We start from the raw sequence: 72089 nt of genomic DNA on the forward strand, positions 1-72089 counted from the left end.
TATTACATAGTCACTCTGACTGTGTTGGGGGAAGGAGCACTCTCCAACCCCTCCTTAATCAGGGCCAATGGACCTCTGACTGGATGGCCATAGAGTAGTTCGAAGGGACTAAATCCTACTCCCTCCTGAGGGACTTCTCTATAAGCAAAGAGAAGGCATGGCAGTAGAAGGTCCCACTTTCTTCTAAGGGGTTCTTCTAAAGCACCTATCGTGCTCTTCATAGTTCTGTTAAACTTCTCTACCTTTCCATTGGTTTGGGGTGGTAGGCAGTTGAGAACCTGTAGGTAACTCCACAGGTTTTCCGCATGGTTTGCATGTAGTGGGACATAAAATTTGATCCCCTGTCAGATATCACCTCCTTAGGAAAACCTACTCTGGTAAAAATACCAAGTAGGGCCTTAGCTACAGCTGGAGCCGTAACAGTCCTCATAGGTATGGCTTTAGGAAATCTTGTGGCATGGTCAACTCCAACCAGGATAAACCTGTTTCTTGAAGATGTGGGAGGGTCAATAGGACCAACCGTTTCAATCCCCACCCTCTCAAAAGGGATTCCCACCACTGGGAGAGGCACTAAGGGTTCCACATTCTTGGACCCACTCTTTCCAGAGGTTTGGCAAGTGTGGCAGCTTCTGCAGAATTTGTCTACTTCTGTAACCATCTTAGGCCAGTAGAAGTGCAGAGATAGCCTTTTTTTGGTCTGCTTAAAACTTAAGTGACCAGCCAAAGGTACCTCATGGGCTAACTGCAGAAACTGGAGTCGGTTCACCAGAGGTACTACAAGTCTTTTGTAGTCTCCAGGGGTTGACTCAGTTGGTTCACTGTAGAGGAGGCCATCTTCTCAGTGCAACCTATACTTCCGAGGCTCAGTCCCATTGAGCTGCGAAGTGGCCTGTTGGTGAAGACCTTCCAAGGTAGGACACTCTTTGTCCCTTGCTGAAATCTTCCCTGTTGGGTCCACCTTCTGCCAGTAACGACTGTAGCTCAGGATGGTCAACAGGGTCAAGATCTCCTACCAAGGTAAGATCCTCTTCTAGATCTGATTCCTCAGTATCTAGTTTGACCAAACAGGGTTGAACCTCACACTGAGCCTCAGCTGGTGTGGGAGTCACAGGTGTGACTTTGGACAGTCTCAGAGATGTCCTTCTGGGCACAGGAGTGCTTGCTGGTTTCTTGCTGGCAGACTTAGGTTTCCCTTTTGTCTTTTCTTGCCCTGCAATGGCAGTAAGTAAGTCCTGTGGACTTGGGGTGATAGCGTCCTCTATCATGTCCCCAGGAGAGCCTCTTAAGGTTCTCTCCCTTGCAGACCTTGTGAGCTCCTGTTTCCTTCCACTGGGAGGCCTGGGGGTACTAGACACAACTCCAAGAGTTTTAAGGTCATTACCCAACAGGACCCTCCCAGGTACATTATTTTGCACACTTACATGTATCCTGACAGTCATGTCATTACACTGGATGAGAGCTGGTATCTGGGAACCATTTGCACAGGGCCTCCAGCTAACTTGGTTAGGTGTTTGGGTGCCTTAGCAACATCCTCCACCTTGAAAAAACATTCATAAACCACAGTTATGCTGGCCCCAGTGTCTTTGATGGCAGGGGTCTCCTGGCCATTCACACGAACACTATCTTTGTAATACTCTTTAGTATTATCTGGGATTGAGTTATAGACATCTAAGTTCTGTTGTTCCCAAAGACCCAAGGACACTAAAGAAACACTAGCTGAGACTCTCATGGTCTCATCAGCTAGTAGCTGAAAGTTTCCACTTGCCATACGTACTTCATCCACCTGGGAGAAGGCTAAGGAGACAGTGTTGATCCCTGAAGGTTTTCCCTTACACTTGGGATCTCCTTTCACATGGCCAGGCAATCCACAAAGAAAGCATTTCCCAAATGCTCTCTGGAATGGGGGCTTGCTCTGACCTCCATCTGGTGTGCAACCAGGTGGTACACTAGCCTGATTCGGTTTACCTTGTGGCTTAACCTGGTTATGTTTGTGGCCCTCTTTTGGATTGGAATTATTGGAATTCTCCTGGCCTTGTTGTCTTTCTTGGACTGCTTTCCCTGTTGGCAACCCACAAGTCAGCAGGCTTAGCTAATTTCTTAGGATGTATCTCCTTTGAATCAGCCAAGTGCTGTCTAATCTTAGGAGAGCAGGCATCACAAATAGACTCCAACATTACAAGATTCCTCAAACCTTCATAAGTGTTCACTTTGTAACCCTTAACCCAACCATCTAAGTTTTTCAAACAGTCACACACCCAGGTAGCCCAAGGAGTACCACTCCATTACAGCATCACTTGCAACAGGGGGAAGCTTAGAGAATGTTGAATATTGTCAATGTTTGGAAGCAAAAGTTATAAGAAGGAGGGGAGACAAGGACGAGCCTTGGAAATGAAGAAAAGGGGTTCACCCAGTTTCCTCGAGTAGAACACAGTACCTTATTTCCATGATGCACCAGGAGCCCTGGCAGTTGTTCCTGTTGGTTTCCCGCAGACCCACGATTCCTGGAGCTTCGTTGAGAAGGAGGAAGTCTGAAGGGGGTCTGCACCACACAGGGATGAAGCCGGCAGCAGTGACAACGAAAAGGTGTGCGCCTTAAAAACAGCAGAGGCTTAGCAGGTGGCTATCCGGAACACTACAACAGTTTGCAGCTATTTCGACCACGGCGGAGATTTCTGGCTGAAGAAGATGAGCTGGTTATCCCTATCCCCACCAGGCTCAAGGGAAGAAGATTCAGGACTGGATTTCCTCTTAGTCGTCGAAGGGTAGATAGCTCAGGACTGCAGCAGGGCTTCATCGGGACGGGGTAGTTGCAGCAGCCGTCGTTCTCTCCGCTTCTCTTTGGTTCCTTGTAGTTCCAGAGGTGACTCTGACTTCTAGCCCAAGAGACCTGCCTTTTATGCGCAAAACCCCCATCCACACAGCCTGGCTGTCAATCACGAAGCAGGGGGGTTGTCCAGCCGCGACAACCACCTCAACCAATCATGGAAAAATGCGACTTGGGTTTCCTAGGATATCCTGTGCAGAGGGTGACTACACCCCTCCCTCACATTCAGCCCACCTAGACACCCAGGCGCCTTGAGGAGGGCTTCTCTGCAAAAGCCCACCAAAAAGACGGTGAACAAAGAAGGCAAAACTAGTTTGCCACACAAAGTAAAACACAAGAAGGACTATAACAAAAAGAAATGGCGAATAAACCCAACTGGAGCCAAAAGAAAGATGATTTGGTCAAGCGGGTTTATATTCGAGGGTAATATAATAGCCAAGAACAGTACCACGTTTATCTAATATAATCGCGGTAGAAAAGTTACTGCCACCAGCCAAGTCCAAATGTTAAAAGAGCAAAACAAAGCTCAGCGAGGTACAGATAGAAAAGGGGTACCGAGTAAAACACAGAAGCCAAAAAAGTGGAAAAGGATGCACACTCTTACCAGGTGGAAAAAAATAAACTCCAGAAATCCAGCAAAGCTGCTGGGGGACTCACTAGGTGAGGGAAATTAGCCCTAGAAGGAGAATCTTCCCTAACAAAGTGATCCAGGATGCTGCTTGTTTAGAGAAATGGACTGCATGGTTGAGGTGGGTGGTGAGTGTTTGGTGATCTACCAGGTCAGAAGTAGCTGATAGATCGAGAAGGAGGAGCAAGGCAGGTTTGCCTTTGTCCATGATCTGTGAGATTTGATTTTTTTTAGGTCTAATAAGGCGGATTTTGTTCAATGCCCGACACGGAAGCCAGATTGTCTTTTGCCTAATATGGAGTTAGCTTCTATGTATGATTGGATCTGGATGTGAGCTGCTTTGTCCAGGATTTTTAGGAGGAATGGGACTGTCGTTATCGGTCTGTAGTTGTTGGGTTGCACTGGGTCAAGTGTGGCCTTTTTTAGAAGTGGCAGTACCCAGGCTTCCTTGAGATTATTTGGGACAGTTCCTGTTTGGAAAGATGCATTAATGAAGGCAGTAATCAGGGGTGATAGGTCATTGGCGCATTCCTTGATGATTTTGGGAGTGCAAATGTCTGCTTTGCAGACGGATGGTTTGAGGTTTTTGATGAGATTAAGGACCTGAGGTTTAGTGACGTCTCTGAAGGAGAATTGAGCATGATTGAGATTACTACGCTTGTCTTGTTTAGGGCGGTTGGTTTTTTGGTTTGGGAGGGCTTTGCAGTGGTTTTGGATTTTATTCTGGAGGAGTTTTATTTTGTTGAGCATGGCGGACTAAATGCTGGCACACCAGGCTTTGTCTTTAGTTATCTCGTCAGCGGTAGCCAGAGAAGTGACTAATTCATTAAAGATTGCAAATAGTTCTTTAGCTTGGGAGTTGGCCTTTGAGATTCTATCATTGAAGGAGTTGGATTTTGCTGCCAAAATTGCTTTTTTATATTGGAGTGCTATTTGTTTGAAGAGGCTCTTATTTAGATCACTCGGATCCGCTTGCCAGTTTTTAAGCGACTGACGCTTTTGAGCTCGGAGGGTTTGGAGTTCTTCCGAGAACCAAGAGTTGCAGTGAAATTATATTTTTCCCTTATTGCTTTCAAGTGGGGCTATAGAGTTTATGGCATTGGTGAGAATATCATTGAATATAACTGATGGTATATTTGGGTCCTGAGAGAAAAGAGGTTCTAGGCATGGGCTTTTAAGGTGGGGACGCAAGTTGTCTGCATTGAGTTTTTTAGAACTTCTTATTTTGGCAGGTGGTGCGTGGGTGAGAGTCTTAGGTTTAGGGTTGGAGGGGATGAGGAATTCGATGCATGTGTGGTCCGTCCATGGAAGGGCGGTGTTTGAGGTAATGTTGGATGCACAGTTGTGATCCAGGACCCAGTCAAGGTTGCGGCCTTTGGAGTGAGTGGTGGTGAGGACTCCTTGGGAGAAACCTAAGTCTGCGAGTTCTTTAGCTAGGGTTGCGGCAGATTTATCCTTAGGATCATTGTATCCTAAATTTAAGTCTCATAATAGAAGGATGTTGGAGGACTTGTTGCAGAGTCGATGGGAGAGGTGCTCTTGGAAGTCACCTGGGAGTCCATATGTTTGTTCAAAGCCATCCTGCCCACTTCGCCAGTTATCACTGCTAGAGGGAGCTGTTGCCTTACGCATACAACCAGGGGTCACGTCCAAAAAAAAAGAAAGTGGGGGAACTCATTAACATACTCATTCGGATGTGACGTCACCAGAAATTAGCATACCAAGGTGAAATACACAAATTTCATTCAATTGGCTTTGCATAACCATACAAATTGCACAGGACGAACCGACATTTGCCTTTCATGAAATCAACACACAAAAAACGAGAAGATATTTTCTTCTAATAGTGTTTTGAAAATGTAGTTGTGCATGTTTTAAACTCAATAACCATTTTTTCATGAACCATGCAGTCCTGAAATGTGACATTTCATCTTTATTTGTTTGCTGATCAGCTTATTTGATGCAGTAATGAAGTGCTCGGCCTGCAAACCTGGTGACTTGAGTCCAGAGGAGAGAGTGAATTCACAAGTTTAAAAAAGACAATTTACACATGGGCCCTCATTCCAACCCAGGCGTTAAGGGTTTAACAGCGCTGTTGGCGCCGTTAACCCTTAACGCCTGATTTCCACCTTAACGCCTGCTTTTAGCAGGCGTTCAGTACCAAGGCGCCAAGCGTCCTTGGCGCTAATTACGGCACCGTAATTTACGGTGCCGTAATTAGCGCCTTCCCCACTCCCATTATGCCCTATGGGGCAAAAATGGGAATGGGGAAGGGTAAATGGGGATTGGGGATTTACCGCCCCACTCACCTTGGAATGGGGCGGTAAATCCGCCATCCACCATGGTGTAAACATAGTTTACACCATGGTGGTAAAGTAGGGAACTTACCAACTGGGTTGGAATGAGGGCCATGGCCTCTAAAATACCCAGGGGGACATCACCCTCTGAAAAAAGTGGGTGGAGTCCATCCACCCACTAGCACTTTTTCTCAACAACTTATATATTATGTAATTATTCATTGTAATATTTTTTGGTATGTATTATTATATCGATAATATTCTTCATGTACGTTTTAAACTTTATTTGACTTCAATTAACTTTATTTTATTTTCTCATGTCTACTTCGAAACATGCTACATGTACTATGTTGAACTTTCAACTGATTCTGTGAGATTTTGTTTGAGGTTACTACTCCTCCACGAAAAAGGACCAAGATCCTTTATGAATATTTTTTTCTATTAACATGAATTACGTTAAAATACATTACATAAAATATTTACACACCGAAAATGTCTTCTTTCACACACACATTAGCCTGTGTACACAGGCTTTTCCACTAGTCAACAATAAAAGTCCACATTTATCTATGAACATCTTAGCTGTTTCATCTCAAAACAATAATATCCACACCACCTCATGTCCCCTTACACTGCTTTGTTTTTCATGCACAGGTATGCTCATGTTCTATGGAGTCTCCTCTCTTAACTGCTTGTAGCAACCCAGCGCAGCGGGTTACCAGCAGGGTCAGGTGGGTCTTTGTAGGACTCATTGCTCACTCACCTCCACAATCGTGCACACTGAAAATGGTCTCGACAGGCAAACTCTGCTGCCCAAAGCGTGCAGCAAGGTGTCACGGTGCTTGCCCCCAGACATCGGGAGCATACCAGCCTGCCCCAGGTACTGGGACCTATGGGGATTTTTAAGGCCCCAAAGAATTGCCTAAGGGATTCCTGGACTGAGTCCTGGCGCATTGGCGCCAGGCTCATACTGCCCTCTCAAGCAAGGCAGTTTGCAAGAAAAGAGAAATCACGTGCAGACCAGTCTGAGGCATGCTGGAGGGACTACTTTACCTGGGACTAATTTGATAGGGTGTGGTTGGAGGGACTACTTTACCTGGGGACTACTTCTTGAGACTATATAAACCACACCCTCAAAACAGAACACGCTTCACGTTATTCTGCACTGCTGTAGTGTAACGCTCACCGTGTCTGCTAGCTTCAGCCCTGTCTTCAGTCACGCCCGTCCAGGTCTTCACGAACCTCTGCATGTAAGGAAGGAAAGGAAGAGAGAGGAGAAAACAGAACAAGGCTCTTACCTGACGCTCCATCTCGATCGCTCTGGAGTCTCCGCATCTGCCGAGCTGAAAAGGAAAACACCAGGATAGCCGTGCTGAGCAAAGGACCACGTTAAAGACATTGCAACACTGTGCAGCGCTAATACTCACCAGAAGGCAGCTCACTCTTGCGATCCATTGATGCACCATCACGCGATCGCCGCTCCGGAGCTGCTGCACATGCCGAACAGAAAAGAAAGCATCAGGTCAGCTGCGCAAAGGGAAAAGGCCTCATTAAAGACATTTAAATTGTACGCAGCGCTAATACTTGCCTGAAGGCTGCACTCTCTTGCAGTCCCTCGAGAGACCATCATGCGATTGCCGCTCCAGAGGCACCGCACCTGCAGAATAGGAAAAGAACAGCAGGTTAGTTGCTCAGAAGAACAATACCGTATGTTAAGACATTATCGCATCACGCTAGTGTGGAAATTCACCTTGGAATTCTGCTCACCATTTTCGGAGAGGAGTCACACTTAATTAGGTGCACCAAAGGGGAACCTGCAAAGAAAGAGGCACAGAGTGAACTTTTGGCAACTTGAACTCTAAAGCAATCCATACCAGGGAGCATTGGTATAAAGACTGAGTGATAGTTGTCTGGAACTCTTCAGGATCAGTGAAGTAACTAGATCCTTGAACTGCTACGCACCCCTGCATACAGTCGCAGGATGGAGAGTCTGCCATTCAAAGCACTAAGGTGAGACACAGTAGAGGGGTGCATAAGCAGATCACAGGAGGTGGGAGTCGGTCCTCCTCCTTACGCCTAGTTAACATTTCATTTCAACATTTTAGGCAAATCTTCTTTCGTGACGGAAGGGCAAAACAGAGGCCATGTGGAGCCATTCATCACTGCGCTACGTGTGACGCTGGTGGAGACAGTTACCGTTCAGCTTCGTTCGGCGCCCCTGTGGAGACCATGTGAGCGTAACACAAGGAGCCCTCAGTCCCTCAAGGATGCTGGACATCTCGCTGTGGCCTCCAAATATATTAGTGCTCTCAAAATCAATCCAATGAAAAAAAAAATAATGCTGCACACCATGTGCAAGACAAAACTGCTTTATTTACTTTATTTCAAGTACCATAAACGTCCAGGAGGAAAACAAAATGATCACTCAAAACACCCACAGTAAAGGACTATATAACGGTAAACTGCAGCATTTACGTAATTACAAAAATGTACATTTGATAACATTCTAACATGGTCATCGACTATGTTAATCAAAACCCTATAGAAACCTTTACATTAAAATCTACCATTGGCTATTCCACTATCTCAGACCCACCCAGGTCCGACCCATTAACACAATATCATTATAATGAGCATCATCCATTCACAATTTGATTGACTGGCACATTTCATGCTGACAATGAATAAATATCTTTATGACATTGGTTGGCAACTCTTAGGGTGGCCTTGGATGTTGCATCCTACTCAGACAGTTCATTTATTAATTAATGCAAAATGAGAGATTGAAACCTGGCTGTAAAAACAAGGAGAAAACTCCCATCTCAACTCCCATGCATGAGCCCCATGATCCCAGACAGTTCCCTAACATTAAGCGGCTCATTCAGTGACACATAGTGAGATCTGTACTGGGTCAGAAATGAGAGACGGACACAAAGTTGTAATTCTTTCATCATTAGAAATGTTATTCAAAGAAAAGGGTTTGGATAAAGACATTTCTGTCTCTATCCTAAAGACAGCTTCCCTTCCTATGAAACTAAAACTAAAAATCAGTCTGTGTATTGTCGTCAACTTCGTGTCTGTCTCTCATTTCTGACCCCTTACAGAGTTCACTATGTTTTTTAAAACAGTTACTTATCCCATTACCCAATTAGATTGTGCACCATGTTGGCAACATGTATCAAGACTGAAAGTCACTGAATGAGCAAGGTTAGGGAACTGTCTGGGATCATGGGGCTCATGCATGGGAGTTGAGATGGGAGTTTCTCCTTGTTTTCACAGCCAGGTTTCAATCTCTCGCTGTTTATACTCTATTGGCTAGAGGTTTCACTTGTTCCAGCTTCCCCCATATTGGCATCCATCCCTTATATGGAGATTTGTTCAAGTTTTGATTGGTATCTTCATTTTTAGCACTGACTGGCGTGTGGCAATACTCATTCCAATCTTCCCTATATTGACTATTTATATACAAAGATGTATACAGATCTTGTCTTTCAATTGCTTCATTATAGCCCATTTGCTCATGACAACATTTACTCCAGCATTCTCCATATAAACATCTCATATATGGAGACGTATGTAAATTCAGTCTTTCTACATTACTTGTTTGATATTTAAAGTAAATTCCAATTGTCTGTAAGCCTGTTGGAATGCCTGATGCTCTTGGACTGACTCACCAGTGTTTGCTGGTGTGTCTGACCCATGGTGTATGGTTGCAGCAATGCTTGTGCCTTGGGGAAGTGTTCTCTGATTTGCAGGCCCTCTTGTGGTTCCCCTGTCGGCTTCTGCGCTCTTTGCCAGTGGAACATCTGCCTTTTAGAGTGACAGCGTCATAGACAGCCTCTCCACTGCTGCTGATGTGTCAACGGTTCTTCTGTGACATCCGCTCTGCATCTTGTGGTCTCTTGCCTTCAAGGTGGGAAGCATCTGCTGCACCCTCTCTGCATCTTTCTTCTCCTCCTTCACTGCTCTCATGAAATGGCACACCATTTTAAAATATCCTGCACAGTTTTTGGGCATTACAACAACTAGCCTGCACATTGGTGTTTCTTCTGCTCCACATTAATTCATTTCTCCTCTTCTTCGTCCCAGTACTGAAGGTTTTATGGAAGTTGGAGTCCAGAGGAGTTTTGGACCTTTTAAAGCTATTTTGCTTTAGGTTTTGTTCACATGAAAACCAACATTAACAGGAGATGTTAAGTGAGCATTATGTACATATAATGTGGGAATGGCATCCTGTTCAGGTTTACACTATGCTATGAGTACTTCAGAGATTATAGTTTCAGGTGGGGTGGGGAGAATACTGTGTCTCTTGCATTGGAGTCATCACTTCCTCCCGATAGTTGTCTACTCCCACATGGTCCTCGCTCATAATACCACCCCCGGGGTCAGGATCAGGTAGTGACTGCCCTACCATATCCATGTGGAAGGAGATCATCACCAGGGAATCAGTGATGACTCCGTAGGATTCATCACAGACCCTATGCACAGAAAATCATTTTTCATATGTTTTCATATGAACAATGCACTGCTTCACGGCTGTAATGACACTAGCTGGTTCTAGGGGGCACTATGTATACAGCCTGGTTTTGTTTGGCAATGCTCGTGCATGAACCATTTGCAGCTGGCGATCACAACTCTGTGTATTAATTTAGCTACTGTCTGGGACAAATAATAATTGGTGCTTATCTAGTTTTGTGAAGGGAAAACGTTTTCATAAAATGAACAAATCACAACAATGTGGCATAGCAAGTTCAACTCCCGCGTTGTGCAAACTCAAATGGCAATTGTGTCTCAAAATGGTGATACCTTTGCTCAATACTTCCACAAAATTCAACAACGTACTTGTTCTGTTGTGGCTGCAACAATGTTATTGGCCAGATTCTGTTTCACCATCTATAACATGCCATGCAAAACTCCATTCGTTGGCTTCTTCGTGTATTCAGCAACCTAAGCTCCCTGAAATGCGGCAAACTAGTTCCCTTTAGTGTAGCAATGTCCTACTAGCGTTTACAATTTGCAACCCAACATGTGGGCATATTGTCAATAGAAGCCTAGAAATCAGAACTAAAGGAGATGAGGAGTTTTCTTCTGCATTTCCACTCTCGCCTGGAGAGGTGCAGGGGGGCGTTGTGATGCTGTGTATGCCCACCTGCATACGTGAAGAAATGTACGCCAATGTCAGTGCAATTTTGCACATGATTTTTACTTGGTTAAATTATTTTAGAAACTTTGCACCCGTGCAAGTGCAAGTACAGGTGCAATTATCACTAAGGCAAATGTGGCCCTATGGATTGAAAACATGTACATTTGCAATATACTTGTGTGCATCAGGATTGGGGCAGACATTTCCTTGCTGCCACAATGTATTAAGAGAACATGTCTTTTGCACTAGGGTCATAATTGCACTTCCACCAGTGAAAATCATCTGTAATACTGTCACTGGCGTCATATTATAGAAGCTTTACACTGGTGCAAGTGCCATTAGCACAAGGGCATTTTTATAATACGCAGGCAAGGAGGCAGTATACACATCTAGACAGTTTTTTTTTTTTACTTCCTATGGAGTAACGGCAACATTTCATGGGTTTCAATGTGGAAGTGTGAAAGGACAGGTAAACCAAGAGGAATCAAGTTAACAGTTCGTCGCACTGCCATTGCTGTTGCATCATAATAATAAACCCAATTGTGGTTAATCGGACTATGCTGACACCTAGTGGCCAAAATGTATGAAGACATCAGGGATATAGAAAAAATAAATTCACTCTATATTTCACGCGAGCCAAGTCACACATGTCACAACACCGCCTTGTAACCATCACTGAAATTGCGCCTTCAGTTCAGCGCCACATCAGCGAGGCATTGCCGGTTTTAAAATTAGCTCAGATTAAAGCCCTTTGCTCCAGAAATGTGTCTTTGTCTTACAGGGCAATGCTACTTTATACATAGCTTGGTACACCCTCGGATTTCATAAGACTGAAGACAACCACATACCTGGTTTCACCCTAATCAGTGTAGTTTAGTCTGACAGTCTTGTGGGTGGAACATTTGGCATGCTCAACAAACACTAGCAAAATTATGGTGGGTTTAAAAAGGCTTGCAAAAAAATCCCCTTTCACCTGAAATGTGAAAGAACAAAATGTCATTTGAGACAAGTTACAAATGCCAAAATATAAAAAGAAATCCTTGCTAAATGAACTTAAAATAATCCTCTTTCCCTAAATAGCAATAACAGTGATTGCCACATATACATTATAGTTTTGAAGTATGGCTTCAAAACTGCCCTACTTAGACCTCTTTTTATTATTTTAAGACACTTTCCAAAATTGATTTGAGAACTTGCTTCTTAATTTAGGTAATGGGGGATTTCAGAAATGCAAAAGCTTGGCACCAGCAATGCATTGTGGGAACTATCCCTAGCTTGTGTACAGGGGCACCCCACTCTACGCCAAAATGTGTATATATATATTGGAGACATTTATGCCAAACTAACAAAGATTTCCTTTGAGCGCATTGTGTCTGAATTATTTCTTCTTTGTCGCAAATCTGTCCAGTGGTTTGGGCTGTGCACACGTGCAAAAATGTGGGCCACAGAATGGGAATATCAAATGTCAAGTTGATCCGTCGTACAAATAAAAATGTTTAACCATAGCACTTTTGCATTTCCTATGGATGATAGGTTTCATATATATATATATATATATATATATATATATATATATATATATATATATCAATAAAAAACTTTGTTAAAGGGACGTTATGATTAAGTTGCGCTACTTAAAACCTACGAAATTCAGTAAAAAAAACTTTGTTAAAGGGACGTTTTGGTTCAAAGTAAAACCAAAAAAAACCTGAAATTCGCCAGTTATGGTAAACTAAGCAACCATAACCTGCGCCACCACCGTGCACTGCTAAGACTAACACCCAGGACATCAAAGATGACATCACAAATGTCATTGATGACTGAACCCCAGCTAGTGATTTTGATGTCCGCGAACTGTCCACGGACGGACGCGGATAACATCAACACTACCCAAAAACTCAGGGGGTATCTTAAATTGTTCTGCCATATGAACACTGCACAAGTCCAAACGCAGCACACAAACACATTATGTGTAATAATAAATAAGAAGTGGAACCTATACATCTAACACATCAACCATCCATTTAAATACCATGGGCCTGATTCATGGAACTGTTTCCTATGGGATTGCGCCATTATAAAACACTTCCATGAATCAGAGCCCATATGTACTAAAATTGAATATGCCAAAACAATAAAGATATGCTTCCAACATAATTACCTCACAGAAACTGCACAACTAGGAGCAACAGCAGACCTACAGAACAGTACGAACACAATTTACCAGAAGCTAGTAAGTAAACTTCATTTTTCTTATATATTTCTAAACTTTGTGTATTAGATACAACAAAAGTAATATATTTTCTTTTTTACACAGAAATGTCCACTACTTTAGAATGGCTTGAGGAAAATTTCCCACGTGAGGAAATGTCTGAAGATAGTGATACTAATGGTAGACACTTCTATATAACCAAATTAATAAGCATTACTTTATGTGCACTTAACATAGATATTTCTTTTTAACATACCATACAAACATTGAAAATAATACATCAAAAGAGACATTAGAAAATACTCTGCAGCGCATGGAACAAAAAGTGGATATGCTCATGGAAAATTTCAATCTTTTGAAACATATTGTGGAGGACCACATAAAAGAAAAAAATAAATATCATTGTCCCACATGTACCTGTCCCCCCTCTACATATCCCAGTCAACTATCCCCAAACCCTCACCACCAAGAAAAACATTATGATGAAACTTCCATCCATTCATCTCCTCCTATCCATCCTCTAGAAACCCCCAATTCCCCTGTGTTTGTGTCAGTTTCTGCTTCCCCCTCTCTTTCATAAATTTTACATTTGTATATAATAAAATAAAATATATTATGTGTGTTATAATTCAGTCCTTTGTGTCTTATTTTTTTTTTAAAAGGCAGTTAAGATGTCCGCAGACATGATGGGTGTCCTGGATGCCCGTAAGTATCCAAAATGGGGGTGCCCTAAGGATACTATACGTGTCCGTACTGTCTGCAGGCAAATGAAAGTGTTCTAAGAACACACGAGGTGTCCGGGATGTCCGTAATTGAACAAAATGGAGGAGGACACTATACCTGTTTGTACTGTACACAAGCAAAACAAAACTGTTCTTAGAACACATTCGGTGTCCGGGATGTCCATAATTAACTAAAATGGAGGTGTCCTCAGAACACTATTCCTGTCCTTACTGTCCGCAGGCAAGTTGAAACTGTCCTAAGAACACGCACGGTGTCCAGAATGTCTGTAATTATCCAAAATGGAGGTGTCCTAAGGACACTATTTCTGTCCGAACTGTTTGCAGGCAAGGTGAAACTGTTCTAAGAACACACGCGGTGTCTGGGATGTCTATAATTAAACAAAATGCAGGTGTCCTAAGGACACTATATGTGTCCGTACTGTACGCAAGCGAAATTAAACTGTTCGTAGAACACGCACGGTGTCCAGGATGTCCGCAATTATAAAATCAAGGTGTCCTAAGGACACTATACCTGTCCATACTAACTATGGAACATCTACGAACATGCGCACCACACCCATAAGTCCTACGAACATCGCACCTGTCTGTAACTGTCCGTCTCACTTGTGTCGCAGTTTTAATTACTTTCAGGACCCGAACACTGTCCGTAGAACACCCGCGCGCACGCACACAGCCGTTCCTGTCCATTTGGTGTCCTGCAGACACCTGTTCCCTTCGCGGAAGTGTTTGTGACGTCATCATGTGACCACACCCACGCTGAGCGTGTGTCCTGAATGGCGGGCAGTGTCCGGGTCCCCGAACATACTTTTTCAGACAATCCAATGTATTTTATAGTAAAAATTCACCATAGCACATGTCCCAGACAATGACCCTGACATTCTACATCCTTTTTGGAACTTTTTGAGCTTTTTTGGGTGTTCGATCTGTCCACGGACTGCGCGGCTGTCCACGGAGCGCACACCCGGACCCCTAGAAAAGGCCACACCCCAGAGCTCATCCTCGTTGTGCTTCTGGCTATCTGACAGAGCATTGTCTACTTTAGCTGCTAATCTTCCAGATTTTGCTGCTTTCCAGCAAACCTGATGGCATCAATGCTTGCTGCTCCAGCTGGTGCTATATCTGTATCAGAACACTCCTGCGGGAGAGTGCATCCCTCCAACTGCCTCACAGGCCATACATGATGCTGTTGACCCTTACCTTTTGGGGGTCACAGTTTTGTGTATGTACTGTGATGCAGTACTATGCAGGGGGAAGAGTCTTCGAGTGCTTTCGAGACTACGGTCAAGGAGTATGAGAAGGTCTGCCCACTACCTAAATAAGGCCCACCCTACATCTTCCTCTCTCCATCTGCCCTTTCTTATACCCGTGGTTGGTGTCCCTCGATTATCCTCCTTTCCCCTCCTCTGCTAGTGTGTCGTGTGTAAAAAAACAAAAAAAAAATAAAACAACAAAACTCAAAAAAAGGCTCTTTTCAGTGCCGCCTTTCACAGTCTAAAAATAGATGTGGTAAATAAATTGAGCAGGACCCTGTGCATTTTTTAGAAGTCTGCGGACAGTCCGCGGACATATGGGTGCTGCACTATCAAAACCATTGCACTTTTCTCTCGGAGGAAGTGGTGGCTCTGAAAAGAGCCTTTTGGTGGTGTTTTTTGTGTTAGAAAAACTTGGAATAGTCAACACCTACTGCAAAATGGATGGCTGTTATTCCAAAAAAGGTTGCAATGCATTTTGTACATTTCTCAGAAAAATCTGATTACCAGCATAAGTAAGATGGACTCCATCTCTGCGAAAAATGTATGTGCTACGAAACATAATATTTTCATTGTGAAAGGAGGACATGACAACATCCCTTAGAAAGGCACAAACAGCCTTATTGACATTGCGGCTCGCTTTCTCCATTTTGGACCAAATGAAGAAGAACGCAGCCACATTTGTCTCTGCGCAATACGAGAAAAAATTACTTGGGTATTTGAAAACATGTCCAAGACCTTCCCAAGTCCTTCTTTCATTGCAAATTGCAAGGAAATTCCAGACACTTGCCCTAAACTGTTCCCTCCACAATGAATTAAAATCATGTCTGGATGATGCTCTGTCTCCAAAGTAGCACAGCGAGGTATCAAGTCCAGCCACTTCATTCCATGCACTCCATGCCAGTGCACTTCCACATGTGGGAATCCAAGTTCTACAGCTACTGCATGCACCTCCAACCAATGTATCCACGAGTCTCCCAAAATCCAGATAATCTGTTTTCTGAAACACACAGCCATAGCTATCTGTTCTTCTCTCAGGAAAAAGACTTTCTGACAAATTCTCTCCTTACACAACACACCCAGTAAACTTAACTGACCAATCCCTTGCTCTGCTCATTCTCATTTGCATGCCTCTCCACCCCAAAATCCCATATGTAATACACGCTGTCCGCGGACTACCACCATGTCCGCAGACATATCGAAAATCTGAGCGTGGTGAATGTAAATTTAAATAGTGTGCCCCATTTCCCCTTTGAGGTTGGCTCTGAAAAGAGCCGTTTTTTTTTTTTTTTGCAGATGCTTGACAAACGCCTGTTATTTTGTATTTTCTGGGGGGCGTGGTTTCTTCTTACTTTACTACTAAAATCTTCACATAACCTTCTCCAAAGCAACCCTTACATTCCAAAACAGCATAGCATTCCCCAAAAAAGATAAGGAAATGCCATCTTCTTTAAAATAAACAGCATTACTGGAATCAATATTCTCATTATTACAGAAAAACATACCAGCTCTAAGAATGAAAGTACACATGCCTCAGTTGATTGCACACCTAGCAATGTTTTGATGAGGACAAAAAACAGAACTATTGTCCCATATTGCCCTAGGTAGTAATCCAGAAAAAATTACTTTGGCATTTGGAAGGATGTTCATTATTGCTTGAACCAAATGTTCCAAATCTGCCAACAAAGTAGGGGCCGAAATGGCAAGCACGATAGTGCAAAACTACCACATGGGGACTGTTCGTCCTGCCCATATCTTCACAAACTTGTACAATTCCCTGAACATTGCAATCAGGCACAGTGCTCCACACCACCTCCACTCCTTTAACATCAAAATTGGTTGCCACGTGCCTGCATTGAGCATACTGCTGTAAACCATGCACAAACATATCTCCCAGCACCAACACCCTGACTTTCTCCACCTCTGCCATCTTCACTACACACAGCCTCTTTCAACACAAATCCACAACCTCAACATCTGATTGGCTGATCCCTACCGTCCCCTTTCCATGCTGCATTTGCTGGAAAATCCCCGGATGTGGCACGCCCTGTCCACGGACAGCCGTGGTGTCCGCGAGCCGCATAACTCTTAGACAGCCCTTCTACCCATTCCACATAACTCTCTGTGCCATTCCCTCATTGGATACAGCTAAGCAGTCACACAACCATCCACCAATCACATCCAAGAACTCTACATCTAACTCCATCGTCAGAGTTCAGCGCTTCAATTGTACTGTTGATCACTCTGAGTACAAGTCTCATATCATTGGAAAGCACCTACTACAAAAACTACTGTACAAGACTCCAAGATTTCTACTTACAGCTGCATGCATATCCACATGCATGAATACAAACTACAGGTGCATATTTTATTTAGAGTACATGTACAACTCTTATGAATGCATATAAACAGAGTAATGCCACTAAACCTGTATAACCTATAAAATGAACTTATTGCAATTGTTCCCATCTGCTATAATCAACTGTCACTTGCAAACCTGTCTGCTATCTACAACACAGCTTTAAAAAACCAAGTGAATTTCATACACTTAATATTGTACTCATTTGCAAAGCATGTTGAACTAACATATTGTAAATAAAATATAAAGGCTGCAGAACAGAGATTTCTGAACCATTCTGCCCACAATTCACCATTTATTAAACAGGGATTAGCAGGCAGAATGGCACACAAATCCACGTTTTTGGAACACAAATAACATAACTCAACCCCTGGAATGTTAGTATTATAAAACAAAGAACTTTTTTAATTTCATACCATTAGATTTACTATTAGTGCTTCTCCTCACCACCAGCTCACATTCTACTGTCATCTGAACTGCAGTATAGTAACACACAAATAGAAGAATAGCCTTCCCAACTAATTGTAGCTGCCCAATGCACAATCACACACCACCACATACATCTTTACCATCATACTCAGACACTCATGCAGAACAGCCCAACCCATACCTTCTTTTTTTTCAACAACCCCAAAGAATGCCTACCAAAAAGCAAGTCAGTAGAAAGCAACGCAGAAATAGAGCAAATGAAAATAAGTGTCCAAAATAAGCATCCATCTCTAGCAGAGTTTGTACAAAAAGTTCAAACAAAACAGCTAATACAGTCATTTAGCGAAACAAAACGAGCTTCCAGTACAGAAACTTGCCTCCTCCATCAAAAAGTAAAACGAAACAGAAAATGATTAACAAGAATTCAGCTACCACTACTACTAAAACTGCTCCTATAAATCTTGATATAGTGGCAAGTAACCATACCAAAAAAGTATTTTAGCAAAAATGTTCCACCACAGAATCCTTCAGAATCTTATAAAAACAGGAGACAAATCATGCACATCCCTTATAATCTACTGTAGAAAATTAATCTTAGAAGCTTTGATAGACAGTGCAATCCTTCTCAAAGAAAGTTATTTATTTTAGTGTTAAACAGAATGAAACCACTAACAAAACTAACTACTAAATTACAAAAAAGACTTCTCAATAAATGGAATGTCAACAAAAATAACTTCTTAAATATCTGTGGAGGTGAATGGAGTCACACCACAAGCACAGAACCATATTTTAATGAAGAAGCATACAAACAAAAACAAACAAATACAATTGCCATACATAGCAGTGGACGAGGTTATGAAAAACTTAATAATACCATAATGCAACAAGAAATACTGCTTACAAAAATATCCCAAGAAAACTCTGAACCAGAACATCCAGTATACAAATGGCCATGCACGTCAATGTGTAACATTGCCAAAAAATCTTTCAAATCTTTATGCCAGTTCCAAATCAGTATGTGAAAGGCAAAGAGAAAATCAAAATGAAACTGCTGCAAAATATGGATACCTGTCCAGTGCACAAATACACAGGACCTATTTGAAAAAGCACCTTCCATCATATCAAAATGATATCAACACATCATTCAACTATAAGAAATCTAGTCTATAAAATGTACTATGCTAAAAGTCCTGCTTTAGCACTAGCCAATATAAATGACAATCTTCTACATGGTACAGCCAAAGACCTAATCGAAGAAATAGAGCATATCCAGAAAAAATATTTTGTAAGTGAAAGCCACTTACAAAATACATTAGCTTTACAACAGACTACCAACAATTGTACAGATGGCAACCTTCTACTACACACATAGAAAAAAGAAATACTTAAATTTAAAAGTACATCCGCTGAAGTACCAAACCATGTATGTGTGTGTTGCCGCAGAACTTTTCATAAAAGTAACACAAAAACTATAGACGTAACAGACAAAATAGAAAACAATGAAGATTCCAAATGGTTTGAATTAGCTCTCTACCTTATAGCAGAAAACAAATACGAAATAACTGACCCCTTAATACTTTGCAGTTACTGCACTACAAAACTTGACAACAATCAAACTCCTTCACGTTCTATCACAAATAATTTGGAATTATACCCACTACCAAAACCCCTGCAACAACTGAATTTATATGAGAACATCATAATTCAAACAGTGCACCCATTTCAAGCAATAATACGCCTTCAACCAAAAACAGCAAAATTACCTCCCTCTGAATTGGTGAAAGGCATTCACGGCATAGCAAATGAAAGCACGATGTAAACTTTACACAGCACAAAACAATGTTGCACAATGAACAGCAACACGAAGAAAAACTCCAGGCCCAACTAGATAAGGACACTCCGGACAGTAGTCAACCTTCTGTAACAGGAAGCCAAGAACCACTGGGAGAGCCACTAATAACAAATGAGGCAGAATTAGCTGTGATAGAAGTAGAAAACACCATGTGTCACTATGAAGAAGATACAGGAGACTTAACTGTACTACAATCACAATTGCACAAAGAGCAGTGTACCATTTTTCAAGAAGTAACAAAACAAATTGCACATGGTGTACAACATGAAAATAAAGAATGTACCTGCCAAAATTACAAACCTATACTACTATACGTCAGTGCTGAAGCTGGTCAGGCAAAACATTCTTAATCAAAATCATCAGCAAGTTCCTTCAACAATTGACAAACAACAAACTGTCAGCTTTTGTAACTGCCCCCACAGGTTTAGCTGTCTACAACATAGGCAGTGTCACTTTACACCGATTACTACTCCTTCCAGTAGAACACCAAAACAAATTAGAATATTACAAACTTTCTACAGAAGCTGCAATGGAACTACGCAGAGTGTTAAAACAAATGCAAATGCTACTATTAGATCAAGTGAGCATGGTCTCCAACCTAATGTTGGCTTTGATTCACCTCAGATTACAAGAAGTACTTAAAACAAACTACGAAGAGCTCATGGGAGGAAAACACTTTATTGTTTTCGGAGATCTTCTTCAATTGACACCAGTGAAATGTGAACCTATTTTTAAAACCTTAGGACACAAACTCTGCCGTAAAACTGTTGGCAGCATAGGAAATGTCAACCTTTGGCAACATTTCCAATACAGAGTATTAACAGGAAACATGCGCCAATCTGCAGACCTCACTTACGCCAACATTTTAAAAAGTATTAGAGTTGGTGTACTATCTCAAGAAGCACAAGCAATATTAAAAACCCGGCACATCCATGCACTTTATGGCCATAACTCATGTGCTACTAATGTCATGGAACAATTAGCACACAAAAATGTCAATTGTATGTCCTTAATGCCAACTCTTGCAAGTTGTTCCAGATTCTATGAAACAATGTTGAAAAATGAAATGCAACCAATAATTGAAATTTGCTCCACAGACAAACTGGACGTACATGGTATGACACTACCCATGTGTCAACAAGCCACAACAAGACTAAATACCTTAGAAAATTCTATCTCCAACACAGCTGGTTTGGAGAAAATATTTAAATTATCCTTAAACTGTAGAACGTAACCTTGACGTGGAGCAAGGACTAGTTAATGGAGCACTGGGTACAGTTGTTGGCTTTCAAACATACCCACGTGACAACATTCAGTTTGTCAATATTCTCTTTGACGAACTTTCAGAAGTAAAAAGGATAGGGCGCTCAACAACTCCATTCCTTCTTTTCAAAGACATGTATGTACGCAGAGAACAATTTTCTCTAACTCTAGCATGCAGTCACCATTCACAAATCACAAGGTCTTACCCTAGATAAAGCATTGATAGATATTGGGAACACAGTCTTTAAAGAAGGCATGAGCTACGTGCACTATCATGTTTACGTACACTTGACGGTCTATTTCTAATCAACTTTGATGCAAGCAAAGTAAACGCTGATATTCCTTGCCTTTTAGAATACAATAGACTACGCTCACTATACACCCGCCATCTAAAAACATATCTTGTTCCACAAAAAGGAAAACATTGTAAAAGAAAACTACTTCAAACAGAAATGCAACAGGATCTCACTGCAAATCCTCCAAAGAGAGTAAAAGAAGCTAACACTTCATCAATTACCACAACCAAAGAAGAATCTATTACTCAAAGTAACTCAGGTACTTCTTCAAAGAAGCAATTCACACTCCGAAAAAATGACTTGGACACAGAACTATCTGGTCCATACAAATTTTCAAATATAACTGGTGTAAATTGCTATGCAAATGTAGCAATCAATATCCTATTTCAATTTCCACCAATTGTTGACAACATTTACTTACACAGTACAGACCAATTGTGTTTGCAAATGTTAGTCCTTCATAGAAATGCAAGCAACAATCCTGACAACACATATAGGGCCTCATTATAAGGCTTGCGATCCCGGAATGAAAGGGGCCGGTACAGGACCAGCCCCCTTCATTCTATGAGCGCCGATTACGAGCTTCCCATCGCGGGACCCAGACCGCATGCCTGGTAAAAGCAGGCATGCTTTCCGGATCCCGCGAGGGGAAGAGAGTGACAATAATGGGCCAGATATAATCTGCCCGTTATTACCTCCCTCCCCATTCCCTCAAAAATGGGAATGGGGATGGGTTCCTGCAAGGAGGAATTACCGGGTCCTCCTATGTCAGAGTAACCCGGTAGGTTCCCATTGCAGGAACCCGGTAATGGAGCCCGGAACGGAGGCAGCCATGGAGCTAATGGCTCCATGGCTACCTCCATTCTCGTAATGAGGCCCATATTGTTCATGGAATAAGACAAGAATTGGACTACTGTGCTGGAATGGTGAATTCACTATAACCTCACAAGAAGATCCACAAGAATTTCTAATGTACTTACTACAAGTATTGGAAAACAAAAACACCCCTAATCTTCCAGATTTCATACATGTGGAAACATACATGCACTTTCTGCAACAATGTGGCACAGGAACAAATCCCCAATGAGCGCTTCGTGTAAGTATCCATACCTAACTGTGAATCCGTTCCATTTCAGCAACTTGTACAAAATGCAAACCATGGCAGATTATGTACTACCTGCAATTCAGATAATCGCTCCACCTTACTAATACAAACACATAGTAAATACGTAATACTAATGCTTCTACGTTACAATGCAGATGGTACCAAAAACAACTGCAAGCTGACTGGATTCACACATGGTCAAGTATCACTTGGTAAGAAACCTTCACAACAATAAGTATAATCTACCACGCAGGAGCCACAACCAATGCAGGTCACTACACTGCATATATAAAAAAGAAATGTGGATGGTTCGAATGTAATGATAGTAACATTACTCTGAAGCAGAGATTACCAGCAAATCTTACAAACGCTTATTTAATCTTCTTAAAACCAAAATTTAATAACTAATCTGTACGTAAACATTAACAAAACTTCAATTAGAAAACTATAAACAGTTAGAATACGCCAACAGGTATCTAACTGCCCCAAGATTTTTCAACAACAAACAAATAAATCAATACCACTAATAACTAATATGTGCATAAACAGTAATAAAACTTCAATTAAAAAACTATAAACAGTTAGAATACGCCAACAGGTATCTAACTGTCCCAAGATTCTATAACAACCAAACAGATAAATCAATAAAACTAAATTATAAGAAGAAATAAACAGTTAGAATACGCCAACAGGTATCTAACTGCCTTAAGATTCTGCAACAATCAAACAGATAAATGAATAACACTAAATTATAAGAAGAAATACACAGTTAAAATATGCCAACATGTATCTAACTGCTCCAAAAATCTGCAACAACCCAACAGATAGATCAGCAACTTGAGAATATAAATAAAAAACTATAACCAGTTAAAATTCAACACCAGCTATCTAACAATCTGTAACAAGGCAACAGATAGAACATTAGCCAGAAACAACAAGTGAACACTGAAAACAAACCAACAAATATACTGTAACATAAAAAAAAATGTTTTTTCAATCCAACATGGATTTTTTCCCCACAGACCGAATGATTTCAAAAACAAACACAGAAACTGAGCAAATTGCACAGTACACTGGTTTGTAAACTACTAAATATGAGGGTCGAAAAAAAGCTGAAACGTCTATTATGCAATGTAATAAGTCGTTATAAAACACTGACACTGACATGATCTTTTCTTTTATCACAGAAATTGAAAAAGAATATCTGCTCCAGTTACCCAACTCATAAAAAAAAATATATCCAATCACAAAAAATCAAACAGTAAGTATATTCTAATAGAACTCATAAATACTGCTGCATAACAGAACCATTGAAGCAAACTTCTAACCATACACCACAATTAAAAATGTTTACTTCCATGGATATGTATGCTTGTTACCAAACTCTACAATCTTCATGACATGACGTAGCCAAAACTTCACATACAAACTATACAAATCAAACAGTACAAAAACTGTAGATTTGCAAATATTTGATAGATATTCGATTCTATGGGTGTGATCTATGGGTGTGATATGCTGCGGTGGTTGTGGCCAGGGCCTAGAGTCTTGGGTTCAGGACCTACAGCCTTCGTCCATGCACCCAAGACTCCCCCAGAATCCATACACTTTGCTTCCTCAAAGACATAACCATAGCCATCTTCAGTGCACTCAGCAAACAAAACTCCTTCTACCTTCTCGTTCTGTACACCATACTCAGGAATCCTGATTGGCTGATCCCCAGATGTCCAGGGACATCCACGACTGTCCGTGGTCTCGGCAGTGCCTTTCCATTCCAGGTATCCTTAAAAGACCCAGATGGCACATGCAGTGAACAGAGCAGCCCGTCTACCCTTTCTGATTTCATTTGTGTAACACTCCCTCATTGGCTGCTTTCAAACAGTCACACATCCATCCACCAATCATATCGAAAACCTCTACATGTAACCCTGTTATCTCAGTTCAACACTTCAGATGTACTCCTAACCTCACAGAGTACATGTCTCCTGTTACTCACAGCCACCTGCATCAAAACTACTATAAAACTCTCCAGGATTTCTATTTACAGATTCAACAACATCTGCATCTAACAAGACATAGTACAGTTATGCTTATATTTTTTCAGTATTTTTAAAGTATTTTTTACAACTTTTATATATATATATATATATATATATACACAGGGTTCCTATCACTTACCCTGTACACTCCTCAATAAGCATATTTTTTTTAACCACTCTATCAAATGCCATGTATTGCAGCATTTAGCACCTGCTTAGATCTCATGTGCCAGTTACTTACAATGCATTTAAAAATGTTTCTTTTGGGGAGCATTTTCATGAAATTTAAAACATTTCAAAAAATCACATATGCATTTATAGCAGCACTGTGTGTATTTTTTTTAATAAAAGAAAGGAAAATCAGATGGAAAAGATTTGTAGAATATTTTTAAGTGGCACTTCAGTGCTTAATTTGTGCCGGTGTTTGGCGGTGGCCAACACTGGCAGTCTTATTTGGGCACCGGAACATGATTGGGCTGGCTGGCCACGTGCTTGCTTCGTGTAATTGCTTTGTTGTTGAACTTTCCTGCAAGCTTCCAGCATAAATCATTCATTGCTTGCGGGGCCTGGCTGGGCCTGGGAGTTCACAACAAGGACAACCAATGAAAACCAGCATTCTGTTGTTACTGTGCAGTGTTTGATACATTCTGTATAGTAACACAGAATGTATAGTTTTCATTGGCTGTTCTTGTGAGCCACTGAAATAACATGGCGACGTGGGGTGGGGGTGGGGTCACGTGGGCCTGTTGAGTGGCGCCACCATCACTCCACTTGTTGTTAAGGCGTGGCTGCTGTCGACTCGTGAGAGCAGAGCCTCAGCCCCTGCCTGCACGTGTGTTCCTGTGACGTGCATTATGCTGCCTTTCTGAAGTTCTAATAGTGCGGCCTGTTTGTGCAGCCTAGTTGTGTCGTGTTTAATTTATCAGGGCACTGTTTGCAGCACAGTAAGTACTTTCTTTCTGTCCGGACTCGACCGCGCTCGTGAAAAATTATGCATTTATTATTTTGTTAATCATGTCGGCTGCCGGGCCTACTAACTTACATTATTATTGCGGCTGCCGCCCTGGATATGGTGGCCCGCCGGCGCCACAATAATAATGTAAGCAAGCAAGCAAAGTAAGCTGCAGCAGCCGATCATTTTTTTTTAATTTATTTAAATTTATATAGCGCGCAAGCAGCCCAGGGGCATTGAGGCGCTGTTACTTGCAATAACTTAGTTACATGGTACATATGATAGCGATTGTTGACACATTATGAGTAGTACATTCATGATACACATAAGAGCCTTGCTACAGCAAGGCTTGCTTCTCTCTTCCCCTCCTCCTCTCAGTGGCTGCCCCTGGCCCCTACCGCCTACCTAGGCTATCCCCCACACCCTGCACCTTGACCGCGGTGAGGCCGGTGAGATCCTTGAAAGTTGCTGTTGCTGCCAATGCAATGCCTACATCATTATTATTGCGGCGGCCCCGGCTGCTGTGGATATGGTGGCCAGCGCGGCTGCCGCAATAATAATCAATGTAAGCACAGTCAGTGCAGACAGTCTTGCTCTTCCCCTGGCTCCTGCCCTGCCTTGACCGCAGTCACACGTGACCTGACCTCATGGGACGGTACCTGGACTGCCTGGACAGTCAATTGCAGATGTCCTGTGCCCTGCCCCAGCTAGCTCCGTTTCAACTTGTAAACTCAGCACAGCGCTTCGCCTACATTATTTTTGCGGCGGCCCTGGCTGCCGTTGATATGGTGGCCTGGGCTGGCCCGTGGCCGCCGCAGCAATAATAATAAATGCAAGCAGAGCAGAGTCAGCACTGCAGACGGCCTTACTCTTCAACAATTGTGATCTTCTTTCTTCTACTCCAAGCCTTATTTGAATGATTGGACTTTGTAAAGACTATACCCATTGAGCTTGCCATTTCAGAAAGCTCTTCTGCCACAATCAATGAATTGTTTATTTGATAAGCACGTTTTTACATTTCTTTGCCTAATTACATATGGTGGACATACAAACGACATGTAAGTGCTGTAGAGACTCAGTTTTGTTAGAGCGTAACGGGCATACATCTGTATTATTGGTATTTAACGAGCATTGACCACAGCTATTGGTAAAATGCGTACAGGGCTCTCTGAAATGGACTCTCAATAAGATATAAGTCATCTTCCAAATATAACTTTGTTTGACATACAGAAAATTGTAACCCATAGAAAAGCACAAGCACTTGGGTACTTATTGGCCCCACACTAAGCCCTGGCTCCTGGCTGCCCCCCCCCCTTGACCGCAGTCACACGTGGCCTGCCTCATGGGACGGTATCTGGACCGCCCGGACGGTCCATTGTGGATGTGCCCTGTCCAGCCCAGCTCTGTTTCAAAGGTTAATGTAAGCGCAGCGCTTCGTTTTCTGTATGATTGCTAGAGAGAAAATCTCAGCTAAAAGTTCCCATTATGCGGCAGAGGCCTGGCATGATGAGGCAACCACCTGGCATGGTGAGTGGGAGGCTCCCCAAGTTCCCAACTAGTGGCCTGGCAACGGCATGGTGATGATGAGGCAACCAACCAGGTAGTGTCCTGGCATATTGAGGGGGCAGCCCCCCAACTAGTGACCTGGCATGGTGAGGGAGAATCCCACGGCTGTGCGACTGCCATGGTGAGGCCCGGGGGAGGTTACTTGGGGAGTGCCCTGGCATTGTGAGGACCCACGGGCATGGAGGGTGGCCTGGCATGGAGAGGGGGGCTCTGCTGGAGTGAGGGTGGGGTTGGGCTTAACCGTAACCATGTGCCTCCCGCTCCCGGTTGTAAAGAGAGGAAAATGGAGGGGGAATCCACGCAGGGGCAGCAAGTAAAACACGGATGTGTTTTGTTGGAGTTTTTCTTTTTTTTAAAATACCAATACAGATTCACAATGCAGTGAATCTGCTCTGACACCAGTGTGCCAGTCCCAGGCTATGTGAGCACTACACAAAACCTTTATATAATAATTGCCTGTATAAATACATTAACAAATGCAATATTAAGCTGACTGAATAAACATATCAGTGCATTGATGGAAATCAAAGCTGGTGGGGACAATGAGCAAGTTGATGTAGCATGTTTCCCCGTTGCAACTTCTATGGGGATGATCATAAGGGCGGCGGCGCAATATAAGGTTTGTTTCTTCACATGATCTTTAAAGCGTGGCTCATACATGGCTATGTGGATAGGGCGCTCTCTGCCCTCGACAACATCCTTTTTACACCATGGGGCAATTGGACAAGCAATACAAATGCTGGCTGCAGTAAAACAAAAACGAAAATAGAGACTCACCATATTGTAATTTCCAAGGTGCTGCTTGTACATGCCCTTGTGTGCTAAAACTATGGTTTGATAAGTCAGAGCAGCATTTGTTTGTGCCGATGTTTTTTTATAACGCACCTAATACCACCCGAGTTTGGTTTCTAAGTGCGCATCTGGGATTCAAACCTCTGTTCCAAGACCAGCACTTTGCCCCTGTGCTTTGCCCCTGTGCGTGTTATGAATTACAAAGTATGAAACAAACAGTAATAATTTCTTTAGGGTAAGTTGCTAACTCGCTCTAGTTTTCTCAACTGATAGCATTATTATGTGTAAAGCTCTTAGGTATATTTATGAAGCATTAGTAGCACCCTGGGAGGTGCCTGCTGTTCAGCATAAGTGTGTGATCCCGGGCAAATAATGTAATCTCACCTGACTTCAACTGCAAAGGGTCACTCACTCTCCCCCCTTCTTCCTCTCTGCATTGTTGAAGGCAAGTCAAACATATGTCTTCTCTGCGGGTGCTGTGATAGAGGTCAGTAAAATATTGTGCAGTGTAACGTCCTGTCATGTGAAGTCCAACCTTTGCCCTGTTAGTAAAATGTCTCACTTGCAGATTTGGCCCACTGTGTCCTATGAGGCTTTCTTTTTCCTACCCTCACGTTTGGTGCATACAGTTCAGGGGGGCAATGGCCATGCCTTTTGTGTGAATCCAAATATCCCAATTCTGCCTCCAGCAGTTGAATTTCCTAATGAGTATAAGAGGTATCATGCCAGCGGTTTGCAATTTAATTGACTTAGTGCCTTTGCCCCCCTTTAGGTTTGCAGTGAGCGACTTCATCAGAGGTTCGTTCATCGTGGTGGCAGTCAGAATCTGAGAGTCGCAGGCTGCTGTGTGGTACGCTGCATCCTTGTCCCTGAAAACAAGGTAAGAAAGACGTACGTTACCAAGCATAAGTGGGGTTTAATTGTTTTACTGACTCAAGGAAAGTGGGTGTTTTTTAAAATGGAGACGGGCGTGGGGCCTACACTACAGAGAGACATTTAAAAAGTCGCAAAATTGTATGGTTCAGTGTGGTGTGTTGGGGATAAAAGGAGGCAACTGGCACTTTGCAGCCATTTACAAACCACCCACATGGTATTTGTTGTAAGTTTTCTTTTTGCAATGTTCTCTTCAGCCAGGAGAAGTCAGACGTGTGCACATTCGTATTTATTAGCCTGGCTCTAATGGAAACCGCATTCCATGTGTGCGCTGTGCACCATTATATGTGTTTGTTCTTACACATTTGCTGTTCACCAGTCGTTGATTCCTCTTGAAACACTTAAGAGGTCTGTAGTCCTGTCCTGACCCTTGGCCTGATCATTGTGTGCATGTATCGAAACTTGGAAGGAATCCCATGATATCGATTATCCCTACTTCTCATTTCCTTCCCTAGAATGTCTGGAGCCCAGAAGAAAATGTCTTCATACTTTTCAAAACCTGGTAAAAATGCAGCACAGATGAGCCTACAAGCAAGCGAAGTAAACAGGAATCTGGTTCTAAGTCAGATAGTGTTTGTGAAGAACCAGACAAAACACTAGAGGACACCACCAGCACTACTACTGTCAACATCCAGACAGCAAGCATTGCACTCAGAAAGGGTCTGGGTGGCACTGGTATAGCTGATGAAGATTGTGAACTACCGAATGACAGTGACACAGAAATGCCAAGTACTAGCACAGAATCTGATCAATTATCACTTCTGCAATGTTCAGCTCCCTTAACGAAAGGCAGACTATCTAAAGGCTGGAAGCTGGACCAGAAACAATATTTTCAAAGCAAGTACCCATGGTTGATTGTTAGAGGACAGACTCTTGGATGCACCATTTGCTGTCAGGTCAATAGCTTTGGTGCAGAGAAAACTCATGGGATGAAATATTCTAAAGAATGGACTGAGTGTACTGTTAGCTCATATGGTACCAACAAACACAACCAACAAAGATCCTTACGAAAGAAGATTACCAAACATTTTTCAACAAAAGCACACGTCACAGCATCAAAAATATTAGAGCAGGCAAAAAAAGATACATTGCATAAAGTAACTTCTAGAGCCCAGGCAGGGAAAATAGCAACAACTGCCAGAATATTCCGAACGGCTTATAAAGAAGCAAAGCGGAACAGGCCAGCCTTTGGTTTTGAATCTGAGATAGAATGCTAGGAATTGAATGGGCTAGATATGGGATGCAATTTACATTCCAATGTGGCTTGCTCAAGTATACAGCAACACATTTAATCAGAAAATGAAACAAAAGACATTTGCCAAAATAGTTGCTTCTTCTCCTAAGGTGAGCCTTTTGCTGGATGAGGTAACTGCCTTAAATAAAAAAAATTAATTGTGTACCTACGTACTCAGCTACAGGACATGGAGTCTCCAGCTAATATTTTTGTTGACCTTATCGAGCTCAGTGATGTGTCTGTGGAAGGTATAGTGTACAGTTTGCCCTCTTCGCTCCAAAAGGACCCAATTAACATTACTGAGGACTTTCTCACCAAATGTCTGGTGTCATTCACTTGTGATGGAACATCAGTAATGTTTGGCCGCAATAGCGGGGTTGTGAAAAGGTTACAAGAAAGAATTTCTCCCAATATTGTAGCCTGGCACTGCTCAGCACACTGCTTAGAACTTGCAGTCATTGATGTGATGAAAGACATTGGAGCTACGAATCATTTCAAACCATTGCTAGACAAACTGTATTCTCTTTTTAGCACATCTGTGAAAAATCGTTTGCAGCTAAAAGAATGTGCAGATGCTCTTGACATTCTGCTTTGTAAAATAGGAAGAGTGTTAGATACTCACTGGGTTGCCTCAAGCTACAGAAGAGTAGAGGCTGTCTGGAATGCTTATCCTGCTCTTTACAAACACTTTACATTGGCATCTAGTGATGGCTCTTGTGATGGCACAACACGAAACATGTACACTGGACTATGTAGGTGCCTTTCGTCTGTGCAGTTTGTTGGTAATATTGGCATTATGTTTGATGCACTTCAAGAGTTATCAGAATTGTCTCTTGACTTACAAAAGCGTGATTACACGATAATTGATGCACATCGTGCTATTTGCTGACAAATATCAGTGTTTGAGGCAATGGTAGAAAGGCAAGGAAAACACTCTTCGCAGTGTCAGAAGGCCATAGAAGAAAATAGTTTACAAGGAATGACCCTGCATGAAGGAAAGGAATGTGACAAAAGAATTGTACATGGGCAGTTTTTTCGCAGTCTTGCAGAAAATGTACGGAGTCGTTTGTTTTCTACAGGAGGTTCTGCTGCTGCTCACAACAAAGTTGCGTACGAGAAGCTAATAAGCGAACTCAAAGTTTTGTACAAGCAGTACTGGCCAGATGAGTTACCACCTATGTATGGAGAAAGTGAGATAGAGTCTCTGTCTGAAAGATTTGACATTGGTGATACTCATCAAACCATTCGGGTTTACAGGGAACATAGGGAGACGGGGTGAAAAGAAGGTAATAGACACTACAAGGAACTTTTGACAGCTGTGAACACTATTGCTATCTCCACTGCTGAGTGTGAACGAGGGTTTTCACAAATGAATCTTGTCTGCACATCAACAAGAGCATCCCTGCATACTGACACCATTTCATCCTTATTATTTATTAATCTTGTTGGCCCACCATTGAAGAAGTTCAACCCCATCCCCTATGTCAATTCATGGATTGCAAAAGGACGAAGAGCTGCTGATGACCCTAGGAGTAAGGAATGAAAAGAGGACATGTCCAGGTCAGATTTAGACATTGTATGGGCTTTTATGAGCGAATAGAGACAGCTGTGCATACTATTGCACGTAATTATTTTATATTTTATCTATTTGTACTTTATTTAGTAACTGCTATTTGCATTTGTTTGTTTTGTTCATATATTGCAATTTGCACTTTACTATAGCAGCTTAGCCATGGTGATCCCAACCAGCTTTTGGCAAAGTTGTAATAGAATCTGGAATTATCATGACATTTTGTGAAATGTTATATAGAATTTTTTGCCATGTTAGGCTAACTACTGTGTCTGGCAGAATGTTAATTACCTCAAACAAACACAACATTTAAATAGCTTCTGACAGTCTACTTAATTGATATAGATTAAATGCCTTCACTACCTCCTTTTCTGAGTTTAAAATGAAAGCCAAACATGGCACCTTGTACTTTCTTGTTTGGTTCTGTTCTATATCCAATGTGTTTATTTATTCTTAGTGTGTTTATTTATTATTTATTCAGTGTGAGGTTAAATAAAAAAGTGTTTTTGAGGATGTCTCAGATTTTTAATACTGCAACATCTGTTAACTTTCATTCAATGAAACCTAATGTTTTAAATACAGTCTATTATTTTTCCTAGTGTACGTCAAAACAGAAAGATACTCTCACTGTGAGTCTCCCAAGAGACCCCAGCTCCACTCAGAGCCATTTGGGAAACAGGGCGGTGGGAGGGGGTGGCGGTGTTAGGGGGTGGACGGTGGGGGGTCATTCTACAAAATTGACAAATAAGATAACATCCACAGGTTTGCAACAATTTTATCAAATGCATTATCACTTCGAGGACAGCAAGCATGGTCCAGATGTCTAACAAGTGTGGTCTAGAACTTAGAAGTGTGTTCAAATGCACTCTTTTGCCTCTGGGGTTGCCGGAATGCTGGAACCACTACACATACCTCCATAACAAGTGTTTTCCAACTTTAAAGCATTATACTTTCTCAACCCATGTGTGCCCTTCCCCATCCATCCCACTACTAGCCTGTGCCAGCAGTTGCAGCAGCACCAAACATGTGACATGGAGCAGCAGCAGTGTGATGGGCTGGTGGTGGGCTGATATAGGTCTAGCACTGAACTGGTGCAGGTTGAGCGCGCACTGCGGGCGGCGCCACGCCGGGCATTATGGGGCCGATATTTTTTGGGCACTGGCACTTATTTTGTTTAACAAATTAAGCACTGCACTTGGTGTATGGAAGTTTAATATGTAGCCAGTTTATGCATACTTCCCAACATGACCCATTCTAATCTGTAGCTGCTTATCAAGTCTTGGTTTCTTCTTTGCATTCTGTAACTTGTAATACCAACTCTCCCATTACACAACTTGGACTACAAGCCCGAGAATGCAACAAAAAAAACAGACTGGACTTGAAGATTCAAACGTGTCACATTTATTTCAAATGAATAATAGAAAATGCAGAGCGTTTAAAAATATTTCTTTTTAGGAGCATTTTCACTAAAGTTAAGAAATGCATATATGCGTTTACAGCAGCACTGAGTGTAACTTCTTTGTAAAAGAAAAAAAAGCAGATGCAATATATTTCTACAACCTTTTTAAGTTAAGTGCCACTTAGAGTGTGGAAGTTTAATATCTTGACAGTACATGCATACTTGCTAACATGACCCATGCCAATCCATAGCTGCTTATCCAGTCCTTGTTTTTTCTCTGCATTCTGGAATTTGTAGTCCAGGTTTTCTAATGGAAAAAGTGCAACTACAACTCCCAGAATGCAAAGAAAAAAAAACAAGACTTCATAACTAGCCACCTCAGACACCAGCACCCAAGATCTCATAAAAGACAAATCTTGGTGCATGAGCATCCAGGCTGCTATGCTCAATAAAATTGAACTCCTGCAGAATAAAATCAAATCCTACTTTGCTTCATTACCCAAATCTGAACTGCCCACACCACCATCCGACAACCCCCACTCCACAAAGGAAAAGACTCTCTTCACCTTCAGAGATGTGTCTGAATCAGAAGTACTAGCCATCCTGAAAAACAAAAAACCTACCAATTTTAAGGGTGACGTCTGCCTGGCCGATCTCATCAAAGATTGCACAGACGCTCTAACACCCCTCCTGACAGCATTCATAAATGCCTCTTTCACCTCCAACACTGTCCCATCATGCCTGAAGGCGGCCTGGGTTTGTCCCCTCCTGAAGAAACCTTCCTTAGACCCGGCTTCGCCAAACAACTACAGACTCATCACCACTATGCCCTTTCTATTACAAATCCTTGACAAAGCTGCTTACAATCAAATCCAAATCTTTCTGGAATCTAACAACATCCTAGGGAACAGAAATTCAGGTTTCGCCTTGGTCACGGGACTGAAACTGCCCTTTGGACCTTGAGAAACAACTAGGCGAAATAACGGATGAAGGAAAGCCTGCGCTTCTCCTCCTTCTTGACCTGTCTGCAGCGTTCGACTTGGTGGACCAACTAACACTCAGCAGTCAACTCATCAACTCAGCCTTCAAGGGAGAGCTATGGAGGTATTCTCAGAGCAGGATTGTGTTGCTCCCACCACCATACACTGCAAATTCCTACAGGGCTCATGCACATCTCCTACACTGTATAATCTATTTACCCTACCACTCTTCAACAAACTGGAAAATCTCGGCTAAGCATACACAAACAATGCCAACGATACCCAGGTTCTCCTTCCCCTCACTGGCTTGTATGAAACAGATGCAGACGCACTATGCAAAATCTTCTCCACCATCCAAGAATGGATGGCAGCCAGGGGTTTATGCCTCAATGTGGATAAAAACAAGCTCTTAATAGTATGCCCCAAGGAAACGCCCAACAAGCTTGTCAAACAGTACAACTCCTTTAGCATTGACAACTCTATAATTCCTGTCTCGGCAGCAGTCAAAACCCTTGAGGTGTACATTGACTTCACGCTCTCAATGACACGCCAAGTCAGCGCTATTGCATCGTCAGGCTCCTTCACAACTAAAGTAATAAACGCGGTCAAACCATACTTATCATCGAAAATGTGCCTCTCTATAGCCAGAGCCACAATTGGAGCCAAATTAGACTACTGTAACGTCTTATTTGCAGGCACCTCTTCCAAAAACCTGAACAGACTCCAAGTCATCCAAAATAATGCATGTAGGGCTGCTATCAGTATACCCAAAAGAGAGCACATTGCCTGCGCCAGACAAAGGATACTATTCAAGACACTGTCCGTAACGCACAAATGCCTCTCACTCTCAGCACCCCTGTATCTTGCAGAAGAAATTACCAGGGGGACATCATGCAGACCCATAAGGTCTTACCACTTAAACCAGCTTAAAGTCCCCACCTTCAAATGGGCCAAAGCACGCAGGGCATGCTTCACGTTCCTTGCTCCCAAGCACTGGAACGTCCTCCCCACGACACTTTGAAATGAAACATCCTATCTAGCATTCTGTAAATCGCTCAAGACTAAACTCTTCAACTACTTCACCCAGCACCCTCTGCCCACTCACTCTCTAGGAACTCCCCTGCCCTTGCTTGCTTTCTGCTTTCTGTCTGGTACCTCACTCGTATTGCCTGTAATTCAGCACATTTTGCCATCTCCTATTATTGTACTGCTCACCTGTCTGTATCTCGGCACCCCTTCTGTCTTTTGTCATTGTACTGCTCACCCGTCTGGCAACAGGTTCAATGTAACCAAGAACCACAGACAGGTGCTCTTGTCTTCTTCTGTGTAACAAAGTAAGCACTATTGTAACAGCGCCACAATGCCCCACGGCCGCTTTTTGTGCTTTATAAATGCAAATAACCAAATAAATACAAATAAATGAGCACTTACATATTCGAATGGATCAGGTTGGCAAGTATGCATGTACTGCCAAACTCCTGCACACCAACTGCCACTTAAAATTGTGCTACACATCTTTTCCAACTGTTTTTCTTTTCTTTTACAAAAAAGTTACACACAGAGTTGCTATATATGCGCGTTTGCATTTTTTTTAGTTTCATGAAAATGCTCCTAAAAAGAATCATTTTTAACCAGTCAGCATTTTCCATTTTTGATTCCACATAAAAGTCACACTTTCCAACCTCACTCATTACATTTCTTATACTGCCACCATTCTTCACCTGCTCACACATATGCATATGCTGCCAAAGTATCTGTATACAACACTTCACCTTACCTATAAAGTACTCTTTCCCAACCTCAATTATAATACACCAAACACTGCTGTAACTACAATCCACCATTGCATTACCACTAGGCCACAGTTTCATATTCTTTTTAAAAAAACTGCAACATATTACAAATACTTAACACCACAAACACAGCACTATTTGTATTAAAATCACCAGCAGAAAAATAATCTAGATTTGCACCTTTTCTCACACCCATGTTCAACCTGTTCCTTCTAATGTGCCAAACAGCACTACTCATACTCCAATTGTTTTAACAACATAGTTAACACACTTTCATACACCACCCTTAACACAACTTTATTAACTCTTTTCCCAACAACTCCTTCTACCTTCATAAATAAAAACCTTGCTTACTAAAAGTACTTCACCATTACCAAATATACCCACTACATTTCTTTTACAATTCCAGGGAAACAAAAGATTGCCAAAGCCTGCTACTGAAAAAAGTACACTCTTCTCAACCTACAAAGTAAGAACATTAATATAGCATGCATATCTTTCTAATTGTAACAATGTATTTTCACTATATATTAGTCTTGAGGATTCTTTTCGATTCAACATTTATTTCAGTCTTACTAATTATATTGCAACATTCACACTCTTTCTATTCCTATCTAAACACCACCATTATAACAACCACTATTTTCCTCACAATATCGTAATGTCCCAACTTATTCAATCACACCACCATTCCCTTACGCACTAACCCAAGCCCATCACACCTGTAAAGACACTTACTCTTACAACCTTCTGACCTACAACTATCATCCCAATATGCAATCACACAGAACTCTATTCAACTCTACAATCACACCCACACACTCATCCACAATACATGAATATACATTCCACAACTTTCATACCCAAACTTTCTTTCTTCCTAACAGACAGAACAGAATGCCTACTAAAAAGCAACTCTGTAGAAAGCAAATACAAAACAGAGCAGATAAGAATAAAAGCAAGCCATATAGTCATCCACCTCTAAAACTATTTATAGAAAACATTAAAACAAAACAGCCTCACTCAACAAAACTAAACCAATGACCACTAAAAAAGTAAGACCCATCTTCAAAAAACTAAAAGTAAAAAAAAGATGTACAGACAAAAGCAGACCTACTAATGAACCTAATACTCTATATACCAATGTTAACATAGCCACAATAAAGCAGTCCCAAAAAATAATTTTACAAAAAATATTCCACCGTAGAGTTCTTCACAATCTTATGAAGACAGCAGAAAAGTCACAATCTACCCTAGAAAACTACAGCAGAGGACTTATCATCAAACCTCTAATTGACCGTGCATTTCTACTAAAGAGAAATGTGTTTATATTGATTTCAACCAGAATGAAACAACTAACTAAATGAATCAATAAATTACACAAGCAGCACAGAACCATATTTCAGTGAAGAGTCTTCTAAACAAGAACAACAAAAAACAATTGCCATAGACAGTAATGGCCAAGGGAATGACATAGGAGGCAGTACCATTGTGGCAAATGAAACCCTTTTTGAAAAAACGTCCCAAACAGACTTTCAACCAAAAGTTGCTTTCACCCAAACAAACTGTCCAGTATTTAAATGGACATGCAGCTCAATGTGTAATGTAAACCAACAATCCTTAAAATCTTTCCAACAATTCCTCAATAACTATGTGAAACTGAAAGACAAAAGTAAAATGAAAACTTTACAAACCATGGACTCTTGTCCAGGGAGCAGCCACACTGGACTTCAAGGACATTCATTAGCTTGCATTTCAAGAACCGCTTGCAAAAGCACCTTCCACCACATCAAAATCCGCTATACGTAATCTTGTGCGTAGGCTATACTATTCAAAATGTCCTGCTCTAGAACTGCACAATTTCAATAACATTATCCTACATGGAACAGCCAATGAACTCCTTCGAGAAACAAGAGCACATCCAAAGTAAATACTTTTTCAGTCAATTCAGAAAACATTAGCGAAAACCTCACAAACACCAACCTCCTAACAAGCACATACAAACAAGAAATGGCTATGTTTCCAAACAGATCTAGTACATATGGGCTACATACATAGAGGGCAGTGAGGAATCCCAGTGATTCCAATTAGATTTAAATCTAACAGCAGAAAATAAATACAAAATAACGGACCCCTCAATAATTTGCACGTACTGCAATACAAAGTTGGACAATAATCAAATGCCATCACGTGCTATCACTAATAACACAGAAATATTGCCACTTCCAAAGTCTATCCAACAGCTTAACTTGTATAAGAGCATTATAAAACAAACAATACACCCATTTCAAGCTATAAAATGCTTTCAACTAAAAACAGCCACATTTCCTCCATGTGAGTTACTAAAAGGCATCTGTGGCAAAGTAATATATTTGCCATTAGATTTTAAAAAACATTTAGAAATTCTAGGATTACAAAGGCCTATAGATACTAGTTAATGGTGTACCAACAAAAGACAAAAACATTTGGCAAGAACTAGTCGACTTAAACAAAGTTAGGCAAGCCTTGCAATATCTGAAAGAATGAATACTGCAAAGATATAAACATAGAGGAAAACATAAGAGAAGTCCCAAAATAATTCAAGATTCACCAGCAACTTGCCAATTTGAATGTGTAGATCCTGTTATTGCATCCAACATTTTAGACCAGTATACAATTCACCCACTACATACCAAAGACACCATTGAAGATGCATTAGAAACATATCAAATGCGTGAAGCAAAAGGATCTCCAATGAGCATATGGGAAAAAACTGTGGCAGCACGTTTTTTTCCACAATTCTTTCCTACAGGAAAAATGAGGAAGATATGATGAAAGATCCACACAAATTAGTACATCAGCCTATCGCTCTTTACATATGTATACTGAAGACCCCAGATTCAGACAAAATGTAGAATACATTTTACACCTCCTGTTTGAAAATTAACTAGCAACTCTATGTTATGGAGTTGCACACACATTAAAAACAGGCTCTAATTTTTTAAACATGTCTGCTACCCAACTGCTTAAAAGACAAAGATGAAGTTTTGCGGTCAAGTATCACAGATTTCTTGACAAACATGCGTGGCACAAAAGAATACTTGTTCTGATGTCACGCTGATTTATGTTGTATGCTAAGGAACCTTGGGCCACTCACATGGTTTGTTACTTTAAGTTGTGCAGAGTACGCATGGGATGACTTGAACACATTGTTACACAATGCAAACCAAAATAAAGATGGAATAGATATAAAAACACTCTTTACCCTGTCAATGTATCAAGGTAGTCTCACCATCGCTTCATTCTCATGCTGCACTTCATCTTCAATAAAACTACTCCTCCACTGGGAAAAAGTGCAACTCTTCTTTGGAAGAAAAGAATATCAATCCAGAGGAATACCACACATCCACATGCTTTTGTGGATAAAAGAAGCTCCCAAATTTTTCAGTGACAGTGATGACACTGTTCTACAGTTTATTTAAAAATACTTTACCTGCGACAACCCTTGAGAAAGCACACATAGTGACCTATGTACAAAAATCTTACGCTTCCAAAACCATGTGTGGCAAACACTGCTGACATAGATATAAAAACAAGGATAACAACTATACTAAATGTTGCTTTGGATTCCCTAGACCAGTTTGCAAAAAAGGACAAGTAAATAGCTTGATGTCTTCTGTCAGACAAGGTGTAAAAGGCAACTCCCATATAACACTTACAATATTAAAAGGGACAAATCATACAACCACATCAATGATTACAATGCAATCATTGCCCTCTTGTGGGATGCAAATGTAGACATACAATACATTGCAAACAATTCCACTGAATTTGCAAGCTATGTCACAGCCTATGTCACCAAAGCTGAGAAAATAGAGCTAAAAGACCTTTGGGACGACACTATCACAAACATTTTACAGCTTTGGTATAAACATGCTCTTCCATAAATAATACGGGTGCTACAAAGCTGCAGACCGTTTAACAGGTACAGCCTCATATGGCAAATCTGAACACATTTTCTGGCTAAACCTTGGTCCAGCTTAATCCCGAAAAAGAGTACTGAAATCCTACCAAGAGATAGAAACAATAGCCACAAATGATCCCAACAGCCAGGACATTTAAACAACAATTTATTGAATTGACACATACTACCCAAACAGAAGTACTGCTTTGGAAAACATGTGCTTGTATGACATAGCCCAAAAGTACTCCTACAAAAACAATGTCACACTAGATGACACAACTAGCAAATATTCAGACTCAACTTGTGAAATTTACCAAACTCAGCCTAATTAATCATATACAGTTATCATTCAAATCTCTGCAACATAGACAACATTATTACATGTCCCTACTGTAACAGTTTAAACCTTGGAGAAAAGAAGAATTATTAGGTGACTTTGGGCCTCATTACAAGTTTGCCAGTCCGGAAACTATGGTACCGGTAAACTTGCCGGTACCGTAGTTCCCAGACTGGCAAACTATGAGTTGTGCTCACGGGGTGCCTTTCTGCCCGCCAGGTCTGACCAGGTGGGCAGATCGGCACCCGCGAGCACAGCATGTTGGATGGATTATGAACGGTGCCGGTGCATCCGGCTTCCCCATTCCCTTTGGGCTCTACGGGGCTCAAATGGGAATGGGAAATTATTTTTCCCGGCGCTCAGTAATGGGCAAATACCAGGTCAGGCAAGGCCGTAATGACCCGGTAATTGTCCTTTTCTGGGCGCTGGAAAAAATAAAATACCAGCGGCAGCTGTGCCTGTATTACAGACACGGCTACCGCCAGTCTCGTGATGAGGCCTGACACATTTGAAGCTGCATTCAAAGCAAATTAAAACAGTATAACAAATATCAGTTTCAAACAATACAAAGAAATGTTGGACAATGAACACCAACAAGAGGAAGAAATTGAAGCTTAACTACATAAAGACACTCCTGAGGGCAGTCAATCTTCCCTTCAAAACCACTTGGAGAACCACCAATTCTAAATGTAGCAGAATAAGCCATGACTGAGGTAGATCATATCATGTATCACTCTAAACAATCTGGTTAAATGTTCTTAATTCAAATTATCAGTACATTTCTTCAAAAAACCTAACAGACAACTACCTTTCTGCTGTTGTAACAGCCCCCACCGGTTTAGCTGCCTACAAAGTAGGAGGTGTAACTTCCACCGACTACTGCTCCTCCCAGTAGAACACCAAAACAAATTAGAATACTACAAATTATCAGCAAAAGCTGCTACTGAAATATGCAGAATTCTGAAATAAATGAAAGTCCTCCTGATAGATGAAGTAAGCATGGTTTCCAACCTCATGTTGGCCATCATCACATAACTTTATTTCAGCGAAAGCCATAAAGCTTTACATGCAAAAACAGACATATAAATTCAAGCATAGACACCCCAGATACATTTCCCAATTACTCATTCAGATTAGGACAAAAGAAGCTAGCTTTAAATTTGGTAACCTCAGTAATGACTCATATGGACCATGGTCATCCCAATAGAGCTTGGGGTGGGCACAATAGATCTCGATGGCTTTAGTGGACAGTAATCCATGGGGTTCTTCTCCGGAAAACTTTGTTCGAGGGTCTGTTCCCTAAAGGGACATCGTTCACTCCTGAAAGCACAGTCCATTTTGATGTTTTTCCGCAAACCTGGAGGCTAAGTTCTATTATAGAGTTCAACAGTGGTTGGCATCTCCTGTTGAAATTCAGTAGGCCCTCAGCCAAACCATTGTCTATGATAGAGTCATATACATCTGTTCCCTGTCCATGAATCCTAGTGCATCATTAAATTAGCTCCCTTGTGATGGATAGGCACCCCTCACCAACCAGATACAGTAAATTCACTTGTTTAACAGGGCATTGTTGGGCTTGAGCTGGTTCAGGGCCAATTTAGGGACCTTGTGGAGGTAGATTGACCCCCCTGCCCATGAATCAGTGGGCCCTCTACTGTTAACTTGCAACATACAGAGAGCTTGGCCCAATTGTGGCCCTTCCAGGTGTGATAGTTGCCCCGGGTATCCCTGCTGACTTGGGATCCAGGGAGTGCTTCAACAGTAAGGGTTTGGGAGGGTGATAAATATTCATACCAGGGAAGGGTGTTTTAATCTATATCGGGTAGTCCCTCATTGCCCACTGGTTTAGTTGTTGAAAGAATACTAGTTTTGAAATCACTGTTCAGGCCATTAGCCCCTTGGAAAGCACTGATGGTATTTTGACCTGTTTCAGACACAGATGGGCCAGTTACCTCTGTTTTAACTGCGTCCCTTCCTGAGTGACCCTGGCCAGTCACTTTCCCCTCATTACCCATGTCTCTGCCGCTAACAACCAGTTCAATTAGGTATATAACTAGTATTTTGAGGTTCAAAGTTTCAGCCAACACCATACTGCTTTGGCAAGTGCTCGGTGATCCCCCTCCCCTTCTGAGGGGTTAAGGTTGAGATTAGTCACTTGCTCACAGGAATTGTGGTTGGTCGTGCACGCAGTCTCTGAGTGCCCCCGCTGGTACAGTTTTCTGCCGTTCCTCTAACCTCCGTCATAGGAGTTTCTTTACCTGCAGATGAACCTTTGCAAAACACCTTTGGGCACGGATTTAACTTGGACGTGATTTTTGGATAAATGAACTCCTCATGGGAAGACTACTTCCCGTATGGTGTATTCCTCCTGCTCTGTGTTATTACATTACAAGAGGCAGTCAGGTTTCAGCTACTCTCCTGCTCAGGGTGACTAATGGCCTGGGTGGGTAGGGCTTCAAAGGCCACGGACATGGTACAGTTGCAGGTAATCGAAGTAATGCGAGACTCAGAGTCGAGATCAATATCTCCTCCTAGTGGAGCAGCCGTGGACTTTGACAGCTTCACTGTTAGCCGATTTCCAAACCTTCATCGACTAGGCATATGAAACTACTGTTTTCAGGTTTGTTCGAGCCAGTAAGGACCTGGACAGCAGTTGCCCCTCTTCCCCACAGATCAAAACTGAGGGGGTCAATGGACGGGCCCAACAAACTTTTGATTTTGCTGATGTGGGAATGAACATTTTCCGAGGGACCTGTAAAGTTAGCTAGATTGGGCTCAGTTAACAATAAATCTGCTGCTGGGATTTTCATCTTTACCAATAAGTTTTTAATTTTTTCTATGGGAGCCGGCGCTGGTGCTAGGGTCAGTGTCATATCAGTAATGTCATGTGCCTCAGGGAGTGACATGGCCAGTGTGATTTCTATAATTCAAAATGGAATCAAGTTGGAGACAAATTAAATATAAGGTTAGGAACTGTGGAAGGCAATTCCTGCGGGAGACTACTAGGGCAGTAGATGCAGCACAGCTAAATGATGGGGTTGGCATGTGTTGGCTCTCACATGGCTTCTGCTTATCCTCGCTCTATTTCCCCGGATCTGCAGAGAGGTTCCCACAGCGGTTCCAGAGAGCATCCAGTGTCGACACAAAGACCATGCTTGTGAGCAACTCCCTGCAAGAGCGCACCTTCCTCACCCTGGGTCCCACAGGTCTCGGCCCTGTGGGTGCCGCCGGCAAGATTTACTGGTGACATGGCTTCAAAAATATGGTGTCCCTCGAGTGCAGACTCAGACCAGCAAACTGGACGTGACTCCTACGCCCTCGATCACGTGGGCTTCAGCCCTGCGGATGCCACCAGCGAACTTTACTGGCGAGGAGGCATGGCTTCAAAAATATGGTGGCCCTCCAGGGCATACCCAGACCAGCAAACGGCGCATGACTCCTATCCACTTGATCCCACGGGCTTCGGCCCTGCGGGTGCTTCAACAAGTTTTACTGGCGAGGGTGCATGGCTTAAAGAAATGGTCCCACTCCAGGGCAGATCCAGACCAGCAAAGGGATGCAACTCTTGCACCCTTGATCCTGCAGGCTTTAATTCACCTCAGAACAAAAATGTCCTAAAAACCAACTACAAAGAACTGTTTGGAGGAAAACACGTTATTATTTTCAGAGACCTCCTACAGTTAACACCAGTAAAAGGTCAACACATTTTCAAAACATTAGGACACAAACAATGCCGTAAATCATTGGCCAGCATCGGAAATGCAAATCTCTGGCAACAATTCCACTACTGAGAACTAACTCAAAACATGCGTCAGTCTGCAGATCTCACCTATGCGAACATTTTAAAAAAGCATTAGTACTGGTCTGTTTACTAAAGATGGTAATCCATCTTAAATACTAGACTAATCCATGAGCTATATGGATGAAACACATCTGCTCCTGATATCATGGAACAAATAAATAAACAAAATATAAAATGTATGTCCTTAATGCCAACCCTTGCAAGCTGTAGTCAATTCAACGAGACAATGTTGAAAAAAGAAATGCATCACATACTACACATCAGCTCCACAGACAAACAAGAAGTGCACAACATGACACTCCCTATGTGTCTATATATAACACAAAGGACTGATTTGGGTATTCCAACTGTGGGTTGCCCAAAAGCTAGTCACACTAGAAACTCACAGTTTTTATTCAAATTAATAGGGATGGATGCATCTCTCTTGCTAAGCTCATAATTGCAAGTAGGTACTCTTCATTGTGTTTAAAAGACACAAAAAGCCGGTCCCGACTCTGTGTGTCTGCCATTATTGGTAGCAATATCTCAAATGTTTAATATGCTTTCTCCGTTAGGTAGTTGCAGAACTGTATATTAAAAGGCTGGAGAAGTTGTATTAGATTCTCCAGTAGGTTCCTCTTCTGCATCTGAGCAGTGAAGAAATGTATAGGTTCCTTGACAATTATGAGGATCCTAGGGAGGGGAGAAGCCTGCCTGTACTAGTTACTAAAGCACTAGGTCAGGTCTTCCTATAGCCGACCGGTTTCTGTGGTAAATCAGTAGTTACACCACATTCATCAGGGCTTGTGGAGGTGCTCAATTGGATTCCTCCTAATTATGATGGGCAGCTTGGTCTGCATAATTCATGGTCCTCTCCCTGTAAGGATGACAGGAGGGAGTGGGGAAGAGAGAAGAGGGGGGACAGGTTAAAAAGATATAAACCTAACCTCCCGGTAGATCTGTTACATGAAAACATTCTTGAGCATAACTGCACAGGCTAAAGTATAAAAGGAAGGGTGCTTACCCTGTCCGGGTGGAAATGAATTCTGTACATGGGTGGGTGAGGCGACCTGGGACCTAGGAGCCAAAGTAATTATTAGTACTAGGTTACAGTATATGCTAACAAATATGAGCAAACAGTGTGAGTTGACACTGTGTATGTTATTTTACACATTTAAATAACCAATAATTGCCTCAATGGTGGGTGCATGTGGCCGCACAGCGGCGTGCCACATCCCTTTCTCAATGTTCGCGTATTGCCCCCGCGGCCTGTGCCGTGTGCGTCCGCTTATGTCAAAGCTGGCGGCTGCTGGTGGTGAGCGGCTTACCTGCTCGCTTTCGTCTCTGTGGAGGTCTGGCGGTCTGCGCGCGGAGTGTTTTCTACGCCGCTGACCGCCAGGTCTCTTTTTGTTTACTGTTGTCATGACGCCGCCGTGTGGTGCACGCGCGGGGTCCTGGGACAATGGCCGCCCGCGTGTGTCTACGGGCGGCCATTTTGGAGTCAGGCTATCTGGGCCGTGTATGAGATGCCGGGTTGTGCTGGGGGTTATAAGGGTATTGTGACACTGCTGCCTCAAAATACCTAAGAATCTTGGGAATACCAGTCAGTAAGTAATAAGTAATAAAGCACTCATTGTGTTCTGCATATGACTGAAGCCATTGCATAGTGTCTCGTGTTCTTAACGGGGCGAATAGATGTTATTTCGCTAGTTACGTGCTGTGTCTGGTGGGTGGTGAAGTGTTACCCAAGCAAAGCCACCAGTTCGACATGCTCGTGCCCATACCCCACAGTTCATTTAACACCCCTTTTAATGGGCTAGACCATTTTTCACATGGTTGCGAGGGTTTGCCAACTGGTTGGTTTGTTTAGTCCGATTTTGTCTGTCTTCAAACGGAAAATCCAAAGTTGTTCTCTTTTATAGTAGATCGTGGATATTCCCCCTCTTATGGGTGTAACCATTTTCTCAATGATTGACCAGGTGAAATCTGCTGGGTTATGTTGCTGTTCAATAAAATCCGAAAAAACTGGTAAAACAAGCCAGAAAAAGAGCAACCACTCTTGAACACCACATCAAAGAAAAAACACATGCTGAGCAAATAACTGGGGTACTGAGCTACTCACCCCTCACCAATAAAATTAAGAAAGAGGTCTTGAAACTCTGGCCGATTCTGAATGTCGGCCCCTCAAGGCTGGACACCCCCAGATTTGCCATCACAAGACGGAAGAACCTGAGAGACTCCCTAGTTCACTCATATAAAGACCCCACCCCCAGAACCAACACACTGTGGAATATGGCCCAAGCCACAGGCCACACACCCTGTGGATCATGTAGTGCATGTTCGAGCACCAAAAGATCGACCAGCATTGAGATTGGCTGACACTTTCCATGGATGCAAAAGACTCTCACGAACTGCAACAGCTGTAATGTGATTTATATCATAACATGTCCATGTGCCAAACGATATGTAGGAATGACAACAAGACCAGTCAGAACACGACTTGCTGAGCACCGCTCCTGCATACATACAAAGAAAGCAACTCCACCGATGGTGGAACACTTTATTGAACAGCAACTTAACCCAGCAGATTTCACCTGGTCAATCATTGAGAAAATAGTTACACCCATAAGAGGGGGGAATATCCACGATCTACTCTATAAAAGAGAACAACTTTGGATTTTCCGTTTGAAGACAGACAAAATTGGACTAAACGAACCAACCAGTTGGCAAACCCTTGCAACCATGTGAAAAATGGTCTAGCCCATTAAAAGGGGTGTTAAATGAACTGTGGGGTATGGGCACGAGCATTTCGAACCGGTGGCTTTGCTTGGGTAACACTTCACCACCCACCAGACACAGCACATAACTAGCGAAATAACATCTACTCGCCCCGTTAAGAACACGAGACACTATGCAATGGCTTCAGTCGTATGCGGAACACAATGAGTGCTTTATTACTTATTACTTACTGACTGGTATTCCCAAGATTCTTAGGTATTTTGAGGCAGCAGTGTCACAATACCCTTATAACCTCCTGCACAACCCGGCATCTCATACATGGCCCAGATAGCCTGACTCCAAAATGGCCGCCCGTAGACACACGCGGGCGGCCATTGTCCCAGGACCCCGCGCATGCACCACATGGCGGCGTCATGACAACAGTAAACAAAAAGAGACCTGGCGGTCAGCGGCATAGAGAACACTCCGTGCGCAGACCGCAGGCCTCCACAGAGACGAAAGTGAGCAAGTAAGCCGCTACCCACCAGAAGCCGCCCGCTTTAACATAAGCGGACGCACACGGCACAGGCTGCGGGGCAAAATATCAACATTGAAAAAGGGATGTGGCACGCCGCTGTGCGGCCACATGCACCCACCATTGAGGCAATTATTGGTTATTTAAATGCGTAAAATAACATACACAGTGTTAACCCACACTGTTTGCTCATATTTGTTAGCATATACTCTAACCTAGTACTAATAATTACTTTGGCTCCTAGGTCCCAGGTCGCCTCACCCACCCGTGTACAGAATTCATTTCCACGCGGACAGGGTAAGCACCCTTCCTTTTATACTTTAGCCTGTGCAGTTATGCCCAATAATGTTTTCATGTAACAGATCTACCAGGAGGTTAGGTTTATATCTTTTTAACCTGCCCCCCTCTTCTCTCTTCCCCACTCCCTCCTGTCATCCTTACAGGGAGAGGACCATGAATTATGCAGACCAAGCTGCCCATCATAATTAGGAGGAATCCAATTGAGCACCTCCACAAGCCCTGATAAATGTGGTGTAACTACTGATTTACCACAGAAACCGGTCGGCTATAGGGAGACCTGACCTAGTGCTTTAGTAACTAGTACAGGCGGGCTTCTCCCCTCCCTAGGATCCTCATAATTGTCAAGGAACCTATACATTTCTTCACTGCTCAGATGCAGAAGAGGAAACTACTGGAGAATCTAATACAACTTCTCCAGCCTTTTAATATACAGTTCTGCACCTACCTAACGGAGAAAGCATATTATAAATTTGAGATATTGCTACCAATAATGGCAGACACTCCCTATGTGTCAACAAGCAACAGTACGACTAAATAGCTTAGAAAAATGTATCTCCTACACAGCTGCATTAGGAAAAGTATTAACTTTGTATCTAAACTGCAGAGTAATTCTAAAGCGTAACCTTGACGTAGAACAAGGTTTAGTCAATGGAGAAATTGGTACAGTTGTTGGCTTCGAAACATATCGACAGGACAACAACATTCAGTTTGTCAACATCCACTTGACAAACTTGCAGAAGTTAAAGAATTAGGCCGCACCTTAGCACGTTTCCTTCTTTTCAAAGACATGTATGTACACAGAGAACAATTTTCTCTATCTCTTGCATATGCTGTCACTATTCACAAATCGCAAGGTCTAATCATAGATCACGCATTGATTGACATTGGCAGCACAGTCTTTAACCCCTTAAATTCTAAGGACGAGATATCTCCTTCTCAGCACTACGTTTGTAGTGCTGAAGACGAGATAGCTCGTCTTCAGCATTACTTATCTTTGGGGGGCAGACCAACCCCCTGCTGTTGCAGCAATCCTCCCGACTCCCAGGCTGGTAAGGAAAAGACTTCCCCTTCCATGTCTGAGGTTCGGGCGGTGGCCGTGATCATGTCGGTGCACGCTATGTGTGCCGACGTCATCAGGAAATTATGTTTAAATATTGCAGCTACACTTTTGCATGCTGCTCTAGCATTTCTAGCCAGATTTCCTTGAGTGAGAGCTCGTTGGAAAGGGGAGCCACTCCCCTTTCTAACAAGCCTTCCCTCAGGGAGATTGCTGGTCAATGATCATTCAATCCTCAACCAGCATTCACCACTGGTCCACCAGGGAATAGATTTTGGGGGTGGGGCCCCCACCAGGCTAAACAGCCCTCCCACCCCCACTAAAAATAAAAACAAAAAAAGGCCAAAACATTTTGCCTTCTTTGGGGGCAGATGGATGCTGTTTTGCACCCATGTGCCCCCAAGGAAGGCAACAAAAAAAGTCGAACAGGCACACTTGGGGGCATTGGGGGGCTGGCCCTGTGCCTGTGGTCCAACACCCTCAGAAATCCCCCACGGAGGGGCAGATTCTTACTGCTTCCCATTTTGCCACCCAGAAAAGGAGCAAGGGCCACTAGGCCACCAGGGATATGATCTTGGGGTGGAGGTGGGCTAATAAGCCCTCTTCCCCCACCCCAAGAAAATGGCAACCAGATGGCATAATTTTGTGTTGCCTTCTTTGGGGGCAAATTAGTGCTGTTTTGCACTCATTTGTCCCCAAGAAAGGCAAAACAATGTAGGGCAATTTTGCCAGAGCAACACTTGGGGCATCAGGGGGCTGGCCCTATGCCTGTAGGGCCAGCCCCCTCAGAACTCCCCCTTCATGGAGGGGCAGATCCTTTCTGCTTCCCTGGTGGGCACAATTGAGGGTCTGGTCCCATTTTGCCAACTCTAGGAAGCAGTAAGGAGCACTAGGCCACCAGGGAAAAGATACTGGGGTTGAGGGTCTGTTTCATGCATTGCCCGTCCCAGTACTCCTGGCCCGTTAGAGCTTTTCCCTCTGGGGAGGGGTGGAGACCCTGCAGGGGCTCACTGAGGCCATCACTGAACTGAGGTGTGGTCGATCCATGTGCGAGTCAGACACCCATGTCCGGTGCAGCACTCCCGGCCATCCTAGTGCTCTCTGGCTGGGTTGTGTTACAGCTTTTCTCTCTGGGGAGGCATGGGGACACTGCTGGGGCTCCCTGTGACTGTTGTTGAGCAGGGGAGTCAGTCAAACAATGTGCAAGGTAGACGCCGAAGTCCAGGTGCAGCACCCCTGGTCATTCTAGAGGTCTGGTGGGGCTGCATTATAGCTATTCCCTCCGGGGAGGGATGGGGACCCTATCAGGGCTCCCTGGGAATGCAGCTGGGACTTGGGACAGGCAATCGACATGGGTGACAGGCACCCAAGGCTGGGGGCACTACTCTCGGCTATCCTGGAACTCTGGCCATGCTGTGTTACAGCTTTTCCCTCCTGGGAGGAATGGGGACCTTGCTGGGACTCCATGGGACCACAGCTGGGCTGGGGGATGCGTGACACACATGGGTGACAGGCGGCGAAGGCCCGAGGCAGCAGCTCCGGCTGTCCTTCAGCTCTGGCTGTGCTGCATTGCAAAAGCGTAGCTGCGATATTTAAATATAATTTTCCCCCAGGGGAAGGATGTGGACGTTGCTGGGGCTCCCTGAAACCGTCTCTGGACTTGTCAACTGTCGACCCACATTGAAGACAGGTGCTCAAGGCTGGGGGTAGCACCTCTGGCCGCCCTGGAGCTCTGGCTAGCTGTATTAGAGCATTTCCCCCAGGGGAGGGATGGGGACCCTACCAGGGCTCCCTGGGAAAGCCGCTGGACTTGTGGATGGTCGACCCACATTGGAGACAGGCATCCAAAGCTGGGGACATCAACCCCTACTGTGCTGAAGCTCTGGCTGCGCTGCGTTACAGTTTCTCCCTCTGGGGAGGGATGGTAACCCTGACGGGGCTCTCTGAGACTGTTGTGGTCTCATTAAACCCCGGCAGGATCTGCATCCTTCCCCGGAGGGAAAAGCTGTAATGCAGCCCCTAGCCCTTGCTTCAGGATGGTCAGGGCTGCTGTCCCCAGCCTTGGGCACCTGTCTCCCTTGTTGGTCGACCGTCCACAAGTTCAGCGGCAGTCCCAGGGAGCCCTGCTAGTGTGCCAATTCCTCCCTGGAGAGAAAAGCTGCAACACAGGCAAGCCAGAACTCGAGGATGGTCGGGGTGATGTCCCCAGGCTTTGGTTACTGTCTCCCATGTTGGGCAATCATCGCCAAGACCAGCGGCGGTTCCAGTGAGCCCCAGCAGGGTGCCCATCCCTTCCCACAGGGAAAAGCTGTAAAGCAGGCCAGTCAGAGCTCCAGGACAGTTGGGTGTGCAGCCTCCAGGCTTGGACGCCTGTCTCCCGTGTTGTTCGACCATCCCCAAGTTCTGCGGCGGTCCCAGCGAACCCTGGCAGGGATCCCATACCTCCCTAGAGGGAAAACCTGTAACACAGGCCAGGCAGAACTCCAGGATGGCTGGGGTGTTTTCCCCAGCCTTTGGCGCCTGTCTCCCATATTGGGGCCACATCCCCAAGTCCAGCAGTGGAACCAATGAGCCCAGGCAGGGTCCCCACCCCTTCCCAGATTGAAAAGCTGTAACACAGGCCAGCCAGAACTCCAGGATAGTTGTGGGTGATGTCCCTGGCCTCAGACGCCTGTTTCCCATGTGGGGAGACTGTCCACAAGCACACCGATGGGGCCAGGGAGTCCCGGCAGGTTAGCAATCCCTCCCTGGAGAGAAAAGATGTAACACGGCATGGCCAGAGCTCCAGGATGGCTCGGGGGATGTCTGTGGCCTTGGGCGCCTGTCTCCCTTATTGATCGACCATCCCCAAGTTTAGCGACGGACCCAGGGAGCCCCGGCAGGGTCCCAACTTCTCCACAAAGGGAAAGAAAGCTGTAACGTAGCCCAGCCAGAGCTCTTGGAGGCCGGGGGTGCTGCCTCCAAGCTTGGTCGCCTGTCTCCCTTGTTGGGTGACCATCCCCAAGTTCAGAAGGCGGTCCCAGGGAGCCCTGGCACGGTCCCCATCACTCCCTGGAGGAAAAACCTGTAACGCAGGCCAGCCAGAACTCCAGGATGGTCGGGGGTGATGTCCCCAGCTTTTGGTGCCTGTCACCCATGTTGCGCGACCATCCTCAAGTTCAGCTGCAGTCACATGGCACACCGGCAGGGTCCCCATCCCTTCCCGGAGTGAAAAGCTGTAACGCAGGCCAACGAGAGCTCTGGGCTGTGGGTGGGTGCTGCCTCCAGGCTTGGGCACCTGTGTCCCTTGTTGGTTGACCATCCCCAAGTTCAGCGGCGGTCCCAGGGAGCCCCAGCAGGGTCCCCATCCCTCCCTGGAGGGAAAACCTGTAATGCAGGTGAGCCACAACTTCTGGGTGGTCGGGGTGATATCCCTGGCCTTTGGCACCTGTCTCCTATGTTGGGCGACCATCCCAAAGTCCAGCAGAAGTCCCTGTGAGTCCTGCCAGGGTCCCCATCCCCTCCCGGATGGAAAAGCTGTAAGGCAACCCAGCCAAAACTCCAGGATGGTCGGGGGTAATATCCTCGGCCTTTGGTGCCTGTCTCCCATGTTGGGCAACCATCCCTAAGTTCAGCAGTGGACTCAGTGAGCCCCGGCAGGGTGTCCATCCCTTCGCAGAGGGAAATTCTGTAAAGTAGCCCAGCCAGAGCTCAAGGATGGTCTAGGGTGATGCCCCTGGCCTTGGGTGGCTGTCTCCGATGTGGGTTGACTGTACCCAAATCCAGTGGTGGTTCCAGGGAGCCCCAGCAAGATCTGCGTCCTTTCCCAGAGGGAGAAGCTGCAAGACAGGCCAGCCAGAGCTCCAGGATGGCCTTGGGGACAGTCGACCCTCATGGGAGAGGGCCGGCCAAGGCCAGGGACCTCACCCTCGACCATAAGAATCTCCTCTTCCTAGGCCCTTTGGTCTACCAGTGGTTTAGCCTTTTCCCTTTGCGCCCAGGTAAGTGCACCAACACATGTGAGGTACTGTTATCATCGGGACACCTGTGGGAATGTGGGAAGGTAGGACATGTGCTGTTGCCGGCGTGTTTCGGTGGTTTATTGTTTGCAAATGCCTGGAAACTGTGTTTTTTTTTGCCACATTTTAGAGTTTGCAGGGGATTGTGGGCAATACATTTTAGGGCGATTGGCAAAAGTCAGACTCCCACGGGTGTCTTCTTTTCAGAAAAGTATGGGGTTCCCCGTTTTCCTTGGTGGCTGCAACACCTCAGGCCCAAATCACTGGGTTGTCTTGAAGGCAAAATCCAGTCTTCCCCAAGCTGTCTGATGTACTAGTGGTTTAGCCTTTTCCCTTTCTGCCCAGATAAATGCACCCACAGATGTGAGGTACTGTTTTTGTCGAGACACCTGTGGGAACATGGGAAGGTGGGACATTTCTTGTTGCCAGCATGCTTTGCTGCTTTCCAGGTGGCAAATATCTGAAAATTACGTTTTTTTCTCCACATTTTGGAGTTTGCCGGGCATAGTATGTAATAAATTCTAGGGCGATTGGCGAAAGTCAGACCTCTTTGGATTCCCCCTTGTGTCTTTTTTCAGAAATGTATGGGGTTCCACATTTTCCTTGGTAGCTGCGACACCCCAGGCCCAAATCTGTGGCTTTTCCAAAACACCAAATACCTGAAGAATTTCCCCTTCATAGTACCTTTGGTGTGCCAGTGGTTTAGCCTTTTACGTTTGCGCCCAGGTAAGTGCACTGACACATCTGAGGTACTGTTTTCGTTGGGACACCTGTGGGAACATGGGAAGGTAGGACATGTGGTGTTGCCCGCGTGTTTCAGTGGTTTCCCGGTGGCAAATTACCAAAAATTGTGTTCTTTTTGCCACTTTTTGGTGTTTGCCGTGCCTTGTGGGTAATTAATTCTAGGGCGACTGCCGAAAGTCAGACCTCTTTGGATTCCCCCCGGTGTCTTCTTTTCAGAAATGTACGGGGTTCCCCGTTTTCCTTTGTGACTGTGACAACCCAGACCCAAATCTCTGGGTTGTCCACAACACCAAATACCATAAGAATGTCCTCTTTTCCCTTTGTGCCCAGGTAAGTGCACAGACACATGTCGGGTACTATTTTTGTCCGGACACCTGTGGGAACTTAGGAAGATAGGAAATGTGTTGGTGCCCACGTGTTTCAGTGGTTTCCTGTTGGCAATTGCCTATAAATTGTGGGGTTTTCGCAAATTGTTTGTGTTTGCCAGGCCTTGTGGGTAATCATTTCTAGGGCGATTGGTGAAGGTTAGACTCCTTTGGATTTACCCGGGTGTCTGCTTTTCAGTAATGTATGGATTCCCCACTTTCCTTATTGGCTGCTACACCCACCCTAGGCCCAAATCTGTTGGTTGTCCACAACACCAAATACTATAAGAATGTCCTCTTCCTGGGCCCTTTGGTGTACCAGTTTTAATAGTCTTTTCCCTTTGTGCCCAGGTAAGTGCACCCACACATGTGAGGTACTGTTTTCATTGGGACACCTGGCAAAGCAGGACATGTGTTGTTGCCCATGTGTTTCAAGGGTTTCCTGGTGCCAATTGTCTGAAAATTCTGTATTTTTCTCCACTTTTTGGAATTTGTCAGGCCTTGTGGGTAATACATTCTAGGGCGATTGGCAAAAGTCAAACCTCTTTGGATTTTTCCGGTGTCTTCTTTTCAGAAATGTGTGGGGTTCCCCATTTTCCTTGGTGGCTGACACTCAAGGCCCAAATCTGTGGGTTGTCCACAACACCAAATACAATAGGAATGTCCTCTTCCTGTGCCCTTTTGTGTACCAGTGGTTTAGCAGCCTTTTTCATTTGTGCCCAGGTAAGTGCATGGACACATGTGAGGTACTGATATTGTCATAGGAAGGTAGGACATGTGTTGTTGCCGGCGTGTTTCAATGGTTTCCTGGTGGCAAATGTCTGGAAATTGTGTTTTCTTCTCCACTTTTTGGAGTTTGCTGGGCATTGTGGGTAATAAATTCTAGGGCGATTGGCGAAAGTCAGACCTCTTTGGATTCCCTCTGGTGTCTTCTTTTCAGAAATGTATGGGGTTCCCAGTTTTCCTTTGTGGCTGTGACAACCAAGACCCAAGTCTGTGGGTTGTCCACAACACCAAATACCATAAGAAGGTCCTCTTCCTGGGCCCTTTGGTATACCAATGGTTTAGCCTTTTCCCTTTGAGCCCAGGTAAGTGCACCGACACATGTGAGGTACCGGTTTTGTCGGGATACCTGTGGGAACGTGAGACGATATGAAATGTGTTGGTGCCCACGCGTTTCAGTGGTTTCCTGGTGGCAAATGTCTATAAATTGTTGGTGATTTTGGCCAATTTTTGAAGTTTGCCAGCCCTTGTTGGTAATCTTTTCTAGGCGATTGGGGAAAGTCAGACTCCTTTGGATTCCCCGGGGTGTCTGCTTTTAAGAAATATATGGGTTCCCCGTTTTCCTTGGTGGCTGTGGCACTCTAGGCTCAAATCTGTGGGTTGTCCAAAACACCAAATACCATAAGAATGTCGTCTTCCTAGGCCCTTTGGTGTACCAGTGGTTTTAGCCTTTTCTCTTTGTGCCCAGGCAAGTGCACTGTTAGGCAGGATTGTGTGCAGTACCCCTTGGGAGAGTACAGCAACCTTGTCCTCCTGGCAATAGGTAACCCAACATGTGGTATAAATCTGTACTAGACAGGTTGCTTGTGTGGCTGAGTAGCCGGGCTTATATCAAGAGGGGTCAATGTGAGCAATAGGGTTTTTACACAGAGATTCACAGTGACAAGTATACAAATAAACTCTTAAACTCAAGGTTTCTTGATTAAACAATTATTAATTTATTTAACAGTCAGTTGAATGAGCCTTTTCAGAAGGGAGCAATATATAGGTAACACAAGAATACACTTCAAAATACACACTCTTAGTTTCTCTAAATCAGCAAGTACCCATTTGCGATGGCACACAGATGGTTCTTACACCCTAAGGTGACTTAAATAACTAGGTGTTACGCTCACCTGGTATCCACAGGGACGCCACCCAGCTGGGTTTCTCGCTGGTTTGCTTCTCAGCTTTGCCCTGATGTGGTCTGCGGGGAAGGTTCTGCCTTGTGGTAGAATTAGGCGTGCTCTCCATCCTGCCTTCTTTGCATGGGCGCGTTGTCTTTCATGGGCGAGTGCGGTCCAGTTACTTCACTGACGCCGGCCCGTTTGATATTGTTCAGGTAGGTCTTATTGCTGTTCTTTAGTTTTGTTGCTATCCTGCATGCCTTTCTTTGTTTAAAATGTCTCTTTTTTCTCCCTTAGGTATGCGGAGCTTCAGCACGGAGAACTGGCTTGGTTGAGCCCTGCTGGTAAATGATGGTGCAGTAAGAGCTCTATGATGCAGTAAGTAAGCGCTATGCGCAGCGCTGCGAAGTCTTGCCTTTGCTAACCTGTGTTTTCCTTCCTTGTAGGTCGCGGTGTTCTTCAGCGCGAGTGGAATGTCCGGAGTGATGCCTCCGAGAGGTGACCAGTCAGGTAAGCCTTTTGAGCAGTTCGTAATTTGTAAATGTCTCTACAGCTTTCTTTAATGTTGCCTCTATCTTCCTCTTTCAGGTCGTTCTGTCCGGGAGGCGTGCAGATTCGAGGAAGCTGTTCTCAGTAGCTGCGAGTGTTTAAAGATGAAGACCGCAGGTAAGATGCTGCTCCTAATGATGTTCCTTTTGTCTCCTTGCAGGTTCTGCTTCTCCGAGGTTCGAGGGAATAGCTGGACATGGTGAGGGTCACGTTGCAAGCTACAAAGTAACACGAAGCATGTTCTGCAGTCAGGGTGTGGTTTATATAGCCCAGGTAAAGTAGTACCAGGGAAAGTAGTTCCAGGCCTGCCACACCCAAAACACTAGACCGCATAGCTTGGTTCTTAGGAACCAAGCTATGTGGATGCCTCCATATTGGCTGACAATACAATAAGGTAGTTCCCAAGCACATTGTTGTTCATGGTGTATGAGCCTGGCACCATAGGCGCCAGGACTGGCCCCATGAGGGCTTTTGAAGAGGATGCCAGGCTCTAGAGGCCCGAGTCCTGACTCCACCTGGCCAATGGGTTTGCCAGAGGGGGTTTTGGGCGAGGGTCGTGACACCGTGGACATTAATGTATCACTGGTACATTTAGGGCAATACTGAGTTTGGTGTAAAGAAATAGGGTTTGGTAATAAAACAAAGATTACACAAACATTCTGAAGCAGGTAAGTACTTTTGAACCCCCCAATGCAAAGTAAATTAACCCTTTCCTGGAGGAAAGGTAAAGCACAAAGTCAGAGGTAAGAAGAGTCTTTCAGGGAGCCAGGCCAGTCAATGTTAATTGAGCAAAAGTCTAGGTGAGTTGAAGCACTTCTTGCAGGTAAGTAAAAGTATTGCACAATCTTTAAGAAGTTTTTGTAAAAAAAAATAGAATCACGGTAGGGCCACAAGCTGGGAGGCTTCTGAGGAGCAAAGATGCAAGCAACTCTTCAAAAGCAACCAAGACATGTCTCAACTGAGAACAAGTAAGGCTACATGACAAGAGGTAAGTCTTCTTAGTTTTACAGTACCTTTGGTTAGACGAAATTGGTTCCAGCTGGCTTCAAGAGGGAGGACGTCTATGGACTCCTGCTGTCATGAGACAGAGCCTAGGACTGTGTGTGCAGGAGCCTATTAGGGCCCACGGACTAGTGCTTAAGTACTGCAAACAGAATCTAGTCAGAAGCAAAAGAATCCGGCCTTATAAAAGGCTTCTATGTCCTTATTCCAGAATGAACAACCTACGAACTACATTACCCAGGCACCACTGGGCCAAGAACTACTTTCTGAAGCCCACGTTGGGCGAGGCAGGCTCGCGCATGCGCGCACGTCTAAAAGCAAGGGGCTTGTACTTAGACGCTCGACCTGAGAGGACGTGTTCCTGGGAGCTCCGAGCACGGGGATCAGCACGAGGGGCCACGCCCCATTGGATCTCTACACAGGCCCCTCGCCTGCAAAAGCTAAGTACAGCCTGCCCAGGGGAGTCAACGCTGCAGGGGGGGAACCAGCATAATGCTGCGGCGCAGCGGAAGAAAGGCAGAGTCAAAGTCAGCATCAAGGGGCACACGCAGGGGGCATTGCCCAGGGTTCCAGGTCCCCCTGCTCCTACAAAGCTTAGTCCTTAGCACCTTTTGCCATAGCGCTTCGGGTGGCAAGCCCGATTCCTACGCAGACCCTAGTTTGAGCATTAGAGCTCGAGCAGTGCATATACTTTGCATAATAATTAGCCATGTGTAGCGGTTTACTGTGCAGATGCGATTAGTCATGTGTGGCTCTTAAACACTGCCGCAACTTGTCACTGGCGACCGAAGTCATAAAACACTTGCCACAGGTGGCAGGCAGTGCCAGATGCTGCAACTAAAAATACACAGCACGAACTACAGCGTGGAGCCACGCGTGGCTTAGATCCGCATCTGTTGGGTCATAATCCGGTGTTAGCATGCGCATTAACACTGGGACAGACGGTGGGCCTATAGCTACCATAGAGGGTGAAAACTAACCCATTGCATGAGCAGAGCCTCTACCTAACCAATGTTTGTGAGGAAACACACAGATCAGTAACTTTCACTCTCTTTGCAGCACTGGTACTGCTCCGGATACCGGACCTGAGAGTGGGCAGGCATGAGGCCAGCACTCACCCCAGAGATAAGTCTCTTCTGTTTTTTTTAGCTCAGCCCAATTGCGCTATAGTAAACCTCTTACCGGTTATCCTGCACAACTATACCCATCCAACCAACGAGTCCCTAACCCTCTTTCCCCGCTGGGGTCTCGGAGACTTGTGTAAGCATCGCCTTGCAAGCGCTGAGACCTCGGAGGGGGCGGTTGGTTCGCGCCACTCCTGAGCCTGAAAGCCGCAGCTGTGACACCTGCACTACGAATTGAAGGTCAGCAGCAGCAATGGGCAAATTTCAGATCAGCGGCATTTCGCGGTTTCAGCTCCTCGCATCTCTAGCAAATACACCGCTGTTCTCGGATAGCACTCTGGACTTTCTTCGCATCTGGGGTCCAGCACTTTGTTTAGATGGCTCTGGCTTGGTCAGTCCTGCTTCCTGGGAGTCAGGAGGATCTTCCTGGAACTCGGGTCCGACTTAAAGACACTCACTCGATTCTAGTGTTCCTCTCCCTGGCATTCTGTTCCTGCAGCAGCAATGGGAGTACAGCCAGTTCTGAGAGGATTTCCAGAGGAGCTCGTCTTGGGGACGATCAGTCCCACCAACCCAAACAGAGAAGTCGTCCTTTGCAGGTCTTCTCTAGTCGAGACAAATTTGGAGCTTCAGCACTGCAGCATGGCTTCACCAGACAAACCAACAGTCCAGGAGTTGCAGCAGGCATCTCTTCCAATTTCTTCTTTGGATTCCTTCATCCAGTGGTCGACTCTGCCTTCCAAGCAAAAAACCTCACCTTTTATGCAAGTTTCTCCCATTCATTCGCAGCCTAGCTGTCACTTAAACAGCAGGGTGGCTGTCCTCCGAGAACAGCCCTCCAGCCAATCACCCTTTGGTGCATTCCTGTAACCAAGGAGACTAAGCACAGGGAGTTTCGGGTACCTCCATCGCTTGCTGCCCTGCTAGAAACGCTGGAGCCAGAGGCGGGCTTCACTCGTGACTCCCACCAAAGACAAAATGAACAAAGGGACCAAACCTGGTTTGGCAAGCAGAGTAAATCTCAAGAAGGACCTTTCCAACAAGAAATGGCAAGAGAAGAAGACTGGTGACGTTTTGACAAAATTGGCACCCATGGGTGTCTTACTGCAGCTGCAATTGCAGCCCATAGTAAAAATACACAATGGTAGTAGTACGTAAACCATTGCCACCAGCCATTAATTATAGAAAGGGTAACATAAAAATGTTACATAAGAAACTTGACAAAGGGGATACCAAGTAACCCTTCCAGCACCCTATTGTAAGATAGTGTGTGTTGGGCCTAGAAAGTTACAAAATGTAAGTAAAGTCAATTTCACTTCACTACTCTTGGAAACAGTAGTTCCACCAAGAGAAGGTATTTAAAGTTTTGGGAAATCTAAGAGACTTCCCTGAAACACTGCACTGAAGGTGCTGTGTGTCACAATTACGAGATGATGCCTATGGAGTTTGTCGGACTCCAAAGTCAAAAGAAACACAGAGGGGCCAAATCACAGAAAATGCATGAGAGAGTGGGAAAAAGGTCTCACTCTCTCCAGGTTAGAAATGAACAGTCCTCATGTCTAGCAAAAAGAGCTCGGAGTCTCTGAGGTAGAAGGTAATTAGCACATGTCTAAGAATTCTTCCTAACACCCACCCCCCTCCAGCCCCCTACTAAGGGACAGGAGGATTTAATCACTCCTGGACGAATCTCCTTACTCCAGTCAGTTATACTTTCTGGAGAGACCATCAGCATTTTGGTGATTACATCCTGACCTGTGTTCTCTGGTGAAATGAAACCCCTGATGGCTGATTGACCATCTAAACAATTTAGGATTCTCCCAATTCTTCTGCATTAACCCTCTCAAGGTTGGTGGTCTGTTTGAATTACAAAAGTAGATCCATACAAGTATGGTCTAAACTTCTTCAAACACCACACAATGGCAAAACATTTACGTTCTATGGTTGCCCACCTTGTTTCTTGGTCCTTCCGTTTCCTACTGATGAAGCAGATAGGGTGTCCCCTGCCTTTCTCATCCAGCTGACTCAGAACTGCACCTATCCCTGTATTGGAAACATCGGTTTGTACAATAAAGGATTGGTTGTAGTCAGGAGCTCTCAAGAATGGAGCTTGACAAAGGGCTTTCTTAAGTCCTTCAAATGCCTTAGTTGAATCCTCGTTCCACCTGACCTTCTTGGGGAATTTGGGTGAGGAGATCACATTCAAGGGAGAAGCTATGGTCCCATAGTTCACAATGCATCTCCTATAGTAACTGGTGAGACCTAGGAAGGCTCTCAACTGGGTTTGAGTAGTAGGGGTGGCCCAGTCTTGTACAGCTTGTACGTTGCTAGGCAATGACCTTGGTTTACCTCCTCTTACCTCATGTCCAAGGTAGACCACTTTGATCTGACCAATTTGACATTTGCTTGCCTTTATGGTCGGATGGGCCTGCTCAAGATCTTGCAATTCATATCCTAGGTGGTCAAGATGCTCTTCGCAAGTGGGGCTGAACACTGCAATGTCATCCAAGTATGCCATGCAGAAGTCCTCCATCCCATTCAGAACATGATTTATCATCCTTTGGAATGTAGCAGGTGCATCTTTTAGTCCAAAAGGCATAACCTTAAACTGGTAGAGGCCTCCTGGAATAGAAAATGCAGTTTACTCCTTGACATGGTCTGTCAGAGCTATTTGCAAATAGCCTGATGTTAGGTCAAATGTACTGAGGAGGTTGGCTGAACCAGGTTTGTCTACCAGCTCATCTGTCCTAGGTAAAGGATGGGCATCAGTCGTGGTGACCGCATTAAGAGATCTATACTCCACACAGAACCTCAACTCCTTGGATCCTGCCTTTGATACTAGTACAACTGGACTAGCCCATGGACTTGTAGATGGCTCTATTACCCTGAGATCAAGTATCTTCTTGACCTCTTCCTTTATGTGGGTTCTTACATGGTCTGACATTCTGTAACCCTTGTTTTGACAGGGAGACAGTCACCAGTGAGAATATCATGCTGGCCCCAAAGGGTCAAGCCTGATGTCAGTGAAAACAGGGAGACAAACTGATTTAACAGAACTTTGCACTCCTGTTGTTTCAGAGTCAGATCATGAGAGAGATTCACTCCTTCTATTTTTCCATCTAAAGGCTGTCCCCTGAGAAGGTCAGGTAGAGGTTAATTTTCCTCCTCCTCTTGATCAGAGGCTAAGAGCACAGCTCCCAGTTCTGGTCTGGATACATATGCCTTTAGGCGGTTGGTGTGAAAGACCCTATGGGCCTCCTTGGGATTGCCCAAGTCCACCAAATAATTGACCTCTCCAAGTTTTCCCGCCACTTTGAAGGGTCCAATCCATTTGTCCTGTAAGTCCCTCTGGCGTGTAGGTACCATAACTAGAACTAGCTGGTCTTGAGTAAACTCAACCATGTTGGCCTTCTGGTCATGCCAATGTTTAACCAGAGCCTGACCTGATTTTCACGTTATCAGAAGCTTCTGTCATCATGTGTGTCATTCTCCTTTGGAGACCTAACACATAGTCAGTAACTCTCACTGGCTTAAGAGAAGGAGCACTCCCCAACCCTTCCTTGATTAGGGCCAATGGACTGCTAACCGGATGACCACAGAGGAGCTCAAAGGGGCTGAAACCCACCCCTTCCTGAGGGACTTCTCTATAAGCAAAGAGGAGGCATGGCAGTAGAAGGTACCACTTTCTTCTAAGGGGTTCTTCTAAAGCACATATCATGTTATTCATAGTTCTATTAAACCTCTACACCAACCCATTGGTTTGGGGATGGTAGGCTGTTGAGAACGTGTAGGTCACTCCACAGTTTTCCACATGGCTTGCATGTAGTGGGACATACAATTGGTCCCCCTGTCTGTGATAACCTCCTTAGGAAAACCAACCCTGATAAATATACCAAGGAGGGCCTTAGCCACTGCCTGAGCATTAACAGTCCTCATAGGTATGGCTTCAGAATACCTGGTAGCATGGTCTACCACAACCAATATACATCGGTGGACCCTCCCACATCTAGGGGACCAACAATGCCAATCTCTACCCTCTCAAAAGGAACGCCCACCACTGGGAGGGGCCCCAAGGGTGCCACATTCTTGGCTCCACTCTTGCCAGAAGTCTGACAAGTGTGACAGATTCTACATTATTTATCTACATCAGACCCCATCTTGGGCCAGTACAAATATAGAGAAATCCTTTCCTTGGTTTTTTTAAAGCTTAACTGACCAGCCAAAGCAATCTCATGGGCTAACTGTAGAAACTGGGCTCTCACCTCCTGAGGCACTACAAGTCTTCTGTAGTCACCTGGGGTAGACCCTATAGGATTACTGTAAAGGAGGCCATCCTCCCAGTAGAGCCTGTGTTAGGCAGAATCACATGCAGTACCCTTTGGGAACACTACATGCAATTAAGACTACAAGTGTCAGTACAATTTCACCTTTGGTAAAAGCCTGTACTACAAAGTTATGTGGTAGCAGTGGCTGAGTAGCCAGACTTATCTCAAGAGTTGAGTGAGCAGTAGATATGTTACTCATAGGGCCAACAAATACAGTGATTCAAACAAACACTTACTCAAGGTTTCTTGGTAAAAGAATATACATTTATTTACACAGTCAGTTTGAAAACATTACACTAACAAGAGCAGCCCAATATCACACACTAATATACTACAAATACGCAACCAATAAGTTACTGAACAAGTTCATCTCCCCTGAAGTGGGAGCAAAATGGCACTTCAGATACTTAATAAAGGGGTAAAAAGACAAGTTTATAAGAATAGACAGCACAAATACTTTCATAGGCCGGGCAAAGGGTTTCAGTAAACTACCAGCAATTCAGTTCATAGGCCTGGGCCAAAGTCAATGGTTCAGAGTCTTTGAATAGGATAGCACAGTTCTGGTAGTAAACGGTTAAGTCTTTGCCACAGAGTTTAGAAGATTTTGGCTAAGCGAAATGTTTGACGAATATTTAGGGAAGGCCAAGCCTTCGAAGTTGAGAAAGTTCCATGAACTTTCGCGATGGCTGAAAAGATTTCCAGACTGCGTTTGCACAGTACCTTTTTTATTGAAGAAGAGCTGTAGCTGAGGCAGTTGTTCCTGGCAGACCGTGCAGATCTCGCTGTTCCTGGGCTTCAGTCATGGGGACAAGAAGGAGGACATCGGGAGGTTCCTGCACTGCCCAGGGATGAGGCCACAAGCTTAGCAAAAAGTCGGTTTAAGGTGTGAATGCCTTAAAGTCCACAAACTGGTATCCTTCCCACTGGCATCCGGTTTTCCACAGTGTTAGGCAGAATCATATGCAGTACCCTTTGGGAACACCACACACAATTAAGACTACAAATGACAGTACAAATTCACCTTTGGTACAAGCCTGTACTACACAGTAAAGTGGTAGCGATGGCTGAGCAGCCAGACTTATCTCAAGAGTAAAGTGAGCAGTATCAGAAGTTACACAAAGGACAGCAATTTCTATGGTTCAAACAAACACTGACTCAAGGTTTCTGAGTAAAAGAATATAGATTTATTTACACAATCATTTGTAAAACAGTTCACTAAGTAAAGCAGCAGAAAATCTCAATCTTAATATACTACACAACACCCAATGAATTCTGGACAAGTTAAGCTCAAAAAGACGTGTGAGCAAAGTTGCACTCCAGTTATTTAAAAAGGGAGGGAAAGACAAGGTTATTCAAAATCAAACAGCACCAACAAGTAAGTAGGCAGGGCAATCTAGAAAAGGCTTACTACAATGAGGATTCAAATCAATAGGCCTAGGCCAATGTTAATGGTTCAGAGTCTTTGCAGAGGATCACAAAGTTCAGAGTAGTTTGCGTTTAAGTCTTTGCCAAGAGTTCGAAACAAAGTTGGTTGCAAGAAAACTTACTTAAAAGAGTAGAGCTATAGACAAGCCCTCGGATTGGCGAAAGATTTAAAACACTTTCACCTCGGTCAGACGAATAGAACAACCGGGTTTGAACAGTACCTTAGAAGAAGAAGAATGCTGTAGCTGAGGCAGAAGTTCCTGGCAGATCCTGCAGGCTCATGGTTCCTGAAGCGACTGTCGGACTGACAAGAAGGAGGAAGACTGGAAGGTCCTGCACTGCCCATGGAAGAAACCTGCAGCAGAGCAAAGCAACAAATAAAAGGTGCGCTCCTTAAACCCAAACAGGGTCCGGTCCTCCTGGCTATCCGGTTCACTGCAGCGATGCACAGCAATTCGACCAGGGGAGGGAGGGCTTGCTTGGTATTTGGCAAACTGCCTGGTCCCACTAGCTCAAGGGAAGAAGATTCCTTGCAGATCTTCTCTGTCGTCAAAGTTTAAGAGATTCGGACCCGCAGTACGGCTTCAAAGGGAGGTTCAGTAGTTGCAGCAGTCCTCTTCCTTCAGCTTCCCTTCAGTTCTCTCGATCCAGTGGCGACTCTGCCTTTCAAGACCCAGAGACCTGCTTTTTATGCAGTTTTCCTCCATTCACACAGCCTGGCTGCCAATCACACAGCAGGGTGGCTGTCCTGGCAGGACAGTCACCTAGCCTATCAAACAAGATTGCAACTTGGGTCTCCAAAGAGACCCTGTGCCGGGGGCCTAAAACCCCTCCCTCACATCCTGTCTACCTAGACTCTCAGGTGCCTAAGGAGGGCTTCTGTGCAGAAGCCCGCCAAAGGACGGCGAACAAAGGAACCAAACCGGGTTTGGCGCGCAGAGTAAAACACGAGAAAGACCTTTACAAAAAGAAATGGATGATAAACCCAGCCGGAACCAAATTAAATTAAATGGGGTCCAGCAGATTAAAGTTCGAGGCTAACATAGCCTAAAACAGTACCAAGGCTATTTTCATAGACCTCGGTAGGAAAAATATGGTAGATACCACTGCCACCAGCCAAATCTTAAAGAAAGGGGAACGAAATAATGCTCCATGAGAAACAGACAAAAAGGGATAATTATTAACGCTTTACAGTACTCTATGGAAGATAGTTTGTACTGGGTCTATGAATTTAAACAGACTAATAAAGTCAATGGCAACTTTACATGTTCTTGGAGGCTGTAGTCAGTCCCAGAAAATGGAGTTTAACATGGGAAGCCTAAAAAAGACAACCCTGTGTCACTGCACTAAAGGTGCTGTATGACACACAGTAAAAAGATGATGCCTATGGAGTAGGTGAGACTCCGTAGTCTATGAACACAAAAATGTAAAACACACAGCAAAACAAATGTAAGAGTGAGAAAAAAGGCTCACACTCGTACCAGGTGAAAAAAATAAGTCCTAGAAATCCAGCAAAGCTGCTGAGGGATTTAGTAGGTAAGGGAAATTAGCCATTCTGGAGAATTCTCCCTAACACACAGCACTCTGCAGAAAATTCAACCAGGATGGGGTGGTGTCCAGGCGATTTACGAGTTGGTTGTTCCCACCAAACTCAAGGGAAGAAGTTAACCATGAAGGGCTTCGCTGTCGATGGAGTTTCAGGTAATTCAGACCTGCAGCAGAGCTTCACCATGTTCATTCCAGCCTGGCTGTCACTCAAACAGCAGGGTGGCTGTCCTTGCCGGACAGCCAGCTGGCCAATCACGCCGGAGTGAATTCAGGTCTCCTAGGAGACTAAGTACAGGGAGTTTTGGGCACCTCCCTCACATCCTGTCCACCCCAGACACCCTGGCGCCACAGAAGGGCTTCAGCACTGAAGCCCGCCAAAAGGCATACAAACAAAGGGATCAAACCTGGTTTGGCACACAGAGACAAACACAAGCAGGACCTTTCCTAAAATAAATGGCAAATAAAGTCAACCAGTGTCTGTTTCTACAGATAGGTCTTGGGAGCCATATTGAAAAACATGGCTGACCAGATTTTTAGCTACTGTTGTTAGCGGTCAGGAAAAATCATGGTAGTTTGATCTAAACCACTGCCACCAGCCATTTAAGTATGAGTGGTTTGAGTCAGGGTAAAATAGGCAACCCCTCCAGCACTCTATAGGAAGATAGTGTGTGCTCTGTCTGTAAGTTTAAAGAGACTAGTAAAGTCAATTTATCTTTAGATGCTCTGGGAGAAAGTAGTCAGTCCCAGAGAAGGTATTTAAAACTTGGGAAGTCTGAAAGACATCCCTGTGCCACTGCACTGAAGGTGCTGTGTGACACACAGAAAAAGATGATGCCTATGGAGTTGTCTTAAAAAACTCCATAACCAAAAGAACACAAAAGTAAAACACACATCAAAATGAAAACTTCAAAGCCCCAAAATATAGCAAAAAAGCTGGAGGGCTCTAAGGTAGAGGGAATTCAGCACTTGTGTGAGAAATCTCCCTAATACTCACCCCCCCCCCCAGACTAAGAGACAGGAGGATCTAATCTCCACCAGGATGGATCTCCTGTTGCAAGTCGGTTAAATGGCCTGCTAAGTACACCTGCAACCTTTTGTAACCCTTGCTATGAAACATTTTATCAGTGGTTTTCCTTTGTAAGCTATAGGACCTAGGCCCTCATTACAATTCAGGCGTTAAGGGTTTAACGGCGCCGTCGGCGCCGTTAACCCTTAACGCCTGATTACAAGTGTCCCTTTGCGGGTTGGTGTTTAACGCCTGGTTTTAGCAGGCGTTAAAAATCCAACCCGCAAAGGGACTTTGGAGCTAATTACGGCACCGTAATTTACGGTGCCGTAATTAGCGCCTTCCCCATTACCATTATGCCCTATGGGGGCAAAAATGGGAATGGGGAAGGGCAAATGGTGAATGGGGAATTACCGCCCCACTCACCTTGGAATGGGGCGGTAATTCCGCCATCCACCATGGCGGAATCGTAACCTTAGCGGCATGGACCATGGTGCTAATAGCACCATGGTCCTCCGCCAAGGTTGTAATGAGGGCCCTAGAAACCTTTTGTGGTACATCTCTCTTTTTGAAGGTATAGGGGATCTGATCTAACAGTCCCTCAGAAGTTGTATCAACCTCTGAACCTACAATAGGATTTTTCAAGGGGTCCTTAGAAAGGAATCCCTTAGATCTAGAGGGGCCTCCATGGTTCCTCACCACCTCTCTGACAAGAGCAGGTTGGGTCTCAGGTATCTTGGCTGGAGGGGCTGTGGTCAAGCAAGGTACATGCAGCACCTTCCTCTGAGATCTGACATTACCTATTTTAGAAGTTTCCCTTCTAATACCAGGATTTACATTGGAGTCTTCAGTAGAAGTTCAAACAGTCTTAAGGTGTTTAGCCTTAGACCTATTTTTCCTGGTTTTCCACCAGCTTTGACAATTACCAGTTCTCATAGGCTTAGAGAGGGGTCCAATTTGTCTATCCACCTCTTCCTTAGAAGCAGGGGGGTCAAGGACTTTACAATTGGATGGGCAAAGATAGAGCTTGGTTGGGGCTCCCATTCCCCTACTATACTAGCCTCAGATTTGCCTGGGTTAGAGGACAACTTACTAACACCAGTGCTTGCAGTGGGGTCCTCAGTAGAGGTTCCCACAGGTTCAGAGTGGTCTTTTAAGGTTTCCTCTCTAGCCAATTTGGTTTGGTACTGTTTTCTCTCACTGGGAGGCCAGGGAGTACTGAATAATTCTCCCAGAGTTTTTAGATAATTCCCCAACAGGACTCTCCCTGGCACCTCATTCTAGACAGTGACAGGAATCCTCACTGTCATGTTGTTACACTGAATGAGAGCTGGTAGAATTGGAACCAACTGGACAGGGCCTCCAGAAAATTTAGTGGGACCTTTGGGTGCATTAGCAACATCCTCAGGCTTGAAAAATCTTTCATCCACTACTATTCTGCTGGCCCCAGTGTCTCTCCTGGCAGGAGTATCCTGGCCATCGACAAGAACACTGTCCATATAATACCCTCTAGAGTTCTCTGAAATGGAGTTGTACACATCCATATTCAGATTCTTACCCAGACCCATGGACTCTAAGGATACAGTGGCCTGAAGACCCAAGGGTGGTTGAGCAAATAGTTGAAAGTGGGCGCTAGCCATTTGTATTTCATCCTCTGGGGAGAAGGCTAAGGAGGCAGTGCTGATCCCTGCAGGTTTACCCTTGCACCTGGGATCTCCTTTCACATGGTAAATTGACCCACAGACATAGCATTTACCAAATGCTCTCTGGAATGGGGGTTTCTGCTGACCTCCCTCTGGTTGGGCACCAGAGGATTCACTAGCGCTATTTGGATTCCCATGTGGCTTACCCTCGTTTTGTTTGGGGGCCTCTGCTGGTTGGATGGATTTATATTTATCTGTGTTCTCACCTTTGTGCTGCTTCTCCCTCAACCTTATTGGGAGTTGCCTCAGAATCCCTATGAGTGGCCCTATTGGCTACCCATGAGTCAGCTACTCTAGCTAACTTTTTTAGATCTCATTCCTTAGAGTCAGCCAAGTGCTGTCTCAGCTCAGGAGAGCAGGCATCAAAAATGGTTTCCAACATAAACATATTTCTCATACCTACATAAGTGTTAACTCTGTAACCCTTACCCCAACCATCTAAGTTCTTCAAACATTCACACACCCAGGTAGCCCAAGGGGTACCATCAGTCTTTTTGAGGGTTCTAAACCTCTTAAGATACTAAGAAGGGTTCTTCCCAAATCTAGCTATCCAAGCTAGCTTCACAGTTTCATACTCCTTTCTGTCTATATCCCCCAACTCCATTAGCACATCAGTTGCAACAGGGAGTAGCCTAGAAACAAGCCAAGGAATCAACTGATTCCCTGTAATGTCTTGAATCCCATGGCTATATTCAAAAACAGCCAACCAATCCAAAATATCAAGCTTAACCTCATACATACTTACTGCATCTTTGGGCATGCAAGGCCTCTTAGGACTGGAAGACCTAGAGGACTCTGGGAGAGAACCAGTTTCAAGAGACAACTTTTTCATTTCAAGAGCATGATTCAACTCCCTTTCTCTGAGTCTAAGTTCCTGATGTTTGCTTTCAGTTTGAGCTTGGATTCTTTTAAACTCTAACTGAAGTCTAATTTTTTCTAAAGAGACAAATTCAGGACTTAGTGTTGGACCTGATGGGGTCCCTGTGGTCAAAGGTTGAGGCCTAGGAGGAGGCAGAGGTAAGACAGGGCCTACATTCTGAGACTCTTCTGCCTCATCTAACTCATCCACAATATTAGAGCTGGGCTCTGACATATTATCATCCTCATCAACATTTTCCACATGTGCTGCAGGTGTGGGGGATTCAGACCCACTCCTCAGACTTTGGTATTCTAACAACGTTTTTGTCAATTCAACCTTTTTGCCTTTTACAGTGAGATTCCTAGCTTTACACATATCTCTCAATTGATCAAATGTTAAAGTGACTAGGGTCTCCTGTCTGTAGCTTTCCATATCAGTCATGATAACACAATTGATTCTCTAGTGTTGCTTAGCCTTGTGAGGACTATTTGAACAAAGGTAAAAGTAGCACTCTAAATGTAACAAGTATACTTTATCGTCACCATTGTACACCAGTGTTAGGCAGAATCCCATGCAGTGACCTTTGGGAACACTACATGCAATTAAGACTACAAGTGTCAGTACAATTTCACCTTTAGTACAAGCCTGTACTACACATAGTTATGTGGTAGCAGTGGCTGAGCAGCCAGACTTATCTTAAGAGTTGAGTGAGCAGTAGAACACGTTACACATAGGGCCAACAAATACAATGATTCAAACAAACACTTACTCAAGGTTTCTTGGTAAAAGAATATACATTTATTTACACAGTCAGTTTGAAAACATACACCAGCAAGAGCAGCTCAATATCACACACTAATATACTACAAATACACAACCAATAAGTTACTGAACAAGTTCAGCTCCCCTGAAGTGGGAACAAAATAGCATTTCAAATACTTAATAAAGGGGTAAAAAGACAAGTTTATAAGAATAGACAGCCCAAATACTTTTATAGGCAGGGCAAAGCGTTTCAGTAAACTACAACCAGCAATTCAGTTAATAGGCCTGGGACAAAGTCAATGGTTCAGAGTCTTTGTATAGGATAGCACAGTTCTGGTAGTAAACGGTTAAGTCTTTGTCACGGAGTTCAGAATAATTTGGCTAGGCGAAAATTTTAACGAATGTTTAGGGAAGGACAAACCTTCAAAGTTGAGAAAGTTCCACGAACATTCGCGATGGCCGGAAAGATTCCCGGACTGTGTTTGCAAAGTGCCTTTGTATTGAAGAAGAGCTGCAGCTGAGGCAGTTGTTCCTGGAGGTTCGAGAGGATCTTGCTGTTCCTGGGCTTCAGTCGTGGGGACCAGAAGGAGGACATCAGGAGGTTTCAGCACTGCCCAGGGATGAGGCCACAAGCTTAGCAAAATGTCGGTTTAAGGTGTGAGTGCCTTAAAGTCCACAAATTGGTATCCTTCCCACTGGCTATCCGGTTTTCGACAGCACTCTGCAAAAAATTCGACCAGGAGGCGATGGTGTCCAGGCGGCTTACGAGTTGGTTGTTCCCACCAAACTCAAGGGAAGAAGTTAACCTTGAAGGGCTTTCGATGTCGATGGAGTCTCAGGCAATTCGGACCTGCAGCAGCACATCACCAGTTGTCCCGGAGTTGCAGCAGTCCTCTTCCTTCAGCTCGTCTTTGGTTCTTTCGTTGCAGTGGTCGACTCTGCTTTCCAAGTCACAGAGACCTGCTTTTAAACAGTTTTCCCCCATTCATTCCAGCCTGTCTGTCACTCAAACCGCAGGGTGGCTGTCCTTGCCAGACAGCCAGCCGGCCAATCATGCCAGAGTGCATTCAGGTCTCCTAGGAGACTAAGCACAGGGAGTTTTGGGCACCTCCCTCACATCCTGTCCACCCCAGACACCCTGGTGCCAGAGGAGGGCTTCAGCACTGAAGCCCGCCAAAGGCCAACGAACAAAGGGACCATACCTGGTTTGGCGCCCAGAGACAAACACAAGAAGGAACTTTCCTAAAAGAAATGGTGAAAAAAGTAGATTGGAGACTTACAGATAGGTCTTGGGCGCCATAATGAAAAACATGGCTGACCCGATTTTTAGCTAACGTTGTTCGCGGTCAGGAAAAATCATGGTAGTTTGATCTTAACCACTGCACCAGCCATTTAAAGTAGCAAGTGGTAACATTTGACTGTTACATGAGTGTTTTGACTCAGGGGAAGCTAGGCAACCTCTCCAGCACTCTACATGAATATAATGTGTGCTTGGTCTGTAAAATTTAAAGAGACTAGTAAAGTCAATTTAACTTTACATGCTCTGGGAGACAGTAGTCAGTCCCAAAGAAGGTATTTAAACCTTGGGAAGTCTGAAAGACATCCCTGTGCCACTGCACTGAAGGTGCTGTGTGACACACAGAAAAAGATTATGCCTATGGAGTTGTCTTAAAACTCCATCACCAAAGAACACAAAAGTAAAACACACATCAAAATGAAAAGTTCAAAGCGCCAAAATATAGCGAAAGAGCTGGAGGGCTCTAAGGTAGTAGGAAATTAGCACTTGTGTGAGAAATCTCCCTAACAGCCTGTGCTTCCCTGGCTCTTGCCCTTCCAGCTCAGAAGCTGCCTGTTGGCAAAGTCCTTCAAGAGCAGGATATTCTCTTTGACCTCTGCTGAAGTCTGCCCTACAGGGTCCACCTTCTGAAAGTAAAGTCTGCAGCTCAGGATGGTGTTTAGGATCCAGATCTCCAACAGGGGGAAGGGCTTCTTCCAGCTCTGTTTCACCAGTTGCTGGTTTACCATCTTCTGGTTGGTCCTCCCACTCAGCCTCAGCTGGTGGAGGGGTCACTGGTGTGACCTTGGACTGTCCTCTCGGGATGCCCTTGTCCAATGTACAGGTGTGAATCATTTCTTCTTTCCTGAGACCTTGGGTTTCCCCATTGTCTCTTTCTTTGTCCTGGAATTAGAAGGGTGTCCTTCCTGTGGACTGGGAGTTAAAGGTTCTTCTGTAACTACCCACTGAGAGTCATCTAAAGTTGCCTCTCTGGCCAGTCTAGTCTGCTCCTGCTTCCTTTTACTGGGAGGCCTGGGGTTGCTTCATACAACTCCAAGAGATTTTAAGTCATTCCCCTTTCATGGCTATCCCAGTCACCTCATTTTGTACACTGACAGGTATTTTTACAGTCATATTGTTGCATTAGATGAGAGCTGTGTGATGCTGGAAATGCATCAGAGGGACAG

The sequence above is a fragment of the Ambystoma mexicanum genome, chromosome 3p (assembly GCF_040938575.1).
Source record: "Ambystoma mexicanum isolate Mex_15411 chromosome 3p, UKY_AmexF1_1, whole genome shotgun sequence".
In the NCBI taxonomy this organism is placed as follows: domain Eukaryota; kingdom Metazoa; phylum Chordata; class Amphibia; order Caudata; family Ambystomatidae; genus Ambystoma; species Ambystoma mexicanum.